This window comes from Ascaphus truei, chromosome 2 (genome assembly GCF_040206685.1).
Source record: "Ascaphus truei isolate aAscTru1 chromosome 2, aAscTru1.hap1, whole genome shotgun sequence".
NCBI lineage: Eukaryota > Metazoa > Chordata > Amphibia > Anura > Ascaphidae > Ascaphus > Ascaphus truei.
In genome coordinates, this window is record NC_134484.1 from 145,740,143 (window position 1) to 145,812,231 (window position 72,089).

General features: G+C 43.5%; 1 protein-coding gene across 1 annotated transcript; it reads right to left on the reverse strand.

Annotated features, from left to right (window-relative positions):
- Positions 1–3,930: 3,930 nt before the first annotated feature.
- Positions 3,931–41,625, reverse strand: LOC142488150 (uncharacterized). Its single transcript, XM_075588524.1, has 6 exons — positions 41,506–41,625; positions 35,502–35,655; positions 25,176–25,253; positions 24,094–24,812; positions 4,473–4,525; positions 3,931–4,099 (listed from the first exon to the last, which is right to left on the reverse strand). Exons 1-6 carry the CDS (start codon positions 41,623–41,625, stop codon positions 3,931–3,933), a joined length of 1,293 nt encoding a protein of 430 aa, XP_075444639.1.
- Positions 41,626–72,089: the final 30,464 nt, after the last annotated feature.

Below are 72,089 nucleotides of genomic sequence, written 5' to 3' on the forward strand. Positions count from 1 at the left end.
ATAATGTTCAGACCTTATCTACTATAGTATGCTTAGCAACGATAGGTTTACACCCCACAGTGACACCCCACACCTCATGGTCCCCTCGCGCAATATTATCAGGTACTTTAGCAGGGTCAATATCTTCATCGCACATACACGATATGTAGGGGCCTATTCTAGTAGCCTCGATAACCCACATATCGAGGTATTTTCAGCCAAAATGCCTACTGCTATTCAGAAAGCCTCGATAAGTGGGCGATAAAGGCATGAATCGTGAATTTTGTCTCTCGTCCAAAACACATCACCAATCGAGCGGTGATAAGCCACTTATTGGCAGTTTCATAAATGTGTGCAATTCTAGTAGTCTCGATTAGGTTATCGAGGCTAATCGAGGCTCTAGAATGGCGATTTTCTCCCAATATCCTCACGCCAGGAAAAGTTGCGTGAGGCTGGGGAGAAGCTGCAGAGAGTAGGTACCCTCTGGTGGTTACATTGCACACTTTATTACCACCATAGTGTGGCAACTACCTCTACTAGTCAATACACCTTAGGGTTCACGTTATCATCCTGGTCCATCCCCACCCTATTTTTAAATACATCACACATGTTTTTTCTTTATTAATTATTAGTGTGCAAACCTCTTTTTTAATATTACTTATTAAATGTTATGTTTTAATAGTCCTGGAGTGCATCCAAAAATGAGCTTCTAGCTAGAGAGTGGGGGGGAAATCACCACACTCTCTGTTTGTGATATACAATTTATCTAGCTCATTGGTTGCACGCTTTGCCAATCTAGGCATTATCGGATGCAAATCATTATTTCATATTATTACGTATTAGTGAGCACTATATATTTTCTGTGTTTTTGTGTTAACTCTTGACTGAGCCTGATAGCACTCAGGCTTTTGCAAATCTAAACTCTATCATGGCCGCCCCCTCTTTAAGGCTCCTCTTCCTCTTAGTCCCGCCTCTTCCACAGCCTTTATTATTGGCTGCTATCCATTAAAAGTCACATTTCCATGGCACATTGGAGAGAAACCTGCCACGGGGTGATTGTATCACACAGGGGCTGATATCACTAATGTCCATTATAGCAAATGCTATGCTCTTAATGAGAGAAAACCTGACTGCACATTATGTTATTGCCCTTTGAAGATACGCCATTACTATTAACATGACGTAAAGTGACTTAACAGAGCCTTAAGCATTTGAGCCTACATATGTAATGAAATGTGTTTTAAAGGCCTGCTGACACAAGCAGTAACTGAAATGGTAGCATAAATGATCAATTCTGCTGATGAGCTTCCATATACTCTTAAAGCAAAGAGGCCACATCACCACCACGTGCATGCGTTCTCCTAACAGCAAAACTCAAACACACATACTGACTAGTATGTGATAACTTCTCTCAGGGGGACTTGGGAAGAGAAGGACTTGAATTCAATTGAGGGAACTTTTGTGCAGGGAGAAATTGGGAAAAATAAACGATTTTCAGTTAAATATTAGGTAGTGTTTCTGATGAAGAAGAGCGGTGGCTAGTGATGTTTTCTTCTCATTCAGAGAAACTGGTTTTCTCTTTTTTACTGACCTCTTATTTTGAGGCAAATTTTGATAAAGTAAATAACAAACTTTATTCAACATATTACTGAAATGAATCAGAAAACTATAAGATGAGTACATTGCGTTCTATTTCGTCCCATGCCAAATCACCTTATAGTATGTTATCACATCTTCCTTCATGTTAGACTCTAAAATGCACATTATGCAGCTTCCCCATCCCTAGACACAACAATTTAGTATGCATAAACATGTTATGCGGTGCACTTTGGTATATTTCAATGAATTTGTTACTGTTAACAAACACGGTCCTTAAAGAGCACACAACTGCAGTAAATTCCAAGGCAGGCATAGGTCAGCCACTGCCATCTTCAGGCTAAAGGGACCTCAATGGCTGATTTGTTATCTCCTAAGCATCCTGGTAGGATAACAATTACAACATTTTAGGCTTCAATACAGTAGGATTACTAATATTAACAAACACAGTGATGAACAGAATGTGATACAGGTGCTTTCACCTGTCTTGAGGAACTCCCATACTAATACTGGTGCCTAAAACACAGTGAGATAATGGGACAAAGGAAAGTCATAGGGGGCTGGAATTTGGGAATATAAAAAGGACCAACTAAATCAAAGGTAAATGTGTTTACTTAATGGTTATAAAATACTTACTACAACCAGGGAATGATTAGAAACTTGTGCTGTCCATTAACATTTGTTGCTTAAATTGTTAAACCGTTATTGCTATTACAGTAGATTGAAAGAAAAGCCTCTCCATTTCCATGACATCTATCAATACTTTTGGTCATGAGGTGACAACTACACCATATCCTTCAGGTCTACTACGTGATGTATGTCAAAGTTCTAATAGCTCTATTGGTCCTAGAGAAGTGTACATTTGTTAACGGTTGTGATGCCTTTAAGTGGATCAACAAGAGAGTTCTGAACCGTACATATAAAGATGACATGTGAGATTTTGAAAGTCCTGCACAATACAATTGAATCTACTGTATGAGAAACTCATGTTGCCCCATAAAAAAATTATTGTGGGAGAGGCGCATGCGCGACAACGGACTGAATGGCTGCTTGAACATTCAGCTCCGTTTCCAGCCGACGATTATCAATAAATAAACACATCCAAACCTGGCGGATTTCACTGAAAACTGACCACAGAGCCCCCGGACACAGTCAAGATGTCAAAAGGGACAAGATCAAAGCGCCCCTCCACAGTAATGACTGATTACTATGGCAAGGGAGATCAACCACGCGCCCGCAGCCAAGAGGGCCCCCCGCCAAGCGGGTCCGACTCAGAGGCAGAGGGAGAGGGAGATGAGGATAGCGGGAACAGAATCATGCGGAGACGCGATATGCAGGAGTTCTGCACAGATATTAAAAGATGCCTGCAGGCTGAAGTGGCGTCCCTGAGAGCGGACATAAGCAGCATTGGCGCCAGAACGGACTCCCTAGAGAGGAAGCTGGACACCACAATAAAGTCCCTCCACAGAACTGACAAACAACTAGCCCAAGTAAAGGACACTATCCAAGACCTCTTAGACAAGCAGGAAGATGCTGAAAACCGAGAGCGTCGGAATAATGTGAGGATTAGAGGGGTCTCAGAAGAGGAACTTGACCCGGAGGACTTTGTGGGCCGGTGGCTAACCCAATTGATGCCGGATAAGACGACCCAGGAGCTGCATCTGGACCGGTGTCACAGAGCCCTGAGATCCAGGCCACAGCAGGGAGACCCCCCGCGGGATATCATCGCCCGCTTCCATTATTTCAAAATAAAAGAACTATTTACCCAGCTGACCCGCAATAATCCTTCTTTTGAATCACAAAAAATTCAAGTTTTTCAGGACATCTCCCCCACCACGTTATTAAAAAGAAAACAACTTACCCCAATCACCAAGATCCTCAGAGATGAAGGGGTTAAATATCGCTGGATTTTCCCCTTTGGGCTCCTAGTATCCAGAAACGGGGCATCTACAACGATAAAAAAAGCTGAAGATGGCGGAGCCTTCCTCACTAAACTGGGCTTGCAGGACAAAATTACAGAGGAAGTGGCGGGAAACAGAATAGCGCCGGATCCAACATGGCGGGAGGCGGGAAGACCCAACAAGAAAAATCGTGCCCGCAGTCCACGGTAATCGATCTACTAACGAGACTGAGTTCTATCACAGTTGGTGTTGACCCCCCCCCTACCCCCCGCTCTCCGCTCGCCTAAAAATACCCGTAGTAGCCCCTCTGAGACCCCCCCTTATAGCTACACCCCCTCCCCCCCCCCCACGGCACCCCCCCCCGGAGCCCAGAAGAGCCAAGGCCCTTTGGACTTGATGCACCACTCACCTGATCCACTGACGGCAGCGGAGGGAGACTGGCAGCCATCTTGGATCAGCTCTGGTGCCCAACTGAGGAGGAGCGGCCGCGGATGACGTCAGCAGGGAGGAGACTGCACTTCACGTGCGAGGGGCGCAGGAGAGATGCCACATCCAAGATGGCGGAGGTCGGGACGGGCCGGAAGAGGCGGGATCCGGAAGGCAACCCCGGAGGGGACCAAACACTATAAGGCGCCGAAGGGAAACGGCGCAGGAAGACACACTAATAGAGCGCACGTAGACAGAGAGAAGTAGGGCCCTAGGAGGTGGGACAAACGGACAGCACAGAGTGCAGCAGAAGCCACCACGCGGGCGGGCACCCCATACACTGACACCCCCGCTTCTGCGGCCGCCCCTGATCCTTGCGCTGACACCCCTAACGCTCCCACTGGCGCTTCGCTCACTGATACTCCCGCCCCTCCCGCGGACGTCCCTTTGACACCTTGACCCCTCGCGCTGACACCCCTACGTCCCCCGCTGGCACCCCTCCCGCGGATACTCCTGCGGGCGAGTCCCTTGAGGATACCTCTTAGGCGCACGGCAAACACCCCTACTCACGCTGACACCTCTGCTCCTCCCACAGACACCTTCACAACAGTAACGGAAGCCCTCTAAGTGAGGGGAGAGGGAGATAAAGGCGGGAACACCCGCTGAAGCAGGGGCACACACAGCAATAGCGAGAGGCAAGGGGCAGTAGTGAATGTAGACATGGGCCGACGGAGAGACCGGGGGGGCGGGAGTTAGAAGCCCCAAAACGGAGCTCTGGGAGGGGAAAACGAAAACAAAAGACAAAAACAGACAGAAAGACATAGGAGGGTGCCCTGACACACAGACACTTCAGGGGGGGAGATTAAGTTAAGCTTAGGGCAGCTAAGCTGAACTCAGGCTAAATCAAGAGGTAAAGAAACCGGGTGAATAATCACGGGATTTGGCAGAAAGTTTGGGCCGAATAGGCAGTACAAGAGGCAAATTGGTAAGGGGCTACAGAGGAAGGGGGGACAAGTTGATGAAAGTTACTGATAGAAGGTCAGAGTTTTAGTTTACATGCAATTTCTTAAGTATGCAGGTTGTTTAAAAGTCAGGTTTGGACTAACAAAGTTACTAGTTCATCGGCTGAGACGGCGGTCCTACAGTCGCCATGCGTGTCTACCCTTGGGCTGGGGCAGTCGCCCTAGAACCCGAGGAAGTCCTGGGGACGAGGCGGGGCAACACGGCCCTTTGGAGGAGGAAGGAGAGGGAGGACGTGTTCCAGAGATCCGCAGTCCCACAGGCAAGGGAGAGACGGCGGTCCTATGCCGCTGATCAATCTCCCCAGTTGATATGTGTTGTTTACGTGTTTTTTCTTTTCCCTTATGTGTCCCATGTACCTATTGTGTCTACCCTCCCCCACATCGTCTCCTACACGAGTGGTCCCCCGCTGAAGCCCTGCACAGAGCTGAGTACTGCAGAGGAACAGAAGCGGCACCGTAGCGGCCCGACACATCCAAGAGCAACATTAGGAAAACAAGGTCAGTTCCCCACACCAACATGCCTCTAACCTTTATATCCCACAACACTAAGGGTCTAAACTCCCCATGCAAACGAAGGATAGCACTCACTGATTACAAAAAAAAGGGAGCGGACTTCATCCTACTCCAGGAAACGCATTTCAGTACCACTAGCGCTCCCAAATATTTTGATAAACAATATAATCAAGTATTCCTATCCTCCGCTCCAGAAAAGAAAAGGGGGGTAGCAATCCTAGTCCATAATAGAGTAGGCCTAGTGGTGGATAAGGTAAAGAAAGACCAAGAGGGAAGGTTCCTGATGCTCATAGGATCCATCAATATGCTCCCCATAACAATAGCCACGCTGTATGCCCCTAACACCCATGAAGCAGAATTCTTTACGAAGACATTCGGCGTTATAAAAAAATTTAGCGAAGGAGCCCTAATCCTAGGCGGGGACTTCAACGTGGCTATGAACACAACCCTAGATCGCTCAGGTCCCCACAAGCGCAGAACCAACCCCCGACATTCCGCACTAGAACAAGGTCTGAAAGACCTACAACTAATAGACGCATGGAGAGAAATCCACCCACTAGAAAAACTCTACACTTTCTATTCACACCCACATGACTCATTCAGCAGAATCGATTACTTCTTTATCTCTAGCAGACTGGTCTCCGCGGTCACCCACACGGGGATCCATGATATTTCATGGTCGGACCATGCGCCGATCGAGCTAAGGTGCGCGCAGATAGGGCTGGAAAGGCCAAGAGCAAATTGGAAACTAAACGACTCCCTTCTAAAGATCCCAGACCTTGAGAGAAAGATCAAAGAGGAGATTAAATACTTCTTCAGTGAAAATAAAGACAGCGTTGACTCACACATAACCCTCTGGGAGGCACATAAAGCAACACTGAGGGGGGTTTTGATTAGTATGGGAGCCCGTAAGAAAAAGGAGCGTAACGCAAAAATTATTAAGGTGCAAACAGAACTAAAACAGCACTGGGAACAGCATAGGCAGTCACCTAATGCAGAGACCCTGCAACAAATTAAAGACACCCAGACTAAGCTGAATCTTCTGCTCACCTCCCAGGCTGAGAAAGCGTTAAGTTGGTCAAAGAGAAGATTTTTCGAGAAAGCAAACAAACCAGATACCTTATTAGCCAATATGATTAACTCCAAATTGCACAATTATAGTATCCAAGCGTTACGGCGCGAATCAGGGGAAATTACTGCCAACCCCAAGCAAATTGTACGGGAATTTAAAGATTTCTACGCAAAGTTGTACGACGGGGATAAAGTAACCAGATCACCAGCGAACAAGGTGGCCCTAGAGAATTTTCTAGCAAGTTCAAATATACCCTGTTTGGGCGAGTTGGACAGAGAGGTGATGGGTAGAGATTTTACAATGGAGGAATTATCGGAGGTTATGAAAAACCTGAAACCCTCTAAAGCCCCGGGCCCCGACGGGTACTCAAATCTTTACTACAAAAAGTTTAGGAAACAATTGGCCCCTTATTTACTACGTATGTTTAACCAAGTGTTGAACGGATCCCCATTCCCTAGCCAAATGCTCCAAGCGTCCATCTCAGTAATACACAAAACAGGGAAAGACCCGCAGGACTGTAAGAGCTACAGACCTATATCCCTCATTAATTCGGACATCAAAATCTATTCCAAATTACTGGCCAATAGAGTGAGTCTAATCCTACCCAGACTGGTGCACCCAGATCAAGTCGGGTTTATCCAGGGTCGACAAGCATCGGATAATACCCGACGGATTATTGATCTGATAGAAATAGCCAATCACAACGATATACCAGTTATGGCGCTCAGTCTGGATGCGGAAAAAGCGTTTGATAGGATAGACTGGCCATACTTGGAGGCCACGCTTGGAGCGTTCGGAATGGGCAACAAATTAATAAAAGCTATATTCGCACTATATTCGACCCCGTCGGCTAGGGTGACCCACCAGGGATTCGCTTCCGACCCCTTTCAAATTAAGAGTGGTACGCGACAGGGATGCCCGCTCTCCCCCCTCCTCTTTGCACTGTGTATGGAGCCGCTGGCGGCCCAGATCCGGGATAGCAAAGATATTTCAGGTATTGCCATCGGAAACCAGACGCATAAGGTGGCACTCTATGCGGATGACGTGTTCCTGACAGTATCCAGGCCCCTCACCTCTCTGCCGAACCTGTTTGAAGTATTGGGACGGTTCAATAGGGTCTCCGGGTTCAAAATAAATCAGAGCAAATCGGAGGCCATTAACATAAACCTCCCCAAACACGTAGAAAAATTAATTGCCCTTAACTTCAATTTCCGCTGGCAGAAGCAACAAATCAAATACCTGGGAGTCAATATCACAAGGACATACAATACCATTGGCCACGCCAATTACCCGCAACTGATGCGGACCCTGAGAGAGGATCTCCATAAGTGGGCTAAAAACAAGATCTCATGGATTGGTAAAATCCAATGCGTAAAAATGAATTTGCTCCCTCGCCTCTTGTATCTTTTTCAAACGCTCCCAGTGCCATTAAATTTGAAGGAAACTCTCTCCCTCCAAACTGAAATAGATAAGTTTATCTGGGGAGGCAAAAAGGCGAGAGTGAGCAAACAGATAATGCGCACACAAACGGGGGCGGGAGGGCTAGCGGTACCTTGTTTGTTGTCATACTATCGAGCGGCCCAATTATGTCAAATTGTGCAATGGCACACTAACCCCGACTCTAAAAGGTGGGTCGCGTTGGAACGAGAGGCATGCTCCCCATTGGAACTAGAGCACCTGATTTGGTACCCTAAGAAGGTGCGCAATAGCACCAAACTGCCGCTATCCTCAATGACCAACTCGCTGTTAATCTGGGAAAGCACAAGGCTCAAATATGGCCTGACCAGCAGGGCATCGGGCATGACACCAATTTGGAATAACCCCCTCTTTGCTCCGGGCCAGTCCAGCACAGAATTCTCTATCTGGAAACAAAATAACATTAAACGATTGATTGATCTGGAGGGAAGACAAGGAATAAAAATCTTCGAAATAGTAAAATCAGACTTCCATATCCCCAATGCCGAGCTCTTTAGGTACCTCCAGATCAGGGCGTTCTATCAAAAAGTTCAGCCAAAATCCCCTATGACAAATTTCGAAAAGCTCTGTCGATCAGGGACATCCACGGTGAGACTTACATCGCAGATGTATAAAGAAGTGACCGGTTCTAGCACGACAGTAAAGGACAAAACCAGATATATGACCCAATGGGAAACAGACCTAGGAGAGGAGTTGGAGGTAGAGGACTGGACAAAGATAGTGACGGCGACCTCCAAAAGTTCAATGTGCACGACCTTAAGGGAGAACGCATATAAGGTAATGATGCGCTGGTATCACACTCCCACAAAATTAGCTAAATTTCTGCCCAGTTACTCCCCATTGTGTCCAAGACAATGTGGACAGCAGGCAGATTTGTTGCACATGCTGTGGTCCTGCCCCAAAATCGTCCCAGTCTGGGACTCAATTAAAGACTGGTTGAACATTATCACAGGTAAACCCGTCCCATTAGATCCATGGCTGTTCCTCCTGAACAGGCCAGCAATCGGGTTCACCAAAGGGGAAAACAAACTGATAGCTCACTTTGCTATGGCGATGAGGGGGGAGACTGCAGCACGCTGGAAACAAAACATAATCCCTTCAATTCCAAACATTAGACATAGAATTTGGACGGTATGCCAGATGGAAATGCTAACAAGCTTGGTCAATGACACTGGCGAAAATTTTGAAAAAGTATGGGCACCGTGGTTAGCCCAGAAAGAAATTCGGGGAGTGGAGAGGTCCTCAATTTGGCTCTAATAGGAACAAATGCGTTCTCCCTTGCGGGGGTGCTTAACGACGGAACCTACAACACACTAAGATAGAGGCCCCCCCCCCCACTCCCCCCCCTCCCACCCCAGAACCCCATATGGCCAGGATGGGACACACAAGACAATGAGAGAGACAAATCAGGTACGAACCAGACGGCCTACGGGGTACGCAGAAAGTCCTCAGACGCAGAGAACCAGCATGGGGGAGGCAGAAGCGGACCCACGGAAGGAGACCCCCCTAACTCCCATACTCCCTCCCCCCCCCCCCCCCCTCCACTCTCTCTTTCCTTTTTCCACTCCCCTTGTCTGTCTTCCCCCCCCCCCCCCCCCCCGGCTCCTAGCCGGAGATCCCATCCCCAGTATGTCTGTCGGTCTTCCCAGTTTGTCCAAAGACATCCACCAATTTACGAAAAGGATTGTCACATGCAGTAAACTGTTACGGTACGCTGCCGAGAGATTTTCTACTGTATGTATATTATGTACTGCACAAAATACAAAATAAAAATTTTAAGTTGAAAAAAAAAAAAAAAAATTATTGTGGGAAAGAAAAGCTCACTTCATCTGTACCTTTTGTACAAAATAAAAAGTTATGATGATCCCCACAATGGACTAAATGGTTAGTATTTGTTCTATACCCATATCCCTTTTTTTGTTATTAGTGTTGTATTGCAGCATTTATTCAGGGCTAAAATAAATGAGATTTAGACAGGCCTTTGAAGGTAACGACATTCCTGGCAATCTAACCACTTGTACTTCTGATGAGTTATTAAGATGAGCCTATAGGCCTTACTTACTAAGCGGTGTTCAGCCACTCAAGTGAATGACTTCTAAGGGATACTACAGTTTAGCACCAGTTAGTAAATATGGCCCCTTTTCTCCAACTCCCTGTTAGGTCATAATGTTATCTACTAGGCCTTTAAATATGGAGTTGGTGGATGTGCTGTTTAAATCTTCTTTGTATAATACTGTATGAGAACATTTTTAGGAGCTTGATGCTAGTTTTTGTCAACTATTTTACTAATCTTTATTTTAGAGGCAACTCCTTCGTGTGAAAATAAATGCATTAAAGGCCCATGTGCTTTTAGTAATAACCTGCATACTATTGATAAAGTGAATATGGTATCATTGTGTGCATTAAACAACCATACAGTACCTCACAGGAAGTAATGCAAGGTGTCCAATTGCTGCATCAAGTTCCTCTGGCTGTATGGCATTTTGTTTAGATCATTGTTTTTCATCATTCTAGCCGGGTTCATGAAACATACTTTTTGTAACAGCTTAGGGAAATTTTCTGTATAACCTATTCACTTTAAAGAATACTGTATTGATCGGTGATATACTTTGCAAGGTCAATATTTACCTAGTCATTTTGGCTGAAGTGTGTAGGGAAGTAAAAGGAAAATGGGCCTGAGACTTACTGACATGTAACAGCCCGAATGAATAATGGATGCATGGTCAATCCCCTATACTCAAAAGACCATCAGTCTAACTTTAATGTATGAGATAACTAGCTATATCTGTTGTAGATTTATCACACTAACCTTAATGCATTTGCTGAGCACATTAATATTTCAAGATAGAACAATGACAGAATCTGATGATTTATAGAGCTTTTCCTTGGAGAAACCTGAAATGCATATCGGAGCTTAAAAATATCTACTGTTTAACCAGGTCACGGATGTCAAAAATGGTAACATTTATCAAAAATTGTCAGCTATTAGACATCATAATGATGTCTGCAGTGTCATGGTAGTAAAAATATTTTATAATTCTTACACATGTTAAATTGTTATTTTTATATCTTGAATCTTGGTCACATTGCTATTGAGTTGAATGGTGGTAATAGCACTGGCTATGATGTTAATAGACCAGTTTTTAATTAAAGTGTCATTTGACTTTATACAAGTGACTTTATTTTCCTCACCAAGGCTCAAAAATTAATTGTAAATTACTCGAAGCAGGGGCAGGGGAGTAATACACATATTGCTGTGCTGGGAGCACTACAGTATATCAGAAAAACTATATTGTTAAATATATGGGTTTGTCTAATTGCATGTTAACTATAAATGCATTGTTAGGAATTGTGATAAGGATTAAGAAATATTATATAGCATATTTATTGCCCTAAAAAAATGTTCCATGCAAATTGTACAGTATGTTGTTTAGTCACAGGACTGATTGTAAGGATACAAGTAATATTGTTTCCGTGGGTAACATTTAGCTGCCATTATTCATATTCATCATCTCAATGTACATCTGAATTATTTCTTAAATAAAGAATATTAAATACGTATCCTCATGAACCTTAATTTGTCTAGTGCTTCATTGTTACACAGTTTTAATATTGTCCTTAATTTACTGAAGCAATGATCTATAATTTTATTACTGTAATACAGTAATTATTTAAACATGTTTAAATATGTTTTGCAAAGCTGTCACCATATTGGAGATATTCTCCTGTGTGAATACATTCAATATTTGATAAAAAGAATCCCCTGAATTTAAGGATTGGACATTTTTTTTTTTTATACAAAGGTTTATGTTTTACTAAAACACTTTAATTGATATAACTTACAAGTCTGCAACATTTGTCCGTCTTGTTTGATCGTAAATTAATAGAAAAGTAAAACTCAAGCTGAGAAAAATTACTGTTAGTTACAGTTTTGAATAATTTTACTTTTGTGAAAATCTTGAAATTGTCCTACACATTGTTTACCTAGGAAACGCAGAATATAGATGTATGATATGATACAGATCAAAAATTCTAAATACTTATTTCCCATTCAGTATACAACAAGAGACAGGGGGTGCCCAATGCTGCATTTGAGTTTGAGCTTGCTGGGTATCTGTGTTAACCATTCAGTATACATGTAACACACTTTCCCTATGGGAGATATGGCGGCTACAGTGTGTGTGGTGTGTTACCTGTGGCTCACAGGAGGGCCGAGCCTCTGCTGCTGGGAGCCTGGGGTGTGTATGATCCGTCTGGTTACAGCGCCTCCACCTGTACGGGATCCTACTATGTTGGATAACCCCGTGACAATAGCCAAAACAATAATACACACACTTAATAAAATAACAGTTTAATGTATGCATAAAACTAATAACAATAACACCACGACCAGGCCAACTAGGCCTTGCAAGGCCATAACCCCACAATGTCCTCCAACCAATGTCCCCATCTGATGAGTTATACCCCCATCGTACTGAAGGGCCCTCGGGCACCCAACCACCCTGGTGTCCACAAGTAAAAATCCACCCAAATGTGTGAGACAACGCTGCCCACAAGAACTGATGGTGTATAGTTGGTGCACTTGTAGTACCTGCCCAGGTGCTCCTACACCCCGTTATGGCCGGAAGGTGAAATGGATCCACTGATCCCAGCGATATTGGCGTAGCCTCTGCCTCTACGTATGGTGGTATCCCGCGTGGATGGTTCCACCATGAAGATAGTCTCTGATATAGGGATCTGCTCCCAGATCACCAGATCACAAGTTCACCGCCGCATGCTTGCTGTGTCCCTCTCTCTCTTTTACTACAGGGACTGTGTCCCTAACTGATGGGCTGGTCCTTGCTGCAACCACAAGCTGAGGGGAGTTGGGTCCTAGCTGGGGCCAAGGGGAGTCTCTGGCCTAGTGCAGGGGTCACATACACCCTGCACACACAACCTACCCTATTCCTGTCCCAGCTGGTGTGTCTCCCAGCGTGCGAAATTTATCTTTCTTGTTGCAGGGGATGCTGGCAGCCCTATTGGTTGTTCTGCACCCTGTGATATCCATTCCTGAGGCTCATGGGACATGTAGTCCCTGTCTACCTTTCCCTATTGGCCTCCGCTTTGCGCTTCTCCTGTGAATGCGTGAAGCTCCTCCATCACCGCCGCACTCAGAGCATATCTGCGCATGAGCAAAATGGCAGCTCCCTGTACTTGTAGCTTCTGCGGGACTCTGGCTACCTGATCGCCACTCCGGAACACCGGCACAGCCTCAGGTCCCTCCCAACACTCACAAATGCGCGAGCACGCTGCTGCTGGCACCAGCGCACCCCCGCAACACTCCCGGCACCTGCCGGATGCACCCAACCGCCGCAGTGGAGGTAAGGGGGGCAGAGGAGCCAAGTGGGAGACCTGGCCAGTAGAGTACTAACAAATTTAACATGACTGGAAGATGGGTGGGAATGGGGTCGAGAGGGCATGTTGTAGAGGGAGAAGAGGAGCTTAGTAGTGACACAACTGCCTTAGTGACAGCAGAAAAAGAGTTGAGGAAGGCAGGAGGAGAGTTAAGAAGAAGAGTAGAATGTGAGGAGGACAGAGAGGGCGATGTCTTGACAAATGGAATCCAGCTTTGTCTTGAAATAGTCAGCAAAGTCCTGAGTTGAAATGGAGGAAGAAAAAAAAGATAAACGACGATGGTCTAAGAAGCAAGTCAGACATAAAAGAGGCGGCATGGATTAGACTTGTGAGTATTGATTAGTGAAGAAAAGTAGGTTTGTTTAGCCTGGTAGAGGGCAGAGTTGAAACAGGATATGATACATTTGTAGTGAAGGAAGTTTGTGAGTATGAGATTTCCTCCTTCAGAGGAACGAGTGCAGGAATACAGGGTCTGGGGTTAGAAGGGCGAGAAAAGTTTTTGGGGAAAACCAGGTCTAGGTCGTGGCCATCTTTGTGGGTGCTTGCTACAATCTATTAATGTACAGTGATAGTAGTAATAGTTTAGTGTTGAGAAGTGAGTGACGACTTGGTAGTGAAAAGTTCATCAGATGTTCCAGAAGAGCATATTCTGCTTTCTGGCTAGAAGCACTACGGTCAAAAACGTTCTTAAATTCGGCTTTAAAGTCAGACTAATTCCCAAGAAGGGGACTGTTCTGAGCATATAGTGGTGTAGCCCACATAAGGGCATCCCCGGTCAGGTTACTAAGGATGAATCCAATTTTAGATTGATCATCTGAAAACAAGGTCTGACGAAAACAAAAATGTATTTCACATTGGTAAAGAAAACCTGAAATTTGTCCGATTTTCCATCCAAGCAGTTAGACATGGGTAAAGTCAGGACTGGAACAGCGGGGTGAGTAATCGCCACCTGAGCCATCTGTCTCTTTAAGGTTATAACTGCGCCCTGTAGCACAGCTTTCTCACTTGACCCTGCAGGAAGGAGACTTGATCCTGCAGGTTGGGGAGTAAACCCAGTAGGTACTGAAGTGTATTGCACATCTCTGACATAGCTCTTCAGGTGGACAATTTCTTTTTTACTTGGCTTCACAAACTATAAGGTTCAGTGGGGATATCCATGGGGAGGGTCAATAGTGTAGACTCACCTGTGGTAATCACGGAATGCTGGAGATAAGAGTCCGGATCAGCGGTGCAATGGAAAAAGCAGACAAAAGAGGTAGTCAGGCAAGCTAGGGTCAAGGTGGGCAGCAAGCAGGAGAATCATCAGATGCACCAGGATCAGGGCATACAGCAGGCTACGTGGAGTCAGAGGTAATCCGGGATCAGGAACAAGGAAGTGAAATTATATGAAATAGCAGGTAACGCAGCAAGAGAGCAACAGAACCTCACTCCAGCGGCAACGTTGTTATGAAGCAAGGAGTCTTGGATAAGGTGCCTTCTTATGGCCCATAGCGATCATGTGTTGCAGTCAGGACAGCTAAGTACTAAAGAGATGCTTAGAAGGAAGTTATTCCTGTACATGGGTCCTGACAGATAGGCAGTACACAGAGTGACGGGATATTGATCCCTGAGAACAGAGTGTATACCCACCATAGGCCTACTAAGATGGGGCATTTTGGACACTATGCAGTAAATTGACAATCTAACTATTACTAAGGGAAACAAGCAGGAGTACCTCCCCAGCAGAGGAGTGAGAGCTACCAGGGGAAGAAGCACAAGGTAACCATAATATTTGCCACCAGTTAATGTCTGGAGTGAAGTCTATTTTGTATGGCGAGCAAAGACAACAGATGTGAAAAAAGTTCTTATTTGTACTATAAAAGAATGTGGTGCCCACACTTATTCTATCTGCATATCAGCACCCAGCCTACATGGATCCAGCACCCTGAAAATGTATGAGAGACTGAGCACAGCCATGTATATATCAAACTGAATGAACCCTCTTTTAGAGCTGGGCGAGGAGGATTAGACATGTAGCCCCCCTGTGCCTGCAAGCAATACAGGCTGACTGACCCCTAGCAGGTTTCTCTCTATAGGACATGTGATTGTAGCAAGCCGTTAGGAAGGCTGGTGAAGGAGGGGGGACTGGGAGAGAGAGGGGTTATTAAGAGGAGGTGGCCATGGCAGTTCAGTCAGTTTGTGCATGACCCTGAAGGAGTTTGGGGAGCAATTTGGAGGGAGCGCTGTGCACGCTGGATGAGCATATAGAGTGAATACCCCAAAGGGCGTGATGGATGAGCGCATGCAGCAGAGCCCACAGATCAGAACCAGACTACAAGTAGCAAAGGAGAAAGAGACCACTGTGCAATGGGGCCCCAGCTGAGAAGGACTGCACGGCAGATCGTGAGTGGTTAAAAGACACAGCAGAGGATATCTCTGACTGCTTTCATATTGGTACTAAAGCAACATTGCGAAGCACAGGCCTGCAATGCATCCACACTATCTAACGAGCTCCAACGGGTTTTCCGGCACCACCCTAAAATATAGGCCAGTACTCCAGCACTGGGATACCCGACAATGCTAGACTCTATGGGCCTCATGCAGTAAGCGTTGATAAGGGAAATATGGCCATGTTATAGCCAAAATTGGGTTTGAGATTCAGTAAGCGCCGATAAGTGCTTCATATCGCCAGGTTTCGGAGCCGATTATTTGGTTATGGCCAGTCGCCTGCCGATAAGCCTGTTTTCGACACTGATCGCCACTTTTTTAAATCGGCTGGATTCAACAAAAAAAAACAGCTTATCGGGGCTGATCGGCACTACGAAATTGAGATGTTATGGCCGATTTCTCCCGCCAACTAAAGTTGGCATTTTGGACGGGAGAACGATCGCTAAGGCTGCCGGAACGGCACTTAGAAAAAAAAAATCTTCTGTACATCAATGGAGTCAATGGAGCGGGGACGTATAACAGTATAGTACTGTTTACGTTTCATTGCTCACAATACAAGGGGGATTTGCATTACAGTGTGGGGGCATTCCCTGCATTGTGTCACAGCTGATGTGTCTTATTTGCATAACATTCGACTTTTACATGTTTGCAGCATTTGCGGGTCACATTACTCATCATGTGATGATGTGGCAAGGGAAAATACTATACTACACTCTTAAAGGAGAACCTCACATCATATCACACATTTTACTCAACTCAGCGACAATTATTTACATGATGTCACACATGTCACACATGTCACTCATACACAGTATATTCAACTTCCTTTACATTACACAATGCTTGTAATGTGACACGCATCTTTAAACGTTCATGTACATCTGTCTTCTCATGTTTACATATACTTTTGGGTCCTCCCTATTTTCATGACGTCACTTATTGGACGCTCAATCACATTGCATGTTTACATTGTAACCGTTGCATTACAAGCACTTCAACCTAACTTATACACACATGTACAGTAATTCATCATTGGGACACCTTGTAAACTCATTCTATACCAACTATCCTCCTTACACAAATGCATGCATATGCACACGACTATTCATTGTTGCCAACATGTCACAATAACATGGATAATTACACATGTTACACAAAACTTTTCCCACGTCAATCTCAGCCTTTTTGTCTCATTACATGACTGACTCTTGCGTTCACAAGTGTTACATGCATTGCACATGCAACTATTTATTTGCAAGCAATCTTTGTACAAAGCTTCACGTCACATCATTGCCAAATATCATCATTCCCTGCAGAATACACACAACAAATACTTAGAACAACAAGTGCACACAGCTTGCCACAGAAGTACTTTATTATGTTAATGTAACACCTTGCATTTTACTATGTCACCTGACATCATCACATACCTATTTAAAGGACGCACATTACCTGCTCATTCACAGCTACTCATTTCAAAATGTTGCGAATGTTTAGGAGACGCAGGAACATTCTTTTCTATGACATGCTTGATGATGAAGACAATCATATAGGGCAAGGGAGGGACACACCGAGGGACAGTGACAGTGACGCGGATACGACAGGGACAGGGAGAGGGACAGGCCGAGGGACAGGTAGAGGGACAGGAGATCAGAGGAGAAGACAGAGGAGACAACTTGTGCCTCGTCCGCGTCTGTACAGGGAGAGAACCCTGTTAGATGGGATGAGTGAGGAGGAGATTGTAAGTCGCTATCGTTTGAGTTCAGCAGCAATCTTAGCTCTTTATGAGGAGATAAGGGGGGATTTAGATTTTTTCACAGCCAGAGGTCGTGCAGTCCCTGGGCTTGTTAAAATGCTGTGCTCATTACATTATCTTGCTTCCGCGTCATACCAGACAACTGTGGGCATAGTGGGCGGGGTCTCGCAATCTACATTCTCGCGGGCCTTGACCCAGTTTCTCTATGCACTCAATAGACGCGCTAGGAATTATATTCATTTTCCTACAGAGGCGACAGAGTGGCTGGAAGTCAGGACTGGCTTTTATAATATAGCAGGGATACCATGTGTGCTGGGTGCAATCGATTGCACACATGTTGCTTTGATTGCACCTAGTCAGAGTGAGCATGTGTACCGCAATCGGAAGCACTACCATTCACTCAATGTACAGGTGGTATGTGATGCCACGATGAGGATAATGCATGTGGTACCCAAGTTCCCTGGTTCCAGTCACGATTCCTCTATCCTGAGGAACTCTTCAGTCTTCCATGCGTTCGAAGAGGGACATTTTGAACATGGTTGGCTGCTGGGTGAGTACATATTTACATGTTCTAACACAAAACACATGTTGATTTAGGAATGTTGGCATTGTACAATTTGATCACTAATGTCAGCTTATGTGTGCTCCATTCATTATAGGTGACTCAGGATACGGAATTAGGCCGTGGCTCTTGACTCCGGTGCTAAACCCTCAAACTGAAGCAGAGGACAGGTACAATGCAGCCCATATATCTACAAGATCTGTTATAGAGAGGACATTTGGCCTACTCAAGACCAGGTTTAGGTGTCTGGACAGAACTGGTGGGGCTCTTCTATACAAGCCTCAAAAAGTGTCTGATATTATCCTTGCCTGTTGCATTTTGCACAATGTTGCACTCAGGCACAATGTACAGTCAGACCTAGCTGAGGCTTTGGTAGACGAGCATCCCACCCATGTAGCTGCTGAAAATGAACAAACAGCCAGTGGTGGCCAGACACGACAGAATCTCATCAATTCATTTTTTTCTTGTAAGTACAAACTCATATGTTCCTAGTACTACTTTTATAGTTTAATTATGTTATATTAACAATAATGTTTCTTTATATAACCTTCTGTTAGGACACAGATGAATATGGGTTGCACACCTTTCTTTTCTCTGCTGTGTGCACAAAGGGATGTGGCACCGGTATGTTATTGTTGCACAGGTTATATAATCCCTCTTCAATTGTACTTTAGTTGTGTGTATGTGAATACAACTTGGGTAACAAAGCAATAATATTTTAGCATTGTGTTATTCCTTATGCTAAGACAAAACACATTATGCCCATAATCATTCATGCTTCTAGTATGCTTACATACAATGTTATTGGTGCAGTGTAACATGTACATCCAGATGATGTGTACACCAGGCTGATTTACATTTTGAATGTCATGAAATATACATGGTGTTGTACATTTAACACCAAATACACACTTTGCTGTGTTGTTTACGGTACTGAAGATGGCATGTCAATGTTTGCAATTTATATATTGTTCCTTTGCATTATAGGTATATCTCCAGTATGACTGATCATGGTATGTATATTTGCTGACATCTCTCATAAGATGTGCCTACCTCAATCTTCCTATAATTATTGGAACTAAAAACCCAACATATTGGTTTAAACACAAATGTTACATATATGTACTTTCTGTATCATGTATATGCATTTAGCTACTCTTGAGGTTTCATGTGCATTGTATTACAAAATGATTACTCACATTTCATCACATTTTATGTATGTTTCCTTATAATTTCCATTAATGTAATATAGAGGTGGTTGGAGAAAAGGGGATAACTGTACTTATTTGTTTACTTACGGGAGCACATTCATCACTAGCATAGACACACTTTTTAAGACAACTGTTTGTGTCTCTATCAATTGGTGTAGGATCCATGTATAACACCGACAAATGATAACACCAGCTTTATTATGGTAGCTTATATCATCATATTGACTATACTATGTATTTCTAAACGATTAATAAACACAGTAAACTATAGTTAGTTAGGTTAATGAAATATACACAGAAACGTACTTCATAACATGATGGTGATGTCATATTCAGAACATCATGCATTGGAGGGGACCATAACATCTGGCCACTAACATTATTTGCTACAGTCCCAAACCATTTTATCTACATACCCATGTAACAAGAGATTTTAAAAATAAATGGCTACTTGGTTGTAAGTGTCCTTTACATTGGGAGAAGGAGTGGCTCAGTGAGTAAAGACACACACTGGCACTGATAGTTTGAAGCAGGGGAGTCTGGTTCAATTCCCGGTGTGGGCTCCTTGTGACCTTGGCCAAGTCACTTTATCTCCCTGTGCCTCATGCGGCAAAAAAACATTTGTACGTTCCACGGGCCAGGGACCTCAGGCTGAAACATGTGTCTGTAAATCGCTGCGTACAACTAGCAGCCCTATACATGAACATGCTCATATTATTATTATTATTGTTACATAGTTTCGACAGTCATACGTTCCATTACATATTAGAATACACAAATGTGTTAGCAGAGTGGGAATGGTTGTTATATATAAAACACACCATGTCATAAAATGTTAGTAGTCATTAAAGAACACTCAATAAAAATTCATGAGGCACTCTTTTGCAACATCATTATGTTAATTAAGTGCTTATGCAATATAGGCATAAGGGTATCACATTTTTAATTGTTTGTTAATAAGCGCTGCAAGCAATATAAAATTAGTTCCATATGTAGTATAGTAGTCGGTGGCTCCTCCTCACAATCATCTCATATAAAGGTAGACTCTTCTGAAATCATACATTGATCCGATTGTATCTTCCCCGACATCTCTGAAATACAGCAAACACATGATGGTCAAAGATGGCACCTTACTAGATATGCATCCGTGACAACGCGTTACGCAGCTCTATATGATTGTGTAGATACACACGTCACTCACTTATATGTTAGAAGTAAAACTGTTCATCAGTATGTAATGTTTCTTTAAATTTGTAGCAGGCATAACTATGTATAAGAAGTGAACGTTGCCTGTATACTGAAAGATGTGCGCGCACATCTTTGTGTGCGCACGCACTTCACGCTTGGCTCCACTAACTGTTAGCGCATGCGCAAAACAAAGCGTACGTTGTGCGTTCAATACATGTTGAAAATACCAGTAAACATAACATCTTTATTTCAAATACAATGAAGACGAAACTACATTCGTTCTAAACGAGTACATCTGTATTCTTTTTAAACAGACGTGTTTGAACAGAAAGCACGGCCGATAACACAATGCGCAAATGCAATACGTGTGACGTCATGTTAAGCCAGCGTGAAACGCACGCTAACACTCCTCCCACTCAATTAACATTCGGCTAACGCCCAGGGTACGCCTACAAACACTGAGCCGCACGCATCACACACTGCAGTTACCGTTACTATAACAAAACATGACAGCCAATAGGCTTTGAGGCGCGCACGTCGCTTGGGGGCGGGACTTACATCACTAATCCTTTTTAAGGACGCCTTGGCCCATGACAAGGGTCCCACGTCATACGTGGTGGACCCGGTTTTCAATGTTGTAGATGTTGCATGATAACAAAACAGGTATGTGTTAGAGTAATGGTAAAATGTTGCTAATATGTTTAAAGGGATAGGAAAGTACGTATATTTATTCCGTCAGCAATGTGTACTACTCTTTCAGGTCCTACTATATTGTATTAGGAAACAATTTGTTTGTGATCGCTACATGTTATGCAGTCTGCAATGTTACGCTGTATCCACGCATTGAAAGTGAAAATGGTGGTTACAAAAAAAAAAAAATTTTAAACGCAGAGTCAACGCATAACGATTGTTATATTTACCATTCTTCTAGAATTAACTCTTCGCCTGGCTGCAACTGGTCGCTCCAGAAATGCAAGCCATTTTCATCCACGCTTAACCCAACCGCTGAATCCAGTATGGCACATATCTCCTCCAGGATGCGCTCATAGGAATCGCCACTGCTTTCTTCAAATAATTGGTCGGGAGGTAGGTTCATTTCTTCCGGTTCCCATTCCAATGCAATTTCAGCTGAAAGGCTTGGTACATAATCATAGTACTTTTGTTCTTGTACAATGTGGGTTTCAGGAATGGAGGCTGCAGATATTGCAGCACGTATCGATTCAAACGGATCAGTAGTAGCGGATACATTGCTATTGCCATTAGGAATAAATATGCCTTTCACGACAATATAAGTGCCGTCTTTCAGGATAAATTGTTTTTCCGGGGCAATCTTCCAGAAACCATAGGTGTGTTGTAGCTTATCCTGGTCACGTTCAAAAAAGTCATTACTTGATAAAGTGAATCTTATTGAGGAATTAAAATTCCGTGCATGCTTACGGTCTTGGTAATAAGGATATTTTGCTCGAATGAAATCATCGATTTGGCGTGTGCTTGCTTTCTGTCCGCGACTGTTCAAGATGGCTTCACAGATCATGTACTTATACCCTAAAAGGGGATTAATATTGTTAACGAATTCATCAGCCATGTCTGAGTAGCACAAAAGCTGTGTGCAGGTCTGTGTTATTTGCTCATCAAAATGAATGTGCTGAATGGCTAACAAACTCCTGTTTTTCCTTGTCAAGGTCAACAAAAGTAACTACTTTGACTCCTTATTTCAAACGCCAATTGGATTTGTTTGTCTAATTGGGTTAACAGTTGTGGTTCGTGATATGGGACTGTGGGAGAAACATTTCTCCTTCTTTTATCTCGTTTGTGAAAAACATCCCTAGACTGTGAATGCGTTCACATAGTGTTTTTTTGAAAACTAACAAAGAACAGTGTGTGAAAATATTTCTTAGCCAGGCATATCAGTAAAAACACACCTGCAAAAAGAAATGTTTTTTCCCCGCTTACATTTCTGTGTGTATGTGAAAGTCTGGTTAACTCCCTGTCTGCATGAGTTTAAATACGTGTGTATATATATATATATATATATATATATATATATATATATATATATATATATATATATATATATATATATATATATAAATATATCTCTTATAAAAATATATATATATTTATATATAATATTTTTTTTTTTTTTATATTGCAGGAGTACACACAACATTGATGGCATTAAGTATACCTTGTATGAAACCTATTTAAATGGTGAGAAACATGATTGAATTAAGTAATAAACATTTGTTTAAGCACAATACTGTTAGAGTCTCATACTTAGGATATTTCTCAAACATTAGGCCTGTATTATTAAAATAGTGTGCTTTCACAAGGAACCATGAAGTGTATTACTTTGTGTATACCAGTTTATATAGTAATATATATATATATATATATATATATATATATATATATATATATATATATATATATATATATATATATATATATACACACATATACATATATATATACACACATATACATATATATATACACACATATACATATATATATACACATATATACATATATATATACACATATATACATATATATATACACATATATACATATATATATACACATATATACATATATATATACACATATATATATATATATATATATATATATATATATATATATATATATATATATATATATATACACACACTCACACTCACTCAGTGTGTGTGTGTGTGTGTGTGTGTGTATATATATTATTATACATTCTGAGATGTTATAGAAACGAACACACAACTGATTAAAGGACAAAATTACAATGGCCAAGCAAGGCAAAGGTAAGTAATAATTTACACATAATCCTGCTGTACACGTACAAGAAAGATGTTTGCACTTACTTAGGTGTTTTAATAATTGCATGTGACTAATATGCATATGCAATTCTTACATCAATTAACACACCCAAATGCAATGTTTTGCTGCAAAGTCAATGGCAGCTTCTCTAAACTTAGCAACTGGCTCCTGGTGGACCATTACTGAACAGACGATTACAACATAAATATTTATAACACAATTAATTATGAGTGTTAACATTTCCAAAACTTCACGTGTACAAGAACATAGTTGAAAGTTTGGAAACAACACAGTCTTCAGCATACATACAATAGTAATTAGATAATCTGAAGTCAACAAAACAAGGCCAAAGACATATTTTCTGAATTATAACATTTATTTTTTTTGTTCCTTTTGCGAGCGAGTAACAGGCCTGCTTGTTGTCTCTTGAATTTTCCTTTTTCTTTTGCCACCAACTTTAGGCACAACAGAGCCACTTTGAGTGGCCTCTGGCACTTCACGGGCAGGGCTTGTGGCCAGTGACTGTTCACCTACGGGGCTTGTGGCCAGTGACTCACCTACAGGGCTTGTGGCCAGTGACTCACCTACAGGGCTTTTGGGCAGTGATTCACCTACAGGGCTTTTGGGCAGCGACTCACCTACAGGGCTTTTGGGCAGCGACTCACCTACAGGGCTTTTGGGCAGCGACTCACCTACAGGGCTTTTGGGCAGCGACTCACCTACAGGGCTTTTGGGCAGCGATTCACCTACAGGGCTTTTGGGTAGTGACTGTTCACGGACAGGGCTTGTGCCCAGTGACACATGTGAGCAAGTTGGTAGACACTGCACAAGTGATGGTTGGTCTGTTTCATGTGTGTCTTTTGTTGTTTTTGACCAAAAACTGGTCAGTAGTAACTGCTTGTATTTTGTTTTTGTGGGCTCCTTTGTAGGTGTCAGCTGCTGATTTTGTACAGATGGCAGTGGTAGTATGTCGTCAGGAACCTGCACAGCAATCTCTGCTACTTGACCGGTAACATTTGGGCCTGGTGAATGAATATCAGATGAATGTGGTGAAAACTGACCTGCATGAACAGATCCTGGCTGGGAGGTGTTGAATTGTGGTACATTAGTCATTCTCCAGTAATTAGCTTGTGTTTGCTGAACAACTAATGCTTCGAATGAGGTGTTGATTTTTTGCAACTGTTTAGGCACTTCAATGAAGACTCTGTGGAGATGTGCCAATTGTGATACTGTTTCTTCCTGCAGTCCAATCATCCTTTCCAGCACTGTCATCATGTCTGAATGGCGACGATTTTCTGCGTCCACTATTTTTCCCTCTGAAGCTACAATTGCATCGTATGTGGAAGTTGATGGACGATTTGGCGGTACAACAGTTTCTATTGGCACCTCTTCATGGTCACATGATTGTATTTCAGTCTCTTCTGTGGCGTCATCCTCATCATACTCATCATCCTCATCACCATGATGTTCTAAAAAGAAATGTACACATTATTAAATGGCATGTTAATGTATGCTGTGTTACTATGTAATTGTACTATGTCCTAAGTAACACCTAACATGTTAGCATACGTTTTATAACCTCATTAAAAACTACCTTGACTTACGAATAATGTTTGGACTCAGTATGAAATATGAATGAATGAAAAGTTGCTCTAAACTCAGAAGTCCTACATGATAATTAACATCACTAACACAATACATGTTGCCTTACACTTAATTTTCACTGACACTAAGTAATCCTATTTAAAGAAGATGTGCAAAACAAATAATGCACATGACAACATAACATATAGAAGAGCACATATTATATGGCCAGCAAATGATACACTCACCTTCTAGTAGTGTTGAGCTGGCTGACCCAGGTGAAGACACTTGTTCCATCTCAGGTGACACATGTCCTCCAGGGGCAACTATATATAACAATAACATAAGTTTTACATTTACATGTGTAAATATTGAACAAACACTTATTGTATGTTCTGTATTTATGATTAACTAACAACATCAGTTCCTTAACCGAAAATGTGTGTGAAAGTGAACATAAATAGTTGTAATAACACTGTACATGCCTGTGTACTTAGAATTTTTGAGTTCCCTAACATACAACATACTATGTTTCTGCAGTAATGCGTGAGGATAAATAGATTAAATGAGTACATAAAAATCATATGTTGTGTAGTGATATCAGTATCATAATGTACATAACTATCATGAGATGACCATTCACAATGGTTATCATGAAGGTGGTCATATTGCAAAAAGTGTTGTTTTTGGTAGAGGATATGTGTGGTACATTAATCGAAGATGTGGCACACCTGAATGTGGCTGTGACTCAACAAGACAACACATGCAGTGTGTGATAATGTGTCTTTCATAGTAGTTCAACTATAGATATGAGTGAACTAATGTGTGACGTACGCTTTGATAAGTAATGAGTTGTTGGGGCATTTAGTAGCTAGAGTTAAGCTTTCAAATGAGTGTGATTAACTTCAGTTGTGCTATTCAGGTTGTAAGAAAGGTATTCCCTTCCCCAAAAAGCCTAATCAGCCACACCTTTCAATGACTTGAAACAGGTGCAAATGGTGTGAACTAAGTTGACCGTGAAATGAGGCTGTAATTAGTGTGTGTGCTGAACCCCACCCCCTCTGTTGAAGTGTATGCTGTGATGAGATATTAATTGCAGCTGCTTTAACACAATGGTAGATGAGCTAAGTAGTCATCTGCAGTGTTTAAGTTATGAAAACAATGACATAACATATGCTACGTGTGCCTCATTATGCTGTCTGTATATGACATAAAGCAAAAATGGACCTTTTCATAAGCAACTATAGATGTGTTAGTGCCAGTGATGTTTGTAGGCCGTTACATGCAATTTCTTTGATGCATGCTTAAAATAGGCAGTAATGTCATGTTTGTCGGAGTAAAATCAATAAAATACACAATAACATGATACATATTTCTGTTCTGTACCTGTAGCTACTAATAATTTCTCATGAACATGTGTTACACGTGTACTACCCTGTTGTTCCCCATCTTCGCCCACCATCAATTGCTTCCACTGCAGCTATGCATTTTAGGAATTCACATGTAAATGAGCACGCAATGGCACGTGCTATATTAGTTACTGCTTTTAGTAGGACTACTACATATATGTCTATTTTGAGATATATATATACAGAATCAGACATATACATATATAGATGCAGGTATGCTTATATTGTGAAGACAGTATAAAAAGCAGTGTAACTATGCAAAATAACTGTAAGCAACGACACGCCTAGTACAGTAATATTTATCACCTGCTGGAAATTGTGACGGATAAATTCCAATGTCACGGTCACCAGCCAAGCCTTCCACGACGACGGTAAGTAATTTTGGCCGAAGCAGCTCCTCCAATGGAGTCAATATGAGACGTTGTGGTGTGGGCCCACCTCCAGTGCCAGTAGCATGCACGCGTTGGTCTTGTATTTTCTTTTTCAATTTGGACCTAATATCATCAAATCTTTTCCGACAATGATACTTGTCCCTGACACTATTCCCACAGGCATTGACACCAATGACTATTGTGTCCCACATTTCTTTTTTGCTTGCTGCACTTGTCCGCCCTTGAAAAACATATAAAAGATATAAAAGATATGAGGTAAATGAATAATAATATAAGCACCAGTTTCCTACACTGCTAGCTGTTCCAAGTGATAGCAAACATGCTGTTTTATGTGTAATATGTGCAGCACATGAGCATTCACTACTAAACCTATACATGTAAGCAAGGTTGCATTCATATTGTATGCAGTTCTGGCAAATTGACCGCCTGTGTTTAGTTGTCCTTGTAAGGCATGAAAAAAAGCTGTGTTTCCAGACTAATTAACATAGAAAGATATTCAGAACCCATATTTGCATATGAACAAAACTCAGATGACCTAGGATCACATGTATTTGAATAATAAATGTAAAGTTACACTTACCTACTAAATGTCCATATATACTGTCATAGTGCTCCAGAATGCCAGTGACAAGAGCCCTATTTTCCTGGTCATTGAAGCGAGGATTACGTGGCTTCTCCACACGTTTTTTCCGAGCAGGTTTAGGGTCAGAGCTTGGCTGGTGCTGACTGGACTCTCCTTCTTCCAATGGAAGAGCCTCCAAAAGCTGGCCACCAGCAAGCACGCCACCACCAGACACCCCATCAGCAACTGCGCCACCAGCAGCACTCCCAGCACCAGCACTCCCACTCCTAGCACCAGCACTCACACTCCTAGCACCAGCACTCACACTCCTAGCACCAGCACTCCCAGCACCAGCACTCCCACTCACAGCAACAGCACTCCCACTCCCAGCACCAGCACTCCCACTCACAGCAACAGCACTCCCACTCCCAACAACAGCACTCCCACTCCCAGCAACACCACTCGCAGCACCAGCACTCCCACTCCCAACAACAGCACTCCCACTCCCAGCAACACCACTCGGTGCACCAGCAACATCACTCCCCTGAACAGAACGTTCACTCCGACGCGTACTCCCACGAGTAGCACTCCCACTCCCACCAGCATCACTCTTCCCACGCTTTGCGGGCATACTTCCAGCACTCACAAAAAACAGACAAGAAATGTACAGGCAATCACACGACCCACTTCCACATATAAAACAAGACAAAGATGTAAACAAAACAACAAAGGACAAAGCTCACCCAATACACAACAAGTCTCTCAGTCAATATGCAAATGTTCAATCGTCCAGCTCTGTGCGTCTCTCTCTCTCTCTCACTCCCAACAACACAGAGAATGATTAGCAGTACACGTTGCCTTTAAATATGGCGCGCAATCAAAAACATGCTTGTTTCGCCTGATTCAGCAAGATTTGTGATTGTGCAACCTAACAGCACCCCGCCACGCACGCCGATACACCTGTGTGTGATCGGCTCATCATCGTGAGAGTGGGCGGATTTGTTTTCGGGTTGATTTTGAATGTATTCGGCACTTACTGCATACGGAGAGGGAAAAACGCCAATAACATGACTAATCGATAAGCTTGCCGATTTCACATAATCGTCGCTTACTGCATGAGGCCCTATAACTCCTTCGTGAAGCAATCCTATTGTACCATATTATAAATGTGTAATGTGTCTAAAACGTAAACGTCCATATATAAAACTCGTTTTAATTCAATACGGTTGTGTTGTGTCCAGTTGCTCCAGCCCTACATCACATATATCACACACTGTAATATATATATGTAACGGACGTGCTCGCCAAAAACCGGGACCGGACCGCGGGCTGAGGTGGGGATGGGAAAACACCGACCTTAGACCATGAAGCCGGTTCAGGATTGCGCAGTCCGTAGTCAATCGTACAGTAACAGGGTTAGGGTTGGAGAGGCCAGGGTAATCCATTGACACGCCATGGTCAGGGTTGGAGACGGTACTGTAGTCAATGTCCAGGCTGAAGTTCGGCAACAGGAAGTCAGGAGCACACCTCTTCAGCGTAGCAGCTGAAGCGCGGGAATGGCCTCTGCGTGAGGAGCGGGAGCGGCGCATGATAAGGTCTCTGCAAGGGGAGAATCAGGTCTCAGGAACAAGGCAAGGCTGGCACTGGGGATCCAGCGCTTCCGCACAGGAACCAGGAAGCGGACCTCTGCCTGTGGTGAATGCAGCAGGTCTCAGGAACAGGGTAAGGCTGGTACTGAGGATCCAGCGCTTCAGCACAGGAACCAGGAAGCAGACCTCTGCCTGGGGTGAATGCAGCAGGTCTCAGGAACAAGGCAAGGCTAAGGCAAAGTAGCTTGTGGCAAACATAGTTACATCCAAGTGAATCTTGGGTTATGCTCAGCAATGAGGAAAAGGGAAAGCCCAGAATAAGAAGTTCAGATAGCCAATCCCAAGACAGGGGTGTGTGGGAATTCCTCCAATGCCAGAGGAGAGAGACAGAGCTGCAGTGATTGCAAGCACAGGTGATAGTGCTTGCAAATCTAAGGGAGTATCTGTCTGAGAGCTCACCAACTCTGCAAGAGTGAGCTCCAGCCAAAACCAGGAATGGATTCCTTACAATATATAGATCCATAGTACTCAGGTCCCCACCTCAGCGACAGATCCTATAGTCTGAGGGAAAGCGGGGTTGCACATATGAAACGTCGATCTCTTCTTTTGAAGCTCCTTACGTCAGTTTCTGGGTGTTCTAAATTTTAGCACATTTGTGCATTTGGCTGGTTTGAAAATTCCAACCTCTAGCACCTGCACTTTACAATTTGCTGATCAACAAGTCCACTAAAAGCCTTGTACAGCAATCAGTGTAAACAGAGTCAAGGTACCTTATTCTTTGACTCCTAAGTGATTGGAAGAATGCTGCATCAAAACAAAGCAGCTGCAACTGTATTCTTCATCCTTCCTGTGCCCTAACAAACAACAGATAACTGTGTGAATATAAACCTATTATTGAACATATATACAGTATATATTTCATCCTTATTGTCCCTACTGAATGTACAGTCAATATTTCATTTGAATGAAAACTGGTGATTGTTCCCTAATTTGAAAGGGTACAGTAGTGTTTTATGTTTCATATTCAGTTTTGTGTCCTGTACTTGGGCTTGTACCTTTGAGCTTACTATCCAATATAATGTATAGAAAAGAAAAAAAATAGGGAAACGCAGTAAAACGGGTGATGGCAAAAATGACAACTTTATTATGAATATATAACACAAAATGAACAGTAAACAACAAATGTTATAATAAAATCAGTATTTAAATAATGTCCATATGATTGGATTCACTGGTGAGCGGCGATCATAGCCGGCTGCTGCAGAAAGAAAGTCAAAAGGATAACAACAGGTAAGTAAACCTGGTGCAAGATCAAAGTTTCCAGGACCAGGGTGACGGCCCCAGATAAATGCACAGACCGCGGGGGTGGAATAGTTAGTATGGGGGGAGTGTATACGGGCCGTTAATGAGCCACTGCTGAATGAGCTCACCCAACCTCCAATTGTTGATATAGAACGGCACGTAAATTCCTCCTCGTGGATTCCTCCCCAACCAGCTCCTCCGAGTCTCAGGTGTTAGAGACCAACTGTGTCCAGCTCACCGGGTTTCCGGGTATGGCGTCACTGCCGGACGTGACGCACTAACCCTTCCCGGCTGTAACTGGGACTGTTTGATCCTCCTCCGCAGTGTGGATCGCAGACAGACACGGTGATAGAAAAGTCACCTCCGCTCCCTTCAAGGCACGTAGCAGTGCTAAATGAATCCAGTCAATAGGACAAATGGGAGCAGAGACCCCTGGCTCCTCCTCCTACGCGTTTCACCACTAAAATGGCTTCATCGGAGGAGGATCAAACAGTCCCAGTTACAGCCGGGAAGGGTTAGTGCATCACATCCGGCAGTGACGCCATACCCGGAAACCCGGTGGGCTGGACACAGTCGGTCTCTAACACCTGAGACTCGGAGGAGCTGGTTGGGGAGGAATCCACGAGGAGGAATTTACGTGCCGTTCTTGTATACACTCCCCCCATACTAACTTTTCCATCCCCCCGCGATCTGTGGAAACTTTGATCTTGCACCAGGTTTACTTACCTGTTGTTATCCTTTTGACTTTCTTTCTGCAGCAGCCGGCTATGATCGCCGCTCACCAGTGAATCCAATCATATGGACATTATTTAAATACTGATTTTATTATAACATTTGTTGTTTATTGTTCATTTTGTGTTATATATTCATAATAAAGTTGTCATTTTGCCATCACCCGTTTTACTGCGCTTCCCTATTTTATTTTATTTTTCTTTGATCTCTCACACCAAGGACTGGGGTCCCTTGTATTGGAAGCTGCAATTAATTTGGGTTTTGTTTTTTTTACATACTTTATTTGTGTTTATACCCATAGCAAGACCCTTTTTGCTCCGGGATGGTTCATGTCACTTTATAATCATTTGTATATTTTATTGATATTTATTCATTGTAAGATTTTTTTTTTTTTTATTATTTTAACACAAGTTAGTCAAGTGTTTGACGATTCAATCATCTGGCGCACCTACCCTTCTTTTTTTCTTTCTTATCCAATATAATGTATACCCTGTTCATTTATGTAACTGTATTTGTAACCATGTTTGTCATATTAACTATGTCCAGGACATACTTGAAAACAAGAGGTAACTCAATGTATTACTTCCTGGTAAAACATTTTATAAATAAATAAAAATAAATAAATAAAACACTCATTTGTTTCCCCATATACACACACTCTAATCCCCCTTGAGCACTTTACTTTGAGCGTGTCTCACAATGTTTGTTATCGTAGCTCCTAATCAATTTTACTTGTTTTCATATATATCACGGGTCCCTTTTTTTAAGCCTGTCAATATTCTGTATGTCCTTCCTGCCACTGTCTGACAATAGAGATGTTCTGCATTGTACCTGCAATAATCACAAGGTCTTTGTCCTGTGAACAGGTATGGGTTTCTGTACAGTTGCAAAAAAATATGTTGATTGATAGTTTTGATGCCCAGGATATATTACTGCCATTTTAACTGACAAGTTTTATATTATAATTTTTTTTAAATAATATTTTATTTGTATATATGGTGAGTAAAAAAAGTGACAAAAACCCTCCACAGCAAAGCAAATATGCAAATGTAAATACAACTGTATTTCTTAGGCAGGTCTGCAACTCCGCCTTGCTTCAAAAACCATTTTAACATGGTTCCCTACTGGCTTAAGCTTGCTGCATGGTCTCAGCTTTGAGCACAGCCAGGGTTAAGGTGCATACCCAGAAAACCCACCCACAGACAGCTGTTTCGACCTTTATAGGTCTCATCAGTGTGCGGTTGGTAAACTGGGTATGCAGAGAAGCTAAAGGATGGGGTTTACCATACTGAGTTAAGTTATAGTGAGTAAAAAAAGTGACAAAAACCCTCCACAGCAAAGCAAATATGCAAATGTAAATACAATTGTATGCTCAAATGCATGTCTTAGGCAGGTCTGCAACTCCGCCTTTCACCATTATCACCTAGCACACAGCACTTCCACTGCAGCAAGGGATTCTGGGGAATGACATGCAAATGAGCACACAGTGCCACTTTTTGCTTCGAAAACCATTTTTAACATGGTTCCCTATAGGGTATGCACCTTAACCCTGGCTGTGCTCAAAGCTGTGACCATGCAGCAAGCTTAAGCCTATAGGGAACCATGTTAAAAATGGTTTTTGAAGCAAAAAGTGGCACTGTGTGCTCATTTGCATGTCATTCCCCAGAATCCCTTGCTGCAGTGGAAGTGCTGTGTGCTAGGTGATAATGGTGAAAGGCGGGGTTGCAGACCTGCCTAAGACATGCAGATGAGCATACAGCTGTATTTACATTTGCATATGAAGAAGTCGCCATTTGATGACGAAACGCGTAGGGCGTGGCTAGAATCCGGCCGCCATTTGCCCACAAACATTGATGCAGATAGACTGAGAACTCTTGGCTCCCGTGTGCTGCTCTCCCGGCCTGCTACCTTATACATTATATATCTGAGGTGCCTGTTTCCCGGAGGGACTAATGGTATGAAGCACTAAAGGTGAAAGATCCCTCTTCCGGTTCCGGTTCACGAAGGTGATCCACGTGACGACGCCACTGACTGCGGACGGATGCTGGTGATAGAGCTGCAAGGCACATGAGAGCCTATCTCATACACGCTTTTATTTGCTGTATTCTTGTGAGTGGCCATTTGTCAGATTTTATGTTCATTCAATACAATTTTATTGTGGTAATGCACTAGGTGTGCGCCTGTTTCTTTTTTGTTCTTTTTTCCATATATATATATATATATATATATATGAGCTAACAAACAGAGAAAAGCAGCGCCTCAAAGGGCATATACGCAATGATAAAATATTATGTATAGTGTATAAATTAATATCAGTGCCTGCGTGTAGATAGTGATATATAGTGATTTGTAAATATATATTCATTAAATACTTAAACAACGCATTCTATAATATGCAAAAAGTGAATAAACATATTTTAAAAAATGTATAACCATAAAATATATAAAAATAAAATAAAGAAGTGGATAACCAGTCTTTTAAAGATGTAGTCCGTCAAAGATGTTTAGGCTTGAATACAGGGGGTCTCCGGCTGCTCTCGAAGGATGAACCACATCCTATAAAATCTGTAGAGGAGAGAGAAAGGAGAGCGCACGCCCCATAGTGTGTAACTGTATATTTAATAAAGCAAATGGAGGGGGGAGGGGGGGGGAGAATCGCACTCACAAGGATAAAAAAGTTAAAAGCGTGTCGTGAATTCACGACACGCTTTTAACTTTTTTATCCTTGTGAGTGCGATTCTTCCCCCCCTCCCCCCTCCATTTCCTTTATTAAATATACAGTTACACACTATGGGGCGTGCGCTCTCTTTTCTCTCTCCTCTATATATATATATATATATATACATATATATATATATATATAATGTAAATTTGGTGGGTATAAAAAGAAAAAAGAGGTACAAGGGGGTTGGGAGGGGGACGACGACACCAGTGACATTTCACTTACGGCACATAGGATATCCCAGTATGACATCATTAACACCACAGTTCAACACCTCATATACCGTACAGCTGCTATATAGTGCTGAGTCTTGTGTCGATCCATGCTCCTGTCATCTCATTCAAACAATGACAGTTTCCCCAGGGAGGGTGGTTAGGCCTCCCGGGTGGGTAGTGGAGAAGGGGGGTTAGCCCCTTAATAACTATAGCAGTTACTTACCGCTACGTTGATTAAAGTGTTAGTGGCCAATATTTTTTTTTTATTATTGTAATGTTGCTGCCCATGGAGGATGAGGGGGATGCAGAGGAAGATGAGGGTGGCCTTCATCCTGGCAAGAGTTGAAATAAATATGTGGGTCAGCTCTGGAGGCCCTCGGGGAGCCCGGATACCTCAATGGACCCCTAGATACACCTGGAGGCCCCTGAGACCCCCGGTATCAATCCTATGCAGTAAAAATGATAGAAACTCCTTGTTTTGCAAATCGCAATTCTGATCTCGCCACACTTTGTATTGTGAGAAAAAAATGCACTTTTTATAGTACGATATGCATATCGGAGTTTAGTGAATAGCAGTTTCTGGCAAAAAATGTGAGTTTCGGTATTTTTTCAGCTACCGTGTGGCTTGTTATAGCCAGACTGTTATAGATCGGTAAAAAGCCATTTTAGTGCGATATTGCCCTATTATCGGAGCTTTGTGAATGTCTACCCATGCTATATTGCACTAAAAGGGCATTTATAGTGCATTAATTCACTTGTCGAAGTTTAGTGAATAAGCCCCTATGATTCCTGGGAATCCACATCTAAGGTTGTTGAGGCAGTGTAATGGTATTCTATTTCTACCCATTTTTTCAGTTTGGGTGGGGTATGCCAAAGGTCCATTTGAGCGAGTTGTGCATCTCCAAAGTATTCCAAAAAGCTTGAAACCCTAAGCCTCCCTTTGCTCTGGGCAGAAGAAGAACCCCTCTTCACATCCTTCATTTGTGGTTGTTCCATATACATTTCATTACCTGTTTTTGCAGGTCTTCTATATCTTGTTGTTTAACCATAATTGGAAGGGCTCTAAATAAGTATTTTGATTGAGTATATTTCCCTCATCCATGAAATTGCGTATTTTGACCTTGTTTCTAGGTCTTTTTTTTTAAGGTTTTAAACATGTATGGGTAATTAGCCTGGTAGAGCGAAGTTGTAGTCTCGAGTTAATTTCACACCCAAATAGGTAATCGTTTCTTTCTGCCATTTGAAGTCAAAATTGATGCTCGTGAGTTTACAGTAACTACTTCTGGGAGAAGATTGATGTTTAGGGCTTGTGACTTGCTACTGTTGACTCTGAATCCAGACTGTCCAAAATGTATCTAGGGTATTTTACAAATTGGGAGAGTGGCTTGATTATTGGTTAGCATGGCTATCACATTGTCTGTGAATAAGCTTATTTTATATTTCTCAGTTCCTACTTTTAGTCCCGAGATATTTGGGTCTCCCCTCATTCTACTGGCTTGGGATTCTAGCGATAGAGCGAACAGCAGTAGATAGAGGGGGAAACTCTGTCTCCTACCATTTTTGAACTCTAGTGTTGGATCACACATCCCTGTACTTCTAAGGAAGGCTGTTGGTGAGCTTTATAATATTTATGTACAGTTTAGAAAATTACCTGCGATCCCAATGGTTCTAAGGATCCTGAAGAGATAGGGCCAGTCCACCCGGTCAAAGGCCTTTTCTACATCTAATGAGAGAAGCATCGATGGGGTCTTACTGTTATTGGAAATCTGTATCAGATCTACTAATCTTAGGATGTTATCTGGAGCCTGACGAATGGGGATAAACGCAACCTGATCAGGGTGGAAAAGACCCGGCAGTGCTAGTTGCCAACACCTTCGCTAGACTCTTAATGTCTTCATTTATTAATTCAATGGGGTTGTGACAGGGTGAAGTCAGGTACTTTGCCTGGCAAAACATACATCTGAGTCCTGGATCCAGCACTCAGAAGGTTAACTCAGGAGAAAAAGCTGGGCAATCAGAAGTAAGCAGACACCTGACAACCAGCATGATGATATATAAGGAAGTCTTTGCTGGTAATCAGGTGGCTGTCTCAGACCTATCCTAGACAAGCTGCTATGCAGATGGATTCCCAACTATATCTCTGAAATCACAGTAAGATCTGTTCCTATTGTTTGCTTACTGTTTGATATATGTTAACGGTTTGGTAATGGGTTAGCCAGCCAGCCTGATAGATAGGCTTGCAGTGTTAGTAAGTTCTCCCAATGTGGAGCAGGATTTAATATACTCTACCACTGAGAGGCTCATTGGATTTTTACATTGGATACGTTGATCCCTAAAGGGTTAAATACAGAGTGGGATCTGAAATATTTTCTTTAATATAATTGATTTATATGGATCCTTCCCTATGTAATATATTCATCAGGTTCCCATATAATCCTTGATCCCTTATATCTAGAGAACCATGCTATTAATAGAGAAGTTGGTTTATGCAATCTTTTCTGATGGTATAATACTTGATGCTGGAATTTTTCTAATGTGGATTTCTTTGAATTGATTTCATTCTACATTTACCATCTAAAAAACAGTATACCTCTTGTGATATTTTCTCTTTAAACAGTTCCTTTATGTATTTTCTTTGTTTACACTAGATTAGAGTATTTACTGTATTTATGATATATGTATTTTGTTTTGTTTAAATTACTCTCTACTAACTGGGGTTTTTTTTCCCTTCCATAGATCTGAATTATTTTATGTTTCTATTACAGAATTTCAATAATTATTGAATTACCACACTTTGTACAAAATATATACATATATTTTCTTGAATTTTATGACGACCTATGACTTTAATGATGCTTTATATCATGTGTGTTTGATATTGTTATTACAACCAATGCATTTACAATCAATGATTATTCACCACAGCTGCGTTTCAAGTGTACAGGAGGGGCTATATTAAGGAGCTTAACTCACAGTCCCAACTATCCCCCTTGAGAAAGGGCTCTTAGAGCCTGAAACGCATAGGAGGTTGTGTTTCTTTGTAGTTTGTTTGTCCTTTTTTCATTTTGATGTAGTTTAATAAACGCTTTTATCCATTGATATCTGGTGAGCCGAGAGTGCTTTTTGGACGCTGCAGTCTCTCGCCAATCCACATTTTCTTTTTCTTGTAATATTAGCCTGTGAATCCATCCAGCCCTGGAGTCTTAGATGGCTTGATGGATTTTATAATCTACCTAACCTTTTCTTGTGTAATTGGTTTATTTAAATTGGCCAGTTATGCAGAGGATATGCACGGGAGGTCACATGAGGCCAGAAAAGTGCCCATAGACTCTACTGACTTGGGCGTATGTCTCACTTTTTCTCCGTCATTTAGGGAACTGTAATAGCTATAGAATTCCTCAAAAATTACTTTTGGGTTATGAGAGACTACCCCTGATTTAAGACAGAGAGCATGTATATGGTTTTGGCTCTGTTAGGATGTGAGTTTACTGGCTAGTATTGTATCAGATTTATTGCCTTTTTCATAAAATAGTTGGCCTGTTCATCTTAGGGCTTTTCTGCTTGGTCTGTTAGGCAGAGATTTAACTCTCTACTTGAAGTATTAAGGGCCACCTGTCTGGATGGGGAAGAGTTTCTTTTGTCCAGGGCCTCTAGATCTTTCAGTTTGTTTGTGAGTGTTAGCGTTTTTGCCTGTCTTGTTTGCTCCTACAGATGCAGCCAACAGTATGTAGATGCTATTTTTATCAGAACCACTCATAATTACGGCTTTATGGTTCACTGATAGCCTCATCTGTGAGATGTCTGGGGTCTGATTGGTGGTAAAATAAGATGCCAACTCCTGAGAGATGGTTTCCACCACTTCAGGGATATTGAGCACAGAGTTCTTCAATCTCCATAAAAATGGTTGTGATGGGGTATAGCAACCTTTTAGGGTTATTTCATTTATCTCGTGGTCCGACTATGTGATCGGGTGTATCCATGCTTCTTGTATTATTGGAAAGGTTGCAGTGTCCTCCCATATGTGTACTCTTCTTGAGTAAGTTTTATCGGGATTTGAGAAGAATGTGTAATCTAGTTTGGTGGGATTCAGGGCTCTCCAGGCATCTATTAAAGCATTTTGTTTTAGTAAGTTGTTAAAAGGTTTAGGTGCCGAGTTGCCATACTGAGTGTTACATGTTCCCGTCTGGTGCCTGGATCTCTCCAGAGATCTGTTGATTACCAGATTAAAGTCCCCTCCCACACGGACACTCAACCATTTTATTTTCCCCAGATCATTAAAGAATGATTCAAAGAACTGTGTGCTGTAGGTGTTTGGGGCATATAGTATTGGTATGGTAATATCATTGTTATATATTTTGCCCGCTATAATCAAGTATCTTCTTTCTTTGTCAGCTATTTTTTTTTCTAGGATGAAACGGACATTTCTGCTAATCAGTATCGCTACTCCCCTCTTTTTCTGCGTAGAGGCTGAATAGTATGCTAGCGACAATTTCCTGCCTAAGAACCCGGGAGTGGAGTGTATACAGAAGTGGGTCTCCTGTAATAGAAGGATGTTCACGTTTGTCCTTTTATATTCCATAAATGCTATTTTACGTTTTTTGGGACTGTTGAAACCTTTCACATTATGTGATACATTTTTATGTGACATTTTTCTGCTTTGTTGTTAAAATTATGTGTCTAGTGAAATTGTGATAATAAAGAGTAGACTTACATGTGTGTTGTCAAAGTTACCTCAAGTACGTTGTACTTTCTCTACATTGCACCTCTCTGTCCGGACTTGCCATTTGTACTGGTAAGGTAATCGGGTGTCGGGTATACAGGTGTTGGATAAACTGCTATAGGGACAGGAGAGGGTAAAATGGGGGGACAACAAAGGAGAGATTTGGGCCTTTGCGGCATCCAGATCAAAATCCCAGCCCAATAGGGGAAAAGACTGGAAGGATTTGGGTGGGAGGGACTGGAGGGAGATTCATGCACAGCCGGCTGTGAGGTAGCCCTTGCTCCAGGATATGAAAGTTATGAATATATAACTTTCCCTGTCTTTACTGCCATACCGTGATGGCTTAGGTTAGGTGAGACTCCTAGTCCCAAAGTTGTTTGGTATCTCTATCTGAGGGTCAGTGCCCCAGCTGTCCAGGAAGAATGGGGAGCGCAGGTGCATGCAAAATAAAGAACATACACAATATAGTGCAATATGTTAACACAGTGAATATAAGGTGAGTCTTGAATTCTGTGCAGTGCGTACTCACAAATTTCCAATATATAATAGGCGTGTCCCAATAAAATTGGTAGTGTGCTGTCTTTCGGTCTCTGTCTCAGCCTGTGGTACACTTCTGGAGTCGGGTCACCTTCATAGTTAAAAGATATTCATGCCTTAAGAACAATCAAATGGAGCTGCGGCTGATAAGGATCTCTGGGTGTTCTCTCTGCCCTCTGCACAGTCTTCACCGCTCCTCCCCGTCCCGCACTTTCACAGAGTGTTCCGGTCTGGTCTCGGGCAGGGTTGCGGATTACATTACGTCTGACGCGCCTCTCGTCACTCTACTCGTTTCACCGGGCTTGCCGGTTTCATCAATCCTGCCCAAGACCAGACCGGAACACTCTGCGGAAGTGCGGGACGGGAAGGAGCGGTGAAGACTGTACAGAGGGCAGAGAGAACGCCCAGAGATCCTGATCAGCCGCAGCTCCATTTGATTGTTCGTAAGGCACGAATATCTTTTAACCATGTGAGTGTATTTTCACTGTTGCGTGAGTGATAAACATTTTTTATCAGTACACTCTATGTTGTATTTGTCTACTTACCTAAGGAAGGTGACCCAACTCCAGAAGTGTACCACAGGCTGAGACAGAGACCGAAAGACAGCACTTTACCAATTTTATTGGGACACGCCTATTATATATTGGAAATTTGTGAGTACGCACTGCACAGAATTCAAGACTCACCTTATATTCACTGTGTTAACATATTGCACTATATTTTGTATGTTCTTTATTTTGCATACACCTGCGCTCCCCATTCTTCCTGGACTACTGTGTGTGTGGGATTGAGGGAATTCAATCCTCCCAGCAAAAATGGAGACTGCGCTCGTCTGTTCTCTCCTGGATATCTCTGCTATCCACCTTCTCCCGCAGCTCCCAAATCCTCCGGCGATCACCCGGGATAACAGCCAGAAAGTAACAAAAAAAGTTGGAGCGCAGAGAGAAAAAAAGTGGTATTAGACAAAATCACTTTATTGGGTAAAATAACATCTAAAACTTACAATCAGTAAAAGCTGCATCGCCCGTGGGGTTCCCAAGCCAGTCCTCACTAACACTGCCTCCCTCGACAGTGCCCTACTGCGAGTCGCTACCCTGCTACAACCCGGAAGAGGAAGTCCAATGCTGGGCTCTCTCGCGAGATCGCTGTTCGGGAAGTGCTGGCTCTGGCTGGATATTAAAAAAGAAATCTTTTTTTGTTACTTTCTGGGAATTCAATCCTCCAAGGGTTTGAGCAGCAAAGTATTACCTTGATTACTATATCACTATTTATATTATTTCATTTGCACCTATCACAGGGTGTTATTTTATTTTTTATATTTGATCTAAGTGCTGATTTAGTAACATATCCTGTGCACTCTGTACCACACCTGTCTTTACATTTTTTTTTAATACTTACAAGATTGCTCTAAGACTTGATGACATTTATGGCCAGAGTCCTTTAAGGAGTCTTTTACTTGTCTAACAACCCTATCCTTATTTTAGTTTTTTCTTACATTTTTCTTACATTTTTTTTTAAATAACTTTTTCTATTGCCGCATATAACCTTTATCGTTACTTATGTAGCCTTATTTCCCCCTGAACACAGAAGCTACTGATGCTGCTCTTAAATCTGTAGGCTCGCAGGGCCTAAGCCTCCGTCACGGGGAGCCTGGGGCAATATATATTTATAACTAAGTGCAGTGCCTCCACCTGGGAGGGATCCCAACAAAGTGGGAGAAGCCCCTCACAGGACCCAACCAATGAATACACACGCAGTAAAATATAACGACCTTTACTTAAGCACAAAAAATCTTATCACTCTAATATGCATTAGATACGTGAGTGAGACCGCAATCACCATATGTATTTGGTTATATATACAGTAAATGACAGGTGCTAAAAAGGGTATAAGCACAGTAATATCAGTGTTGATCAAAAGGTTTGATCAGAAAGAAAACCCTTTATATTAAGCACTCAGATGTCACACATATTATAATGGACACAATGGTCCTGCAGTAATTAACTGCTTGTCTGTCAGGTACTCCCGAAACACTGAGGGTATCAAAAATAATAAAATTTTATTAATTCTACATAGAAAATTAATTTATGTCCATTATAATATGTGTGACATCTGAGTGCTTAATATAAAGGGTTTTCTTTCTGATCAAACCTTTTGATCAACACTGATATCACTCTAATATGCATAAAGATATAGCATACCCTTGCTCACTAAGAGTACAACTACCCACACACCTCTCAGGGCTGTATCCCACCACCGTGTACCCCACACCGTGTCCAATGAGTCCCCCAGTCCTTCAAGGTTTCCCAATGTCCCACACCCAAACCCCAAGTGTGTGGTGACTGCGCAGCCCACTAGTGTGAGAATGTTACAGTTGGTGCACTTGTTGTAAGGGTACCTGCCGGGCGCGCCAGAACCCGGTCACTCCAACAGCGATCAGAATGGATCCGCGATCCAGCGACCTTTTCTCCAGCGTCGTGATCTCCATGTGGAAGGCTGTCCTCTGAGGTGATCCCATCTTGGGGCAATCTCTCTGAATTGAGGGGGGGCTGGTGCCAGAACCCTCTTCAGGGTAGCAGCGTCCGCTCTGTCCCTCACTCTTGCTATAGCACTAATGTGGGAAGGTTCCCTATCCTAGGGCCTGTCACTAAAGCAGTCACAAGCTCAACATATGTCTCATGGCCTATCTGGGGCCTAGGGGTAAGTACTGGCCTAGTGCAGAGGCTACTTGCCCTCTGCACCTGCACCTCCGTCCCCTACCCTCTCCTGGCACTGACTGACTAGCTTGCTCCCCTGTCAGCCTCCTATTTCTCTTCCCAGAAGAATCCTAGCACCCTATTGGTTCCCTGGTGTCAGGTGGTGCGTTCCTAAGGCTCATGGGACTTGTAGTCCCTGTCTAAAGCCTTCCCTGATTGGTCGTGGCTTTGTGCGCATTATCACTGCGCAAGCGCAAGCTGGCTGAGGGCCTCCGCAACTCCCGCCCTCACTGTGCATGCGCGAGCCCAAGGAAGATTGAGACGCCCTGCTACGGGAGCCACCGGCGACGCAATCGCCCTAGCGGTACTCTCTCCTCCCCTGTAGCTGCCCTGCATCTACCGCCTCCTCCCCAACCTATCCAGCGGGTCCGTCACTGACTCCGGTGGCACCTGCAACTGCTGCGGAGGTTGGGGGGGGCCACGAAAAGCCCAGGGGACCGGAGATACACTTATAACCTATGTCATATTTATGTATACTTAAACCTCTATACAGATGTTATAACACCTCCCCCCCACCCCCAAGCACCTTGTGAACCTGTTAGCTGGAAACACCAACTATTCATATAAAACCTCTTAATCAGAAGTCACTTTTCCCAAAGACCCCCCAAGTCCTAAATCTCCGGTTTGTGAGCTTTTATGTTCCGATGGACCATGGTCGCTTATCCAATCACCGTTCTTCACCGTATACAAACCAAGTCATTGACCTTGCAGTCTCATACTTGGGGGTTACCGTTGTAGAGTAATGATTAATTCACAGGCAGCTTACTCCTTCGCAACTTGGTTCCAGGATCTTTGCAGTGGTTGAGTGCGTTGTTTCTCTTGGAAGGGAGCCCATCTGGAATAGACCCAACTTCTTCAGAAACTTCTCCGCCTCTTCCAGCAATCTGGCATGGAGCTACTGTACATTGAACTGTATTACTGAAGGGGAAGCCACTTTATGTTTTTCTCCAGTAGTTTCTCGGTAATAGGCTTCACTTCCCGCCTGCGTGCCAATGTAGTGGGTGAGGGGTCAGGGAATATCATGAGTGGTGCTTCTTCGAATGTTAGCGTTTTCGCCACCCTCGTCGCTATCAGCAGGTCCTCCTTTACTCTAAAGTAAGAATTTCTGGATCACGCCCCTCGGATTTTCACCTCCTCTTGGTCTCGGATGCAAGGTCATGTGCACTCTGTCCAGGTGAAACATATCATGTCATCTTCCAGGTAAGGGGAGCGCTTGTTGATCACGTGATAAATATGAAATAAAGAAATACAAATAATGGTGTAGCCAATAGTGAAAGTGAGCTATTAACAAAAATTATGTGTTGGTCTCACTCACAGATTCCTTGTCGTTAAAATGGCATATCAGAGATCCACCTCTCTCTGATGGGAGCACTGTAATGGACCCTCTTCTGGTGTGTATGTCCTTAAATCCAATGTTTTCTCAAAAAACAAAGAGAGCTCACAATAGTGTAGTATATCAAACTAAATATATTGCACATAGACAGAGTTCGAATGTTTCACTCACGTGTCATACTGTAGTGCCGACGGTTATTCTAACACAAACCAGTGGCAATCGCCAAAAAGACCCAGGTACATGCTGGGTACATGCTGGGTCTAGTTTAAGGCATTTCTGCATTGACTAATGGCCCATCAGATTAACTGCGGGGGTTCCTGGCAGTCCCATTCAAACTGAATGGGACTGCCAGGGACCCCTGCTGTGTTAATCCGATGGGTCATTAGTCAATGCAGAAATGCCTTAAACTTGCCTTAAACTAGCCAGGTTACACCTAGCATGTACCCAGCATGTAACCGGGCTAGTTTAAGGCAAGCTTTAGAATACTCGTTGTCTCGTCTGTACATAGATAGAATTCATTGGGGAGGATGATGATCTCTGGCGCTCTGCCTGTCTCTGTCAACTACCTCCTCTGCATCTGCATCCTCATCATCACTTCCTGTGGCGGCTCAAGTTGGGGCGGAAGTAGCCTCTCTGCTCACTCGGCTGCCAGTACTTGGATCTCCAGTCCTCCAGAGCATTTAATTCTCTGTTAGTCTCTTTCAAAGATTCTTTCATCTCTGTATTAAATAGTACCATGATGTTTTAGTACATTTCTTTCACTTTTGCATTTGTCAGGGTCAGCATCTCTTCCTCTGGTGCCTGGGTCTGGCCTGGCCTGCATTCTGCTCTTGTGAGGGGACGCCACTTTCTTTAGCCTCCACGAGCGGGCCATGCTTCCTAAAAAAGTCCGTGCTGTCACTCGTGATAGGCTGCTTTTGGGCGCCGTGAGGTTAATTAATGACGGTTCCGGCGCTGCTTTATCAGGTTTTTTGGGGTGGGGGGCGTGGGGTTGTGCCGTGACAGGAGCTTTTCACACTAGTTTTAGTGTTGGTCCTGAGCGGAGCTAGTCTCTCACATGACCTCTGCCATTCACGCTGCGCATGCACCAGTATTATATTATTTTAAAGGGTTTCTGTAATCTTTTTACAGCTGCACATTTATCTCTATTGCATGATTTGGTACAGTATCATCTGCAATAATAAATAATTTTCTTTTGTTCCCATCTTCTATATAATTATACGTTTGTATGCTAAATAACAAGAAGCCAGACACTGATCCCATTTTTTTCTAAATTATCAGCCCTATGTACTTCAAGAAATGTTGTGTACCAATATAAAATGCATATATATATGTATGTATGTATATATGATGTATGTATGCATATCTTTATTTATATAGCGCCAAAAGTGTACTCAGCCCGTCACAAACAATACAGTACAGGAAATTATAATAATACAATATGTGCAGCAAAACCAGACAATAGGAAAGGAAATCCCTGCTCCAAAGAGTTTACAATCAAAGTAATGTAGCCATGCTGTAAAATGGCCTACAGTTTCCTCTCCTGCTGGCAGTAAGCCTGGTGAGTTACAGGGTTGCCAGCAGTAATCATGGAGGTTTGCCCTCACACCCTGGTGAGGTGTCATATACATGGAGGGGAGTGGCTGCATACTCTGAGTCCATCGTTAGTGACATCAGAGCTGTGCCAGTTTCTGAAGTATATAAGGCACGGCACTGCCAAAAGTTAGTGGTTGGAGGAAGGAACAAGTCTGGGTTGAGACTTTTGAGTGCGGGGCCCACTAGTGCAGTAACTAGTGGCCCATTTCTAAGTCACGCAGCAGCAAGCCTGACAAGGCCACACTGTGTCCAGGGACCTGGCACAGGGGTGATCTCCCTGAGGGGAGAGGGGATCCCACTCCATTGGGAGGGCGTACCTTTCTAAGGGACAGCACGGCAAGATGTGCGGCTGAGCTAACCGCTGCAAGGGGCAGCTGGCCCATACACCAAACAACAATAAAGATGACCTTGATTAAAGACACCCTCATGTGTGAGTCTGGAATTACTCTGCAGAGGAAGGCACCATGGAGGAGTTCCTCATCAGAACCATCCCCCTGCGGACGCAGGGATCCTGATGAGGTGGAGGCGCTGCACTGCATATAGGTAGGACTCATACCCACTACCTCAGCTGCCTGTCTGGGTTGGCAATCACCACACAATATCATGCGGGAGACTCAGGAGTCCTGTTGCCAACAGGTGCACCACCAGACACTACCATGTAATGGGGAGTGGTTAGACCACAGGGGCCAATGTGAGATTGGGTGGGTCAGGCTAGGCCAGAAAATCCATTACAGTGGTATAATCTGAGATTTACAGAGACAGCAGGTGAGGGAATAAGTGCTGTAGATGGCAGTGCTTTGCCACAATGATTGGTAGGAGTGAATGTAGGTGTGGGACAATAGCCATGAGTGCAGGCTACTGGAATTCTTCATTTGTGGGGCGAGTTTTAAGGTTGTTAGTCAGTACTAAATCAGATATGTTAACACCATTAGCAGGGGAAGATGTGGTAGGGAGGTGTGAGTGAGAGCAGGTATGTATATGTCTGGGTCCAGGATTAGGAGAAATATCCCCAGCAGCAGGAAGGAGTAGAGGTGTGAATAGAGGATTTGTGTGGGTACTTTTTATTGAGGGGTAAAGAAGTTGTTGAGAGAGAGGTGTATAAATAATGGTGCAGTGTCTGGGCACAGGCATAGGTGGAGGGGAGGAGAGATGAAGAAATGTGGATGGGAGGGGAGGGGGGAAGTGTGAGAGAACAGAAACATTTACAAAGGCGTGAGGAAACAGTAAACAGAAAAAAGCAATAGGGAGGGCATATTGAGGTATAGGAGGAGAGACTTCCCAGGTATAGGATGATAGGAAGAGTACAAATAATCACAACATTTAGAAAGTCAAGTTCTCACAGTTGCAAAGTTGTTGTTGTAGTGCATAGTCCAGATCTTCTTGTAGTCTTCACCTCCAATTCTAACTCCAAAATTAACTCCACAGACATGTTACAGTATATGTGACACTTAAGATGTTACACAGCCATATGGCAAAGCCAAGATAGACTGACTTAAATACTCTAAACACATTCATTTAACTAATAATGAAGGGAGGGGTTTGCTAATCAACTCAGAGAGAAATACAGTACCAAGTAGTTATTAATTAAATATAAGTTCTGTTGCAATTGGGGTTACATTGATAGAAGAATTCAGCTCAGAGAGACATACAGTACCTGTTTGAAGAAATGATTCAGAAAGTTAGTCCAGATATTCATTATGCATCCATGATAAAATAATGTCAAATGCCTTTAAAAACTGTAAACATAATACTTTAGCATCATAACTTTGATCCAAACTTTAAGTTCTTCATATGTTCAAGGACATACTCTATCTACAAGAGAAGAGAGGATATTTCATACACACACACACACACACACACTCACACATATATATATATATATATATATATATATATATATATAAAAATATATATATATATATGTATATGTATTGTGATACCTTCAGGTATCTCTTGGTGCTGGAACCGCACAGTAAGTGTACTTTTCAGCTCACAGAGAGTTAATCCTCCCTGGAATGGAATGGCTAATGCAGCTGCTGCCTAATTAATCAGGATGGGCTCCTCAGTAAATAAAGAAGTGTTTAAGGCAGCAACAGAGCTGCCATGCCAGAGAGATGCCATGCTGAGAGTCATAGATTGAGAGAGATTGCTGTTCCAGAGAGGGGGACAGAGAAGTGCTCCCCAGCAAGTAAGGCTGTCAAAGTTCCTTGGACCTGCTGGACGGTGACCGCGGAGTCCGCTGGGACTGCCTGGGTTTGAATCCCAGAGGGAAGAAGAAGGATGGCAGAGAAGCGGGTATGTCCGGTCCTTGGCATTTACAGAGGAGAGTTTCTCTGAGCCGAGTTCCCCTAGAAAGAAAGGCCACAAGGCCGCGCTGAAGCGGGGACGTCTGCTCAAAACCTGGATTTACAGATAAGCAAACCCCTTTATTGCAGTGTACAGAAACTATGTATGTTAAATATAATGCTACCTATTTTGGGGTGGGAACCAGCTTAGCTGGCCATCCAGTTAGTGAGAGCTAAAGCTGTGGTGTAGGCAGTTTTCCCTAAAGGGATTAGTTTTATGTGTTGTTTTGATTTAAAGGAACGGTGGGCCTATTGGTGTATGATTTAATCCCTGAGAGAGAGAGAGAGAGAGAGAGAGAGAGAGAGAGAGAGAGAGAGAGAGAGAGAGAGAGAGAGAGAGAGAGAGAGAGAGAGAGAGAATATATATATATATATATATATATATATATATATATATATATATATATATATATCAGGACAGGCACTTCAAGATGCAAAGGTGAAAACATGCAGCAGGCATCGTTGTGAGCCGAAATGTTGAGAAATACGTGTCACCTTTGGATCTTGGAGTGCCTGCCCTTATTTCAGATGCGCTGCCTTGCTGACACTTGGACGGTCTGCACCCTACTACTACCTGTATCTAGCAAATGTGAGTGCCTGGTTTCCTGGACTGCTACAGTATATATATATATATATATATATATATATATATATATATATATATATATATATATATATATATATATACAGTGGTTGACAAATCACCAAAAAATCTACTCGCCACACAAAAAAATCTACTCGCCACCTAGTACCAAACGTGTGCTGCTTGGGCCAATATTTACTCGCCCGGGGGTTAAATCCACTCGCCCGGGGCGAGCAAATGTATAGGTTTGTCGAACACTGTATATATATATATAGATATATATATAGATATATATCTATATATATAGATATATATATATATATCTATATATATAGATATATATATATCTATATATATATCTATATATATATATACAGTATATATATATATATACAGTATATATATATATATATATATATATATATATATATATAATTTTTTTTGCAATGAACCTTGATGACTATTACAGCTGCTTGCTAAATGTTTTTTCCTTTAAAAATAGTGCAGTACATTACGGTATATAAATTGAATTTAGTGTGAGATGCATTAATATTTGATTGGATGAATATACCAGACAATTGTATACTGTAGACGAAATGGCTTTGTACAAATCAATCTGGTGTCAACGGGTTGCATTGTAATCTGGTCAATGAGTTTACCAGTAAATGTCGGTGAAAGCCGCATAATGGATGAACTGTCAAAAAATATTGTATAAATAAAAAAGAGAGAATGTAAAAGAATAAAAAAGCAACTAAGTTGATTAACTCATTTGTTGCCAAATGCACCTTCTTCTGCACTGACATTCTACAGAAATGAAACCAGTCATAAACTGATCTTCAATGTTTTGTAATTATAAACTTTTTTTAAATTATTATTATTATTGACAGGCTCATATAATTACATAGGTACAGTACAATTCCTGATAGACTGGCATTCTATAGTCCGGGACTCATGATAGTCGGGCATCCTATAGTCTGGAACTCCTGATAATCTGGCATCCTATAGTCCGGGACTCATGATAGTCGGGCATCCTATAGTCTGGAACTCCTGATAATCTGGCATTATATAGTCTGGAACTCCTGATAGGCCGGCATTCTATAATCTGGAACTCCTGATAGTCTGACATCCTATAGTCTGGAACTCCTGATAATCTGGCATTATATAGTCTGGAACTCCTGATAGGCCAGCATCCTATAATCTGGAACTCCTGATAGTCTGACATCCTATTGTCTGGAACTCCTGATAGTCTGGCATCTGGCGGCTCACTCAGTACCCAGATGAGTCTTTTGCTGCTTTGTATTCTGGTCCACTATTTTCCGGTCTGCAGAACGTAATATCGCTATATAATGGCTTCTTAACGTGAGCAGAGGTAAAAGAGGTGCAAAAAGAAAGCATGTAATCTTGACAAAACATCAGAAATTGGACATTATAAAACGGCTGGAAGATTCCACTAGAAGTGTTGATATGGGACAAACATTGAAAAAGCCTAAAGTTGTCTCAATTAGATACTGTTTTGTATAAGTGGTTTATGGATAAACGATCTGAAGGAAAGCCAATGACAAGGCCTATGCTAATTGAAAAAGCGAAGGAGTTTCAGCATGAAATGCAGATAACTGACCAGGGGACATTTTCCGAAGAGTGGCTACGTAATTTTAAGCTTGATATTTGCGGAGAGCAAAGTTCAGCCTCAAGGTCACATGTCCAAATCCTTCTGATTGTCTTTGTGGATAAATTGTCCTCTTTGGCGCTGGTCTCCCACATTTAGTGCACAGTGCAATATGTGGAATTAAAAAGTACAAAAAAAACTGTGTAAAGTATCAGAGAATATACATCTTTCACTTTATCATCCACATAATAATGGATATTATATGTAGCACCCTGCTAAAAATCCTGCTTTGCCCTGTATGTTAGCACTATTAGCTTCAGGCAGGGCCAGTGTTAGCAGCTCTCACAAGGCTAGATATGTGAGTTTGTCCCTGTAATGGTTCCAAATGTTGCACTTCCAGGCACGTTAGGCCCTGTGGTTATCTGGAAGCTGCTAGTATCACGTCAGTGGTGTGACCAAGTAGCAACAGGTATTCTGCCCAGTTACTAGAGCAGAGTGTTGGCCTTAAGACCCCTTCTCCATATCATCCGGGAGGTCTCCAGGTTATTGGCTTGTGAGGCAGGTATAATAGCAGGACACACATTATTGCTTTCCAGTATTAGGGTCAGTGCCAGGAAAGTATTGACAGAGGAAGTTACCTTGATGCAGAGAGTAGGGCTATACCCAAGGTTTAAGTAGGGATCTGGGTGGACCTGATTCCATTTCTATCCAGGGTTACGTAGCGGTCTGGTAGGAACTGCTTTGCAATGGAGAAACTTAATTGCCATGAAAGAAATGCTGAAAACTTGTCCTATTGAAGAGCAGATGCTGCTAAGAATATTGTTTAATAAAGACCACGTTACAAAGTTCCTGGCGGCCTTTTCTTTTTCATCACTCCTCACTACAAGCCGGCACGGATCTGCAACAACAGCCCTGAGATGAACAGGTAAACCGCTGAGCTACCACACTCCGTTAAGCAGGTACAGTACAAACCCTGTCAAAGCGATAGAGACTGTTACAAGACCTCTCTTTTACTGTACACCCTATCTCTGGCTGCCGGGTGGGATAGGGGTGTTACATATATAATGAGAGAATCCAATAACAGAAATCCCAACTTCATAGGTTTTGATCACCCAAGTTGATTATAATCGGTTGAAGCCAAAAAACACCCTTATTGTGGAGGTCTTTCTTTGACCTCTGCTTGGATGAATGCAGAGCTCGTCAAAGACTGGGTTTCTAATCATTTTGTGCCCGAAGTGAAAGAGAACTTTAGAAAACAAGGCATGCCTGATGATAGCAAGGATATTCTTTTATTAGATAATTGCAGGGCTCATCCTCCGGCTTCAGAACTTATTTGTGCGAATATCTTTGCCTCATAGCTGCCAGCAAACGTCACATAATTAATACAGCCAACGGATCTAGTTGTGATTCAGACGTTCAAGACCGGCTACTGGGGAATTTTTGTGCACAAATTAGTGAACTCTGATTGCCGTGTAAAATTATGGCCAAGTGTCATTTTTGGAGATTATTCTTCAGATGAGGAAGATTTTGAGGGCTTTAATGTTTGGAAACGCCCTTTCAATAACATTTTCCAAATGAATGAAGATTCTCCTGCTGAGAATCTTATCAACTGTGAAGGAAGAGGAACCCCACTTAAATAGCACTCTCTCACAAGTCTTGGATGGTGTATGTAGAGTTTAAAATAATAGTTTTAATAGACAACTGATAAAATAGAGGGCTTTAAAAACAAACAATGCAATGGCGCATTGAAAACCACTAGGAGTGTAATAACCCCAAGTGAGGAATAATTCCTGAGTACAGTGTTTATATATAAAACACTGTGCCTAGGTATACTGTATGGCTCAATAGGCCAACTACCAATGAATTATGAGGTATAGGTAAGGGGGGGGGGGGGAGATAGTGACTTATTAGCCAAGGACAAAATGCAAGAGCTGGTCTGGGTGTACCACTGGTAAACATTGACTGTAAGGTTCAAAGAACTAGTGGGTTACCCACTACACACTTATAGTAAAAGTTCAGAGCAACAGCGGGGTAGGCGAACCAAGAGGATAATGGTTGGCAACAGATCACTTAAAATGACTGTAGCTAATACGTAGGTACAGATTAGCCTAGGTGGCTAATACGTAGTAGCATGGAGTACCATAGAAATGTGTGAGCTAGGATCTGAGTAGATCCGTGCAGAAACAGCTCTAAAGCAATAGCAGCATACAGTAGATGCAGTTCCTGTCAATAGAACAGAGGCTGCATCATATCGACACACTGTATGAAGTGAAGTAAAAAGTGTCCCTGAAGAGGGAACACTTAAACCTTTGATGTGCCGACACTATGTCCTAAGCGATGGTAAGACCCCTCAGAGAATGTGAATGTACACTAATTCCCTGATCTGAACACCAAAGCAAATTTACAAATACAGCTAAACCCCGTTATAACGCGCCTCGTTATACCGCGATTCGGTTATAACGCGGTTTTCCCGTGGCTCCCGTTTTTTTAAAAAAAAAAAAAAAAAAAAAAAAAAATTTTTAAAAAATTTTTTTTACATTTTTTTTTTTGCACACTGCACACACTCACTGCACACACACTGCTCATTGCTCACACTGCCACACTGCACACACACTGCACACTGCACACACACTGCTCATTGCTCACACTGACACACTGCACACACTCACTGCACACACACTGCTCATTGCTCACTGCCACACTGCACACACACTGCACACTGCACACACACTGCTCATTACTCACACTGACACACTGCACACACACTGACCACACTCACGCACACTCATACACACTTACGCACACTCACGCACACTTACAGACACTCACACACACTCACACACACACACACACACACTCACTTACACACACTTAGACACTCACAGACACTCACACACACTCACACACACTCACACACACTCACACACACTCACACACACTCACACACACTCACACACACTTACACACTCACAGACACTCACACACACTCACACACACTTACACACACTTACACACACACTCAGACACTTACACACACTCACAGACACTTACCCACACTCACACACCCATATACACACACACACTTTCTCTCCCATATATACATACACACACACTCTCTCACTCTACACAGACGGGCCGCGACCAGCACCACCACCCGCTCCCCCCCCCTCCTCCCGCGCAGGCAGCGGGAGCACCGGGGACAGCGGTGGGGAGAAGAAACCCCCCGCTACAACCTCCATGCAGGCAGCATGGTTCTGAGGTAAGCGGCGACCTGAGGGACATCCCCACTCCCATCTCCTGCCCCGCGGCCTGTCCCGCGGTGACAGGGTGAAGCGGGGACAGGAGGGACATCCCCGCTCCCATCTCCTGCCCCGCGGCCTGTCCCGAGGTGACAGGGGGAAGCGGGGACAGGAGGGACATCCCCGCTCCCATCTCCTGCCCCGCGGCCTGTCCCGCGGTGACAGGGTGAAGCGGGGACAGGAGGGACATCCCCGCTCCCATCTCCTGCCCCGCGGCCTGTCCCGAGGTGACAGGGGGAAGCGGGGACAGGAGGGACATGCCCGCTCCCATCTCCTGTCCCGCGGGATGAATATGCGCTAAAGCGCGGCGGCCATTTTTTTTTCTCGCGACCCCGTTAGTAACGCGGTGGTCTCGGGGTGGACCCCGAGACCCGCGTTATAACGGGGTTTAGCTGTACTTCCTAAATAACCCCAAGGTAGGTCTATTAAAAATATAACTAATACTGTTACTGACTAGTGTTACCTAAACAGGATCAGAGAGAACAGTAATAATAGGAAGGAGTGTAGAATGGTAACTGAAGTTCACATACTGTATAGTACTTAGTATAATACTGGTGGTGCCAATAAAGATCCCCCCTTAGAAAGGGGGATGTGTGAGATCGTAGGATCAATCGCAGGTTAAACTGAGCTCGAGCAGGGCAGTGCAGATACTCCCGTGTGGAGTTACAATATTGCGTTCACATCAATACTACCTCACTATATATCTAGCGGTATCGGGGGTCTCATCCTAGAGAATCTTATCAGCAAACTTACAGAAGTGGAGGAGAGGGTTAATACAGAGAGCTACATCCCAGTAGTAGAAGTTTTAAGTGATGAGCAGATTATTCAAAGTATCATTAGTACTGAGATGCCTCTGGAAATGGAAGAAGATGAGGAGGAAGAAGAAAAGACTAAATACAAATACACCTGGAGTCGGGCTACAGAGTTTATTCAAACATTTATTGAATTTGAAGAGTGTAATAGTCACTACAATGACACAGAAGTAATGAACCTGCATGTTATACAAAGTAGTTTCTATCAGAAAAAAAGCAGCATCCACTAAGCATGCAGGTCTCAGAGACATGTTTAAGATGGCATCACAGAAGGTCTCTAGTCTTCAATCCCTGTAACCACTACTCCTTCGACTTCAGCTACTCCGGATTCAATTATTGTTTTTGATGCTGCGTCTCAGGATATGCCAATGGATTCTTCTTCGCATGATGAAGTCAACATTAACGGTAACCCCTGGCAAATGAAGGTATAGCACAATGGATTGATCAGATAATTAGTAGTGCAGCTACAGCACATTTTTAGTGCATAGGTGAATACACTTCAAGTTTAATTTTTGTAGGGTAGAAAAACCAGTTCATAGTAAGTGCTACAAAGTTTAAACCAGAATCAGTGGGATATATCCCTGATGAAAGTACTTAATTCCCATATATAACAATTGTTGTCATATGGAGTGCTCCTATACGGGATCCGGGTGAGATATGTGTAAATAATTCACGTATATATTGGCTATTCTTCTCTTAAATGAATAATGACAATTTCATAAGTCGCCCCAGAGTAAACGTGTGTGCGACCGATTGGTAACAGTTCAAATGAAATCAGGTGGGACCGGGAAAGGGGGTTTGTTGGGTACTCTCCCGCTGGGACCCAGATGGAAAAAACACCCCCTAACATCTCCGTAAATCCTCCGGTAATGGATTCAGCTTCAAGGAATGTGCATGAGATTGTGTACAGGGATATCCAAAGTGAAAAATAATGTCCTGAAACGATAGTTCCTGCAACAGTAGAGAATCAATATTACTCACAACACCCATCCCGTCAGAGCTCAAGGCTGGGGAAAAAGATATGGGACATGCATAAAAGCATAAACAAACAAAAGGTCTGCACATTATTTACAACAGAGGCCAGCAGGCCTCCGGGTGGTCCCTGTAGGTGTCCCGGGGTTCCCCAGGTGGTCCCCGCAGGTGTCTGTGGGCCCTTCGGTGGTCCCCGTGGGTGTCTGAGGGTCCTCAGTTGGTCCCCATGGGTGTCTGTGGAGCCTCAGGTTGTCCCCTCGGGTGTCCGGGGGTCCTCAGGTGGTTCCTGTGGGTGTCTGTGGGCCCTCAGGTTGTTCCTGCGGGTGTCCAGGGGTCCTCAGGTGGTCCCTGTGGGTGTCTGTGGGCCCTCAGGTGGCCCCCGTGGGTGTCCATGGGTCCTCAGGTGGTTCCCATGGGTGTCTGGGGACCCTCGGGTGGGCCCTGTGGGTGTCCGGGGGTCCTCAAGTGGTCTCCATGGTTCTCTGGGGGCCCGTGGGTGGTCCCGGTGGATCTCTGGGGCCCTCTGGCTGTCCCCACGGGTCCCGCTGGCCTGCGGTACCAATCATGTGTACAACTTTTTTTTTTCAATACATTTAAATAAATACCCCCCACACACACACACATACAGTACTGTAATGGGAAAAATTACTATTATCCAGATATGGATAATAGCTCATTTGCCCATTATTAAATAAAACTTTAGCCAGCCAGCATAAATAAAGTAAATACACTTTTCATCTTACCCCTGCCATCATGAAGTGCATCCTCGTCAGCATACTGCAGGTCCATGTCCTCCGATGCCAGCAAGAATATATGAAAAAATACAATCTAATGGTCTCTAACCTCTTAATCACTGTAGCGGTTAATAACCGCTATAGTAATTAAGGGGTTAACCCACCCTCCCCCGCTACCCACCGGGAGGCCTAAACCCCCACCCTGGGCCCACTTTACCCACCCTCTATCCATTGATTGGCATAGTGGTACATCATACCGATATAATATGGGCAATATAAGCCACTATAGCAGTCAATGGTCACCCTAATAAAAAAAAAGCATGAATGCCAGAAATATGCAATAATAAAAGATATACACAAGCACCTGAACACGCCAATTCAAAAAATAAAATCACTAGCCAACCAATTAAATAAATAAAAGCACTAGCCAACCAATTAAATACAAATCGCCCTGCGGACAACTGCACCAGTATCTTGAAACAGGATATCTAAGATCCCAATTCTTAATAGATCTCAAATGTTCAAGGATTGTCCTCACTATGTATCCCTTGCCGCATGCACTTTGCAACCAATATTCTACAAATGTACAAATGTAGTGTTACAATTTATGAAAGATTGGATTTTATACAAGGTATTTGTGGTTTTACATTTAACCATTTTAGTGTGTTTTATATTTGGACAAACAGAACATCTATAACACCCTTTTGGGATATAAAATTTCCCTTTATTTTTGTCTTTTGAATCGAATAAGCTAGGGGACAGGAGGGATGCCAATATTGTTGCTTTCTTAAAGATTAATCTTGGACCCCGAGACACCCACCCCCCGCCCCCCGAGACACCCAAGGTTTTAAAACTTCTTTATTTGATCACCACGCATTCTCTGAAAAACATACGAATGCTGTCTACTATCACTTTCTGCTTTCCATGCTGGGATAAAACTAATTCCATGTGATGGGTTGATATACCAAATACCAACCAACACATGAAACGTTTTCCTATACCTAAGAGCACTGGTGCTAGGGGTTCAGTAAATATACAAATTAGTTGTTTGCACTTCTAAAGCCACAATCAAAATACTTTATAATCTCTAACTCCCGCTGTTTAGAGACCTCTGAAAATTAATATAATGATATGGTGCAATACTTTTTTTTAATGTATTCTTCATTTTTATGTTATTCAGTGTTATGCATTGACATTTACCATTTGTTAGCAACATGTTCATGAAGTTATAGGTATAATTTATTAATACAATTAATAATGTTGAAATAAATTCTTTAAGCAAATGTATAACCTCTACTGCCCCCCTTTGTCTCTCCTGCACCCCACTTGTCTCTCTTGCACCCCACTTGTCTCTCCTGCTCCCCATGTCTCACCTGCCCCCCTTGTCTCTCCTGCCCCCCCTTGTATCTGGTCTTTCCTTAGCACTGCACAAGAAAGTTTTACGCGGAAAATGTGAACATGCTGGTGCGCATGTTGTGCATTTAGCGCGCTAAATTTGATTTGTGCCGCGCATGGAAAATTATTTACGTGGCGAGCGCAACATTTAAAAATGGCAGCACAGGAAATGTAAAGAGACACCTGCGTGACATTTAAAAATGGCTTTGGCACATGCATGGGTAGTTTAAAAATAGAGCGAAGTGTGTGGCGATGGAGTGCAGGGGCCTGTGAGCATGCTGCAGGTCACATCTCGAGGGCAGAGCTTGGTCACGGGTAATTAAAAAATGGGGTCGGCGCAAGCGTGGTAATTTGGCCTCGGGTCATTTAAATATGGAGTCGGTGTTTGCGCGGGTAATTTGAAAATGACGTCGCTGAGGGGTGAAAAAATGGCATCGGCACTGTCCTAGCGGAAAGGTGCATAGCAGCGGACTGTCAGCGCAAAATTGGTAGGGGTAATATGGCCGCGCCCAAAGGTTCCATTCTGAAATGCCCTGGCAGCTGAGGAGTTAATCAGCTCCTGCGATAGCTCTGCTGAAGAATGCAGAGTATAAACAGGTTCACGTCCTGACATATACAGTATGAAGTAAATCCTGTGCAGTGTGTCAGTAATCCTATGCTTTTATTCTATACTATTATATTAATTTGAAAGTATGACACTTAAAAGAGGGCAGAATACTTCCCTATCCCACAACTGCACCACGTATCTATGAAAGCATTGAGATACTTTACAACCATTAAGATAAATCATATTTACATTGCATATACTGTCAAGCATAACTCACACCAGGTCACCAAAACCACAATTTTACATGAACATTAATAAATATCAATCAGCAGAAATCTGGCCTCACAGGATCAATAAAGGGATTTCTCCTTATCACACAGATCCTAAATATGTTCTTGTGTTTTCTGGGAGAGCAGGTCCCAAAAGAAAACCACTAATTGATGGTTACAGTATGTATAAAGCTCACAGACTGGAAATCATGACACTAGATCAATGTAACAATTCTGCATGCAAATGTGAGAAATTAATATATGGAATATCATGGGATTTGGGGAGCAGTTATCTGATGCACATATCTTATATTGTACATAAAGTGGTTTGCTGGCGTATTCACCCCCTACAAAAAATGTCACATGTTGAATTACACATAATGTATGCGCAGTTTTTCAAACTAAGGGCCTCATGCAGTAAGCGTCGAAAAGCCACTTTTCTCTAGCTTCTCGCAAAAAATGCCTACTGTGATTCAGTAAGCCCGGGAAGCTGCTGAAAAGAGCAAAACTCGGCTGGTTTTTCTTGCCGAAATTTTTTTTCTGGCAGCCGCTTGGCGATAAGCCACTTTTCGGCACTCATCGCCACTTTTTCAAACTCGCTGTATTCCAGTAGCCCCGATCAGCTTCTCGCAGCTGATCACTGCTCTAGAATGCCGAGTTCCTTTCTTAATCGTCCCGCCACAAAAAGTTGGCAAGAAGGTGGGGAGAAGCGGCGATGAGCGGAGAGACGGGACTTAGAAAAAATCAGGCCATTTTCCTGCATCGGATTGATGCCAGGGTCTCCGGAGCTGATACCCATTAATACCAGCACCAGCACCAGCACATGAGCCCCCCGGCATGAATCCAATGATGGAAAAATGCATTTACAGCCCACTTGATTACTTAGCGGCTAACCGCTAAGGCAATGAAGGGGTTAACTATCCGTGCCAGGCTTATTGTGGGTAACGGGGGTGGGTGAAGGCGGTAATTAGCCCTTAATGGGTATTTAGGCCTTGCGGGGGGGGGTTGCGTAAGAGGACCTATGGAGTATTTATTTTAAAGTATTTATGTATTTGTTATTTATTTTTTGGGGTACAGAATTGGAACTGCAGGCAAGCGGGGACCCCCGGACACCCGCGGGGACCACCCGAGGGCCACCGCCGGCCTATAGTATAATTCCTGTGCATAAAAAAAAAACAATATTTGATGTATGTTAGGGGGTATAGGGGTTGTTGGGGGCACAGGGGGTGGGTGTTGTATTAGATATTGCTATATTTATTGGGGACCTAGGAGGTGGGTAGTGGGGCTGTTGTGTGTATTGTTTTAATTGTGGGTAGCGGGGGTGGGTGAATGGTTTTTAGCCCCAACGGTGGGTGTTTAGGCCATGCGGGTGGTTAGCTGGAGGGATTAACCCCTTCATTACCTTAGCGGTATTAACCGCTAAGGTAATGAAGGGGTTAATTCCACCCGCAACCCTTCCACCAGCTCTCCCCCCCCCCCCCACAATAAGCTTGGCATGGGTAGATAACCCCTTCATTGTCTTAGCGGTTAGCTGCTAAGGTAATGAAGTGGGCTGTAAGTGCATTTTTCCTGCATAGGATTCATGCCAGTGGTCTCCGGTGCTGGTATTAATGGGTATCAGCTCCGGAGACCCCTGGCATCAATCCAATGCAGGAAAAGGGCCTGAGTCCCGTCTCGCCGCTCATCGCCGCTTCTCAACACCTTCTTGCCAACTTTTTGTGGCGGGACGATTTTGAGAGAAACTCGGCATTCTAGAGCTGCGAGAAGCTGATCGGGGCTTCTAGTTTGAAAAACTGGTGATGAGCAGACTGTGACTATTCAGGAAGCTCCTATTGGGAGACCCCTGGAATCACTAGGTCATTTTATTTATTGCTGCTTTGCACTGTGTCATTTATTCAGGCCGTTCAATAGTTTGGGAATCCTGCACTTGTTTTTTATTGTTTTTAGTAAGATGTGTCCATTCAGTGGTGTATTCTTTAATACATTTACATTTTTTTACTTTTTTGCCATACTTTAGGAGATTTCTTCGCTCCTGCTTGTGAGGGATCTATTTTGTTTTTCTAATATCATGAAACATACAGTATACAAATTATATATACAAATTTGCATCTAATTTTGATGTTTTTCACTACTTTTGATAGCTCCTAAGAGATCTGTGTGATATGTAAAAAATGCACGTTTTTGTTGCATATTGAAACAAATGGAATTTTTTTTCTACGTGTTTTTTCCTTTTATCACCAATTGTTCTTTATTATTTCACCCATCGTTAATGGATCATATTAGTTAGAAGGTAGTTCTAAACAGGGTTGAACGTCTTTGATTTCTTTGACAAGGACAATTACTGATGATATGCCTAACATTATTTACATGTAGGTGTGTGCGATTGTTTTGGGCACATTGGAGGTTTTTCATTTGTATGAGAATTGTCCAAAAAAATATTTATGCAGATTCTGAGATCCTTCTGAAGTTTAATAACGAAGGCAAAATAAAGAGATGGGCAAGTTGATAATTTTAACATGTTTGCATTGATTACATGGAAATATTCTGTTTTTAATTTAGCCTATTTTAGTGTTGGCAAAAAAATAACTCTCTCTTAAGGGGGAAAAGAATTGGAATTATTATTCCTAGGAAAACGCTATATTTTATACCGCGTTGTCAGTTGATGCGAGTATACTTTGCTTGCATTATGTGTGCATGGTCAGTGTTCTGTTTTATCCGAAACATCACAAGCTGTCTTCTAAATACAATCAGCTGTTTTTAGCAAGAAAATATATTATATAATCAATCTTGTCAACATTCTGAATTAGAGAAAATTGTAGTACGTTCTCTATCAGCCAGCACAACACAATATGTGAAATTGTAAGCTCTCCGGGGCAGGGATTGCCTTTCCTATTGTCTGATCTTATTTGTTGCACTTATTGTACTATAATTCCCTATACTGTATTGCCTATCTTATAGAGCGCTGAGTACAGCTGTGGGGGCTACATAAATAAAGATATACATAAACACAAATACAATTTCTCATCCGCCATTTTTTATTTATTTAAACATTTACAATAATAAGTATACTGAATCAATTGATTATATTATTACGGTTTCTAATAACCAGGACTCACAACGAGGACGTAGCTGCAATCGAGTAACACCACACACATTGACAAGTTCTTGCATTTTTGGACGGGACAAGGCTCAGTGTTCACTCTTCAGGCAACAACAGGGCCGCTGTCAGGCGTGTCTCTTCTCTCTTTCTCTGATGAAGGCTGGTTGATATTCGCAGAGAACTTATTCTCTCAAAAGGGAAAGCAGGAGAGAACATAATGTCATTTAGAGTTCTTGCTCGAGAGAGCACCACGAAACTGATCCAACAGTGAAGTCCTTGCTGCCCAGATTGACAACAGCCTCTACAGTCTGAGATATATATATATATACAGTGTTCGACAATTATATACATTTACTCGCCTGGGGCGGGTAGATTTAACCCCCGGGCGAGTAAATATTGGCCCAAGCAGCACACGTGTGTTTTTTAAATTTCCCGCGCTCGCGCTGCTGTTTTTACTGCGCTCGCGCTGGAGAAAAAAAAAAAAAGCCGGAGGCGGGTTCATGTTGTTGGGGGAGATTACCCCGCCTCCGGCTCTCTGAACAGTGGCCTCCCTCCTCAGCGCTTCTACTCCTCCCCCTTCCGGCAGCCAGCTGCTTCCATGCCTGTCTGCCTCAGGCCCCTGCAGGGCCATCTGTCACCCCTCCCATCGGGCCATCTGCCCCCCCCCTCGCATCAGGCCACCCGCCCCCCCTCGCACCGGGCCACCCGCCCCCCCCCTCGCACCGGGCCATCTGCCCCCCCCCCCTTGCACCGGGCCATCCGCTCGCACCGGGCCACCTGCCCCCCCTCGCACCGGGCCATCCGCCCCCCCCTCGCACCGGGCCATCCGCCAACCCCCTCGCATCGGGCCATCAACAACCCCCCACCCTCACACCAATCTCTCCCGGCCTCCGTGACCCCCCCCCCCTCACCCCACGCGGCGTCGGTGTGCCGCCTCTACGGACAGTCTGCCGATCTGTCAGCTGTTAAGGAAACCCCTGATGGCCAGCTCAGTTGTTAGCAGGGGAAATCCTCTAACTGGCTCTTCTCCCTGCTCTAAGCAGGGGAAATTCCCTAACCGGAGCCTCTCCCTGCTCTAAGCAGGGGAAATCCCCTAACCGGAGCCTCTCCCTGGTCTAAGCAGGGGAAATCCCCTACCGGCCCTTCTACATCTATCAGTGAATACTGCGGCGTCGGCGTCCCACTCTGGAGGGGGCGCGGCCCCTTGCAGAGGCCCTCCTGCCGTGCGGAGGCCCCCGCTGCCATGTGCGACCCCCTGCCTTACGGGTGAGTGTTTGTGTGTGTGAGTGACAGACTGTGATTGTGAGTTTGTCTGAGTGAGTGTGTCTGAGTGAATGTGAGTGTCTGTGAGTGTGTCACCCTCTCTCCCTCTCCCTGTGTCACCCTCCCTCTCCCTGTGTCACCCTCCCTCTCCCTGTGACACCCTCCCTCTCCCTGTGACACCCTCCCTCTCCCTGTGTCACCCTCCCTCTCCCTGTGTTACCCTCCCTCTCCCTGTGTCACCCTCCCTCTCCCTGTGTCACCCTCTCTCTCCCTGTGTCACCCTCTCTCCCTCTCCCTGTGTCACCCTCTCCCTGTATCACCCTCCCTCTCTCTGTGTCACCCACCATCTCCCTCTGTCACCCTCTCCCTGTGTCACCCACTCTCTCCCTGTGTCACCCTCTCTCCCTCTCCCTGTCACCCTCTCCCTGTGTCACCCTCCCTCTCCCTGTATCACCCACCATCTCCCTCTGTCACCCACCATCTCCCTCTGTCACCCTCTCCCTGTGTCACCCACCCTCTCCCTGTGTCACCCTCTCTCCCTCTCCCTGTCACCCTCTCCCTGTGTCACCCACCCTCTCCCTGTGTCACCCTCCCTCTCCCTGTGTCACCCTCCCTCTCCCTGTGTCACCTCCCTCTCCCTGTGTCACCCTCCCTCTCCCTGTGTCACCCTCCCTCTCCCTGTGTCACCCTCCCTCTCCCTGTGTCACCCTCTCCCTGTGTCACCCTCCCTCTCCCTGTATCACCCTCCCTCTCCCTGTCACCCACCCTCTCCCTGTGTCGCCCTCCCTCTCCCTGTGTCGCCCTCCCTCTTCCTGTGTCACCCTCTCCCTGTCACCCTCCCTCTCCCTGTGTCACCCTCCCTCTCCCTGTGTCGCCCTCCCTCTCCCTGTGTCGCCCACCCTCTCCCTGTGTCGCCCACCCTCTCCCTGTGTCGCCCTCCCTCTCCCTGTGTCGCCCTCCCACTCCCTGTGTCGCCCTCCCTCTCCCTGTGTCGCCCTCCCTCTCCCTGTGTCGCCCTCCCTCTCCCTGTGTCGCCCTCCCTCTCCCTGTGTCACCCACCCTCTCCCTGTGTCACCCACCCTCTCCCTGTGTCACCCACCCTCTCCCTGTGTCACCCTCCCTCTCCCTGTGTCACCCTCCCTCTCCCTGTGTCACCCACCCTCTCCCTCTCCCTGTGTCACCCACCCTCTCCCTCTCCCTGTGTCACCCACCCTCTCCCTGTGTCACCCTCCCTCTCCCTGTGTCACCCTCCCTCTCCCTGTGTCATCCTCCCTCTCCCTGTGTCACCCTCCCTCTCCCTGTGTCACCCTCCCTCTCCCTGTGTCATCCTCCCTCTCCCTGTGTCACCCTCCCCCTCTCCCTGTGTCACCCTCCCCCTCTCCCTGTGTCACCCTCCCCCTCTCCCTGTGTCACCCCCTCTCCCTGTGTCACCCACCCTCTCCCTGTCACCCTCCCCCTCTCCCTGTGTCACCCTCCCCCTCTCCCTGTGTCACCCTCCCCCTCTCCCTGTGTCACCCTCCCCTCTCCCTGTGTCACCATCCCCTCTCCCTGTGTTGTTCTGACTAGGAGTTTATTAAATGTATTTTATTTATATATTTTATTTTAAAGCGGGGTTGGGGGAGGGACTATGGGCGGAGTTGGGGGCTGACTAGGGGCGGAGTTGGGGGCGGGACTAGGTGGCGAGTAGATTTTTTGGTTGGGCGAGTAGATTTTTGGGTGATTTGTCGAACACTGTATATATATATATATTTGCAGAGGTATCAGTACCGTGTTAGCCGAGCTTCAATAATCAAAAAATAAATAGATGATACCGTTCTGTGGCTAACGAAATGCTTTTATTTGTGCGAGCTTTCGAGATACACTGATCTCTTCTTCCGGCGATGTTACAATGAATGAAGCAAGCAAGCAAAAGGTATGGTATAAACAGTGTCTCTTGGAATGTTATCTGTGCTGGTCCTTCCCCCGGTGTGGATGTGTTTTATGGCTAGAGGTGTCAAAAGGTTCCTGAAAGCAAGTGATGTAAGAGTATGTGTGTGTATCTGTGTGACATCCACACCGGGGGAAGGACCAGCACAGATAACATTCCAAGAGACACTGTTTATACTATACCTTTTGCTTGCTTGCTTCATTCACTGTAACATCGCCGGAAGAAGAGATCAGTGTATCTCGAAAGCTCGCACAAATAAAAGCATTTCGTTAGCCACAGAACGGTATCATCTAGTTATTTTTTGATTATATATATATATAGACATACGTTACCGTTCCAAGGTCTGGTAAAGCAAGAGACAGCACTCAATTGTAGAAAACTTCACAAAGTGTATTGGTGAAAATAGTGGTACATCAAGAAACCCAACGTTTCGGTCCTCCAAAATGGGACCTTCCTCAGGGGGATTCTATATACTATATATATAGTCAGTGGAGAGTAATTGGCACTCACGTGTATGCAGTAAAAGGTAGGTGTATGTCCCTTAGCAGTAGTTAACAGGCAGGGGTGCACTGCCTTGAGAAAGGTCCCCCCTGTGAGGACCGAAACGTTGGCATTTGTGCCACCTACTCTAATACAATCTTTTATAAATTACCTCTGAGTGCTGTCTCGTTCCTACTGCATTGCTGTGGCTGCACCACTGCTGTGAGGAACACCCCTGCCTATATATATATACTAGCTGAGAGCCCCGGCGTTGCCTGGGATGTTTGTGGTGTGGGTGTGGCATTTGGGTGGGGAGTGGTCCACGCGGCCCATGTGCGGTGGTAGTGCTGCTGTGGCTGTACTGATGGTGATTGTATCGGTGTGCTGATTTGGGAGGGTTTGGTGCTGATGTGGGGGTGCGGAGGTGGGTGTGCCGATGGGGGAGGTGCAAAGGTGCCGATGTGTGTGTGCTGATGGTGTTGATGGGGGCTGGGAATGGCGGGGAGCCGAGAATGCCAGTGTGCTGGGGGGGCATGGGATACCGGTGTGCTGATGTGGTGGTGCTGGGGATAGTGTGTGTGTGTGTGTGTGTGTGTGTGTGTGTATACACACGTGTGTGTGTGTGTATACATGTTTGTGTGTGTGTGTGTGTGTGTACATGTTTGTGTGTATACATTGTATATGTGTGTGTGTGTGTGTGTGTATAGATGTGTACCTGTGTGTGTGTATACATGTGTGTGTGTATACGTGTGTGTGTATACATGTGTGTGTGTGTATACACATGTGTGTGTATACACATGTGTGTGTGTATACACATGTGTGTATACACATGTGTGTATACACATGTGTGTGTGTATACACATGTGTATAAACATGTGTGTGTATACACATCGTGTGTACATTTGTGTGTGTGTACATTTGTGTGTGTGTACATTTGTGTGTGTGTGTGTGTGTATACATGTTTGTGAGTATACATGTTTGTGTGTATACATGTTTGTGTGTATACATGTTTGTGTGTATACACGTGTGTATACACATGTGTGTGTGTGTGTATACGTGTGTGTATACATGTGTGTGTGTGTGTGTGTGTGTATACCTGTGTGTGTGTGTATACCTGTGTGTGTAGTTCATATACATACATTGTGCATGAACAGCACTCTTTGAAAATGTCCTGGCTTGGACGAAACGCGTAAGAGTGTTCATGCTGTTGTACATTGCTGGTTACTAATAAAGTTTTTTATATTCATACAACTGGCTGAGTGAAGGTGCTGTGAACCTCGGAAGCAATCTCCATTTTTTTCACCTGTGACGTCATATCCGGTTGGGGCACGCAGACGCCAGCAAGCAGAATCCCAGCACACAGAGCCTCCAGGATCAAGCTTGCAGCCGCAAACAGGAACGGCTTTCAAGGGACCTCCATGCGATACACAGGGGAGACAGGTGAGGATATATTGGTAGCCGGGCCGTGATTTACTTGGGGGCGCCCCCTTGGGAGATGTCCCCTTGTACCTCTAACCGGTTTTCCAGTACCCCACTCCCCTTGTTAGTATCGGAGATACCCCTATATTGCCTTATTACCTGCATCACCTATATACCGGCGTCAAACCTTCTTTATTAAACACACTCCATAGTGCCTGGTAGTGGCCTCGATAATTGGGGTTACCCTATTTTTCCACATCAGATATGCCTGCATAAAAATGACGAGTGACGCATCACGCATGAATAAATTACTGAAAATTCCAGCCGGTGATTTAGCCAATCGATGGTCTCGGCTGTGCAGGTAAAGACGAAGTATATCTGCTTGGCGTCTGGTTGTCAGGGAAACGACGCACCACGCAACGTAAGACGATGTGGGCGTCTGATCACATGATTTGGGTAGACCAATTGAAAGCAGGATTTGCTTCAACATAACAGCTGCTTATACTTATGATGATTTTGGTGCAAATTATCTCACTAGGATATTATGGTATAAATAGACGTCAGCTGCTCCAGTTTGCCACACTCCCTGTTGAAGACCTTACCGTTGAAACGCGTAGGAGTGGGAGCGTGGTGGCGGGTCTCCCTCCTCATCCTCAGCTACTGGGACACAGTGCTTAACAACTACTTACCTTTACAACGGTGATGTATCTGGATCATTTTTTTTCTTCAAAGGACAATAACATGCTCTATTACTCATAGCCTCATATGCTGTAGCTTTTCAGTTTGACTTTGTATCAATTTCAGGACTGGTTTTTTTCATCCTACACTCCAGCATGTTATACTTCATCTTTGTGCTTTGTTGATATCTATGCCTTTAGCCTCTACACAGTGTTACCGTGGGCCCACTCACCTGTGTTTTATGCTATCTCTCATCTACTATTATACAGCATACCATATTATAACATTGGTTTTGCTGTTAGGTGCTAATGTTTTTGACCATTCATATCATTGTACCATATTGTGAATAGGTCATTTCTCCAGATACACATGTGTGTATTTATGCATTTATGCCTATGTCTGCTGTGACATTATTGAGGAGTCCCCACCACCTCTTTTTATATTTCTCCCCAATTTTTATTCATTCAATAAATTTTGGTATCATTTTCTGTTATACCTGTGTGCTCCGCAAGGGATTCTTTTATTGTTGTTTTATATATATATATATATATATATATATATATAGATAGATAGATAGATAGATAGATAGATAGATAGATAGATAGATAGATAGATAGATAGATAGATAGATAGATAGATATCAACCCGTATAGACAGATCATAAAATCATCTCAAAAGATTATAGGAAGAAAAAAACGTGAATAAAATGTATTGGTTACAATACTAAAAATGGGGGGGGGGGATTAAAATGGCCAAAGTGAAAAGTGTTTTCCTGTACATATCGAGAAAAAAAAACTACTCAGGGAGTCTGAGTATGTACATGTACAGTATATTGATTTACATTGGTGTACCTATTAGAATGTTCAGTGTTTGTAACCGTGGTTACCAATTTATTGTCATTTGAAATATCTACTACACCTACATTTGTTTAGCTGATAACCTTATGTAGCCCTCTTTTCCTTTTGCCAAGAGGGGTGTACTAGTGCTGCATAGACCTGTAGGCTCACAGAGATCCTGGGAGCCTGGGGCAATGAATATATTGATTGGCAGCGCCTCCACCTGCCCAGGATCCTAACAATATGAGATAACCCCAGACAGGAAATAGTAACAACAGCTCTTAGATTAACTTGATAACCTTTACTGCAGGTGTTACACAGAATGCACATGAATAATAATCAACACGGTTAACCATAACCCTTTCCCTCAGTATAAGCGCTGACCCACCACCGTGTATTCCCACACTGTGTCCAATGTACCAACCCAGTCTCTTGGTTACTTAACCCCTGAGTGTCTCCAAAGTTCCCACCCATAAGGCTTGATCAGCGCCTGTAAGGTACCGGTATGTTTGTGCACTTATGAAATACCTTCCGGGCGCTCCAGCACCTGGACATGCTGACTAATTAAAAAAGGATCCCCCACTCCACGAGATCCTCAGCGAGATCCTGAACTCCACAGAAGAGGGTGGCCGGATGGCAGTCCAATAGTCTGGTCCCAGACTGGGAATATCAGATTACTCAGCTTCAGCAGCTTTGTCCCTGACTGTTACTGAACACTACAGGCAAGGTCCCTACACAACAGGCTGTCCCTACAGCAACCACAAGCTGGAGGTGACTCAGGACATTAACTGGGTCCTAGGGGTACACTGACCTAATGCAGAGGGTCACTGGCCCCTGCATACGTACCTCCTCCCCTCTCTAGCTCCCAGGATCAACTGCCTCACCCTTGCAGCATTCCAAACTGTTACAACTGTCTCCAGCGGAATCCTGTCGCGCGATTGGCTGCCATGCGTCACATGTCTCAGGCTCCTCAGGCTCATGGGACTTGTAGTTCCCTGCTAAACCTGTCTCTAGGGGCCGCCACGTGCGCCCTGCCAATGCGCCTGCGCAACCTGACATGGCCGCCGCCCTGCGCATGCGCAAACCTTGCGCAAGATGGCGGCACCCTGCTACGGAAGCCACCGGCAACGCGATCGCCCTAGATGCTGCCGCTTCTCTTCCCCCAGCTGCCCTGCACCTCATCCGCCCCACGGGAGCCCAAGGGGAATCCCCGACCGCTGCGGAGGTTAGTGCCAGAAGAGCTGAAGGTAATAACCCAGAGGGGGACCTGGCTACATCTACATATAATCAATTCACTTCCATTCTTTCAGATAAATAAAACAAAATGTTCAGCTAATTAATACATCCCGTACTTAATGTTTTGACTCTGTATGGATTCGTTATTGTTATCTTTTAATTTTATGTTACTTTTGTGTTCTTACTGATTGTTATAATATTGTTTTCCTGCTCCTGTGGCATCCTATTCTGTACTCTAACTACTTACAGTACACTAACTGCTACAGTAACTTCTTTAATAACTCCAAAAAAAGCAATCCTTAAATGCGTTGGTCAACGCTTGATGGCATTAGGGGGTTTGGAATATCACTGCTTTTTTTTATTTACAGGCTGAGAACACCACCCCATTATTATTACACGTACTTCCACTTTCCTTTGAAAGGAAACAGGATTTACTTCAGAAAAACATTTGCAATTCTTTTTTTCCCCAGCATAAACATTGTATAAATCTTGGCAAAATAACATTCAGACACCTTATTTTACTTAAGAAACCTAATGATCCAATATGATGGTGGACATTCCCCATTTCTTATACTGTTTCCTTGTATCCAGCTCCACTAGTGACGTGCACGATGCTGACTTTATGCACAAATTGTTGATATTTACTGGGAGAGAAATGCATTTGTTATTGTGAACCAAAGAGACTGTTTTCTGCTGCAGTAAACAGATCACTCATATGACATTCATGTTGTTATTATGCAAAGCCTGTGGGTTCTTGTTTATTCTCTGTTAAGCAAGCACAGAACAATGTTGTTTACAAGATACTTATGCCATATGGATATAAGAAATAAGCTCTTGAAAAGTTGTAAGTAATATGTGTATACTGACCAACTCTTCCTACTTATATGGTTGACTCCATAATTTGCTGAAAAACATAACTTTTGTTTTATTTTTTACTTTCAATCAGAAAAATCCTCCCAACATGGGGAGGATTGTAGGTATGCTTGTGGGACCCAGTGGGCTGTGTGTGGCATCCTGTGCCTGCCATCTTAGAAATTATGATAAATCCAACAAGTCCATGAAAATAAAGACATATCCATAGAGTGAATATACTGAGAGAGGACCAAAATGCGTATATAGAAGAGCAGAAACACTGGCTGCATTTATCTCTCCAAGCGTCATTTCCACTCCTGTGGTTGATCCGGATCGTTTCCGGATCGTTTCCTGACAAAGGGATCTTTTAGATGTAATCACTGTAATATGTGAAAATTCATGAAACCCTCCAAACCCTCCAAACATGTCTTTTCCCATAGTCCAAATAAACGTTATAACATCCATAGTTATATTAACTGCAACACTTCTTTTGTTATTTATCTCATCAATTGTGGCTGTGGGAAGAGATATGTGGGGAGGACAACGAGGGCGCTTAAGATAAGGATGCAGGAACATTGTAGACTTATTCGTTAAAAAGACTTGGAGAATCCTGTATCTAAGCACTTCACAGAATGCAGAAAGGGGGGCATCAACAACTTTTCTTTTGTGGGCATAGAGAGAATCTTCAGAAAAGAGAGAGGGGGTGATATGGCAAAAACCCTGGATTGTAGAGAATCCTATTGGATTTTCATGTTAAAAACTCGATTCCCAGATGGGATAAATATAGAGTGGAACATCAATCATTTTTTAAAATAAATCTCTGTTGTTCACTCTCATTGAATTGGTCATTATCCCATGGAGATTCTGGACTTTGACACTTTTAGGGATTTTTTATGAATTCTTTCATGAATGATTCAATTCAAATGCGACATGTAGTATGGTCGCCACTAAATTATATAAGTAAGTCATAAACAACGATTTACAAAATGGATTTCTCAAATAGTTGGACCCTTCAGAATTATTATCATTTGAATTGTTATTTGAATCATAAGAATATGTCTTAACAATACATTGTATATGATCATTGTATTCATCGTTTAACATCTATGAAAATGTGGTATAACGATTCAAAAAGGGAATACACAGTATATCATTTCATTGTATCATCTATGTTTTGAGAAATATATTATTGCTGATAATTTGTTAATATTTTGTCAATATTTTTTCAAGGGCATCCCACAGAATGTATGTTAGCAATTGATGCTTTAAATGCTTATCATGACCTCTGTCTCATCAAGATGGTGCATATTTGTTTTTATACGAGTATAGGAATATACTTTTTAAATTGCTTTTTAGCTAATAAATTGTCCAATATGTGTATTTTTTATATCTTGTTACTGACTGCCTAATGTTAGTTCCCCGTCTGTTCTTTGCACTTATGTGTTTTTTTTTTCTTTTTGTATCAAAGTACTTTTTTATAACCAATTATTTTATGGCTACCAGTATGTGATTCTATGAGCACTGCCTCCGCGATTTGCCTAGGCATCATGTGGTTGTGCGTGTGAATTTATCATTTATGGAGCTGTAATTGTGTTTGTAATATCTTTTTTCTTTATTGGTTAGTACGGGGTGATTGAGTAAATTCTTGTATTAACACTGCGCATGTGCGTACCGTCCAGACGGAGGAGTTTCTTCAATCGCTTGCGGGGCTTGATTGATGCGTCTGAGTAAGGCGTGACTCCCTGAGGCTGTGATTGGACCTGGTATGTGGTGGGGGCTCCTCCTGAACTTAGGCGCGGGGCGCATGCGCTAGAGGCGCTATTCGTATTGGCCAATGTGGACTTGTGACATCATTTTTTTGGAGCCAAAAAACGGCAGTCAGCTGTATTTAAATGTTCGGTACATTGTGTATGGCACTTCTTGATAAAGTGCACTTGCACGAAACGCGTAGAAGGGTTGCATCCCTCTATTTTATGGCTTCTCAATAAAGGATTCGTTTGCCAGACCTGCTCTCTTCACTCATTGCTGTGTGCTGCACACTCTTTGCATTTGGACTTCTCATCCCGACCAGCAGCACGCTTTGGAAGGGAGCCACTGGGGGAATACAGTAACGTGAGTACATTACCTGGGGCCAACCCAATGAGGTAGGGGAGGGTGTCTCTGGGCAACTCCCCCCAACCTTCAGGGTAATCATAGAGCCCCATCATTGGTTTAGTACTGTTACAATTTGAATAGTCATTACCCAGGTTGTGCTCCCTTCCACTTTAAATACACGGACCATAGCACTTTTGAGCACCATTACCTCACCAAACTATATCCATAGGGTGACCAGATTTTCAAAATGAAAAACCGGGACACTTAAAAAAATATATTTATAAAACAATTTACATCACATCACGCCCCCCGTTGCCATGACAACGAGACATTCTAACGTCAGGCGGTGACATGTTGCCATGACAATGTGGCATCACGTGATGCCTCGTCACCATAATGCATCCCGTTGTCATGTCAACTTGATGCCACGTGACGTCCCAGAGCATCTCGTTGTTATGGCAATGGGCATTATGTGATGTCGCGCAGCCATATTGATGGAATTTGGAGGGGAGGATACAGACAAAGGCAAAATAAATATATAATAAATAGATCTAAAAAAATTATCTTTGGGTTAGCCTTCAATAGAAGGTGGCAACCGTGGCTGCAGTGTGTGTTTCTCTATACAGAGGTGGGGGCTCCAGTATGCGTTTCTGTATACAGAGGTGGGGGCTCCAGTGTGCGTTTCTGTATACAGAGGTGGGCCCTGCAGTGTGGGTTTCTGTATAGAGGTGGGCCCTGAAGTGTGTTTCTGTATACAGAGGTGGGCCCTGCAGTGTGTGTTTCTATATACAGAGGTGGGCCCTGCAGTGTGGATTTCTGTATACAGAGGTGGGCCCTGCAGTGTGGGTTT

Bases quoted from the DNA above. Each gene is read 5' to 3' on its own strand.
- LOC142488150 (XM_075588524.1), bottom strand. From the start codon at position 41,625: ATGGGATCACCTCAGAGGACAGCCTTCCACATGGAGATCACGACGCTG. The intron at 25,254-35,501 runs GTAATTTTCTAA...TGTTATATATAG, and splicing joins TAGAACCATTGGGATCGCAG to TTGCCCCTGGAGGACATGTG. The intron at 4,100-4,472 runs GTGAGTAGGGGT...GGCGCCTTATAG, and splicing joins GGAGGAGCAGAGGTGTCAGC to TGTTTGGTCCCCTCCGGGGT.